At 36.6% G+C, this 72089-nt stretch overlaps 4 protein-coding genes across 5 annotated transcripts; 3 read left to right on the plus strand and 1 right to left on the minus strand.

Moving 5' to 3' along the window:
- The first annotated feature begins 8323 nt into the window (after positions 1–8323).
- LOC142614812 (uncharacterized) lies at positions 8324–13309 on the plus strand. 2 transcript variants are annotated; one of them, XM_075787451.1, is made up of 3 exons: positions 8324–8554; positions 8668–8757; positions 12072–13309. In XM_075787451.1, exons 2-3 carry the CDS (start codon positions 8677–8679, stop codon positions 12960–12962), a joined length of 972 nt encoding a protein of 323 aa, XP_075643566.1. In that variant the 5' UTR covers positions 8324–8554; positions 8668–8676; the 3' UTR covers positions 12963–13309. The 2 variants fall into 2 exon arrangements, with proteins under 2 accessions (XP_075643566.1, XP_075643572.1); XM_075787457.1 differs by having other exon boundaries at positions 8331–8554; positions 8671–8757.
- Positions 13310–13684: 375 nt separating this feature from the next.
- Positions 13685–15826, minus strand: LOC142639622 (thylakoid lumenal 16.5 kDa protein, chloroplastic). The gene is made up of 4 exons (XM_075813774.1): positions 15396–15826; positions 14504–14643; positions 14212–14284; positions 13685–14062 (listed from the first exon to the last, which is right to left on the minus strand). The coding sequence occupies exons 1-4, from the start codon at positions 15766–15768 to the stop codon at positions 13953–13955; spliced, it is 696 nt and encodes a 231-aa protein (XP_075669889.1). The 5' UTR covers positions 15769–15826; the 3' UTR covers positions 13685–13952.
- Positions 15827–25470: 9644 nt separating this feature from the next.
- Positions 25471–29501, plus strand: LOC142634847 (uncharacterized). Its single transcript, XM_075809101.1, has 5 exons — positions 25471–25815; positions 26564–26716; positions 27287–27454; positions 27551–27832; positions 28644–29501. Exons 1-5 carry the CDS (start codon positions 25471–25473, stop codon positions 29499–29501), a joined length of 1806 nt encoding a protein of 601 aa, XP_075665216.1.
- Positions 29502–52424: 22923 nt separating this feature from the next.
- On the plus strand, positions 52425–58639 carry LOC142621597 (glucan endo-1,3-beta-glucosidase 11-like). The gene is made up of 3 exons (XM_075794894.1): positions 52425–52883; positions 53854–54890; positions 58332–58639. Exons 1-3 carry the CDS (start codon positions 52820–52822, stop codon positions 58413–58415), a joined length of 1185 nt encoding a protein of 394 aa, XP_075651009.1. The 5' UTR covers positions 52425–52819; the 3' UTR covers positions 58416–58639.
- The last annotated feature ends 13450 nt before the right edge of the window (positions 58640–72089 follow it).

Genomic DNA, 72089 nt, shown 5'->3' on the forward strand with positions numbered 1-72089 from the left:
AAAGAAAACAACAACAAAATAAATAAGTTTCTTCTTTAAGGGACGGGAATCTAAGGCTGATCTAGCTAAATTGGAGTCGAGTCCACAGCTGGCTAGGCAGTAGAGTCCGAAAATTGAAGTTGAATCGAGTTCTGCACAGTATTGGGATCGCTAGTGATCTCAAGATCGATCAACTTCACATGGGAGTCAATCTCCTGCACCAACTCCCTCATACTCAGAGTATCTTCTTTTTTGGAGCTAGTACGGTTCTGAACCGAGGGAGGAGGATCCGGGTAAGGTATCTAAACAAGATTTCTAAGGGGGGAATCATTGGGCACCTCTATAGCTTGCAGGGCCGCCATCCACCCTTTGCTGTACCCGTATTGCCGATATTGATATATGATTGGCTTAATAGAGTTCTCGATATCCGCAAAACCCTATATTGTACCACTTATCCTCACCGGCTTCTAATGTTGCTTTCAGCTTGGCAATCTCCTTAATATTTGCCAAGTTTAGGCTCTCAGCTTCAGCCAGTTTGAGCTTAGTTCCCCCAAGCTTGATCTCTGTCTCAACCACCTTTTGTTCAGCCAGTGTTCGAGCCCGCTCAGCCGCCCACGTTCACTCCTTAGCATTCTCCATAGCCTTAACCTTGTCCTTTATTGTGGCCTCGGTAACCTCCTTTAAGGCCCTTTCCTTGTCAGCTTCCTCTGCAGCGTCCTTCAATCTATCCTCCATCATATAAGCCAACTGCGCTGCCTGTTACAACAATATCAATGATTATAAAAATAAATAAAAAATAGAAGAAAATGAAAACAGGGAAAATATAAACATATATTTATGTAGCAAAAGAAGAAACAAGTAAGAGATGTTACAGTTATGGAGTGCCATTGCAACCGGATAGCTAATGCCTTATCACTCACGCCAAAGAAGTAGTGCATTTCTTCAAGTAGTTGCAAGCCTTGCCCAAGGCTCTAGGCAATCCGTCCACCCTCACTTGAAGTCCAGTTCCTTAGACTGGAAGTCACGGGAAGAGGCTCGCTCCCAAACTTGAAAATTGTGTGTCATCTAACAGTAGGGGGAGTAGAAGAGGACGCCACGTTGGACCTGACCTACATGGTTGGGTGTGCATTGCTGGTCGATTCCTGTGTGACAAAGGTAGCTGAGGTAGAAGCTGGAGGAGTCCTTGGGGGAGTATCTTATGGCCTTACTAGGGGCGGGTCGATAGTGCGGGGTCTCTTCCGAGCACGAGCAGCTATCATGTTTTACTGGACCACCATCTTGCCTTTTGCTTGTTCAGCTTCGGCACCCGAAAAGTTCATTAACTTAGCCTCTTCTTGGTCGCCAGGCGGGATTTCAACACGAGGCTCCTCAACCGATATATGAACGACACGACCTTAGAAAAAAGAGCTAGCTGATGCGTCCCTCATAGGTACCAACGTCTCTACCCTAACCAATCAGGGGCCAAGGTCCCGAGCTTCTCTTATTGCTAGGTTGGGGGGAATGAAATTTGGATGTCATACATCGATATATGACAACAAAGGATTGTCTACCAGCAAGGCTTGCCCAAAAGGTTGATAGCTTATGTAAATCGGAGTGTAGCCGAGTATGAGATGGGACGCCCGAAGTTACCCGTCAAAGTTAACAAAGATCTTCGCCCAGAGCACAATTCAAGTCTCTTATGTGCACGACCCTAATGTCTGGTCTGAACCTTTTACCCTCTGCATCAAGGCAAACAGAAGTGGTTAATCCATATTTAAACAACAATAGGAAAACTAATCACGTCATAGATTAAAAGCACGTTAAAGATGCACGGTACCGACCAACGTCCTTAGGCGAAGTTAGGTAGGTGAGCTCGTTGGCATGCCAATTACCGCTCACCTGAACAAACTCTCTCGCTAAATTTTTGTTAGAGTCGAGTAGGCATGATATTAGCTGTACCCGCATGTTCCTAACTTTCAAGTACTATGCTGATCTTATGTTACCGTACAAACTATACATGAAGTTTATGTCATGGTGATCTAAATGTAACCCGTATAACTGATTTAGTTAGCTAACGCAATTCACTACTCGGTAAAAGTTGGGTGGAAGTTGGTCAGGACATAGACCATAAAACCTAAGGGTTCTAAGTATTAGAGGGTCCACAGGAAACCTAACCCCTCCTTATAAGATGGCCATTAAAGGGAAGAATACTACATGAGGACGCTGTTCAAGAGTGATGTTGTCCTCATGACAATAGGATATTTCTACATCTTTGGGAAGGCGAACCTAACCCTAAAATTGGCTAAGGCTACCTCAGTATCAAGGAGATGAGAAAACCCCATTCCTAACTACAGAATAGAAACAAAAACAAAAAAAAAAGTAAAAAAAAAAAGAAAAGGGAAGGAAATGAGTAAGGAAACTTACTGTGGGCTCTAGGAAGTTTTTGTTCTTAGTTGGGGGACCTATGCTTAGGAAGAATAATGTGCTCAGTAGAGGAGAACTTAGAGTAATAAGAGAATGAAAAAATAGTCTGATGGGGCGTCACTATTTATAGGGAGGAAGCAATTAATGAAAAAGAGGCGGGAAAACCTTTTCAAATGACTTTTTGTAACTCCCACGCGCGTGGCCTCGATTCACGAACCGTCACTTATCATTAAGGCCGGATATGACAAGTTGTCATAGCGCTCTTTTAAGAAGATTAACTGCTGTCTTATCCATCATTAATGACTGATGGTTAATTTTCCCAAGGACTTTTAACACAATGATACAAATCCTTGATTCATTCCCGGTTGCCAGACATGAATCAAGGGGGGGCTAGTGTACGGTGTGCAGCTACAGGCCCACTAGGCTCTAGCCCAGGCCCACATAAACCTGGATAATACCTTGCCCAATTCCAACCTCGTGATCGGCCCATTGTCCCTCCGCTCGGTATAAGGTGGTCGGTAGGTATCCCTGCATTGTTCGGCAATATGTAAGCAACACGGGAATGCCTTAGGGAATTATGTTGCCGAACAATATTTGGAGGCTAGCACCAGTTCCAACAATTTCAGCTCCATTTCCGATGGCGCATATTCCTTGTCAAGAATAATCAATTTGGGCCCCTCCCACACAAGTGGGATCAAGGGGGTAATGATGATCTTTCCACTATCCTAAAGCTATAAATAAGAGGAAGGAGGACAGAAAGGGGGTTGGATAATTTTTGGGTGAGAGAAGAGAAAGGAGAAGAGAGCATACAGATAAGTAGTAAAGCATAGGAGGTGTTGCACGGTTGAGGGTTTATTCTTGAGACTCGCCCGGGAGCTACCCATAGTAGGAAACCCAATACCCTTGTTACAAGTAAATTGTGAGCCCAAGTAGGAATCCCTGTTAAAAGGAGGAAGTCTGGGTAAGCACACGTGCAATTAGAGTATGTGATGTGCTAGGCATTGATTCGACCACACACATTCACCCATGTTATTTTTTAGAGTATGCCATTAACATTTATTTACATGCATTTACGGTTCCTAAGTCAGAGTCATTGTGGAGGGATGCTATGGGGCCAAAGTGGTTGCCTAATCCAAAACTGTTACGAGCCAAAGGTCGACTAGTGAAGTCAAGAATAAAGAATAAGATGGATGGAGTCAAGAATAAGGATCGAGAATCAAGAAGGCGAAGGGAGGATGCAAATTTGATAGAGAGTTAACCCAAGCAGATATGTGGATTGTGCCAATACAATTAATTTTTTGGTTTTTGCTGAATGTACTTCTAATATAACTATTCTTTATCCAATGTACGTGTTTCAAGTTTGTGATTTGAGTAGTATGATTAGAACTACAATGTGTTGAAGAAGCCAACTGATGAGAATTCTTTGCCCACCAAAATTTTGTTGTCATTCTGCAAAACTTAAAAACCAAGCAACTCCTCACACATAGTGCTCCACCAGTCGGCCCAACTAAGACCTCACCATCTATAGGAAGTTCCAAAATAACCTCCACATCTTGTAAGGTGATTGACATCTCACCATGTGAAAGATGGAACATATGGGTCTCTAGCCACCATCGCTCAAATAAGGCCGATATTAGACCATGATCTATCTCTCTAGACGGGGCCCTATGCAATCCTTCTAAACCCACCAACTTAATAATATCAATCACCCCGATTGTCCAGCATCAATATTTTTTCCATCTCCTTAGAGCGACCACGACAATCAAGTGGCCCTGGGTCCTACAAAATCAATAAAAATTTAAGCGGTTGTTAGAACTAGATATTTCACCTCGCCATTCCAAATATCAGTTGGAAATGATCTTGTTGTTGCGTCAGCACTGAGGCATCAATGGGACCAGGGCGCACTATCTCTGGTTCCTCACCGATCTGAGGATCCATACTGCAAAGAGTGCTAGTGTGAGATCATATAAACACATCATAACATTTATGATCGATGATTTTACAAAGTAAGGAGAATGTCTAAAAAGAAGAAAGACTATGCTAATTACATCAATTTGAAGAGATGTACTCTTATGTAGAGGAAAAATGGTTAAGCTTAATGTGGGAGCTCAATATGCTAAATACTAAACTTTTCTGTAAGGAGAAATCTTGGGTGCCTTGATTACAAGTTACTTGAGTTGTGTCTGATATATTGAATAAAGTATGATTTACATTTTATGATAGTTGTTCTGAATTCTATTTTCAGTCATGTTGCCTGGATTCTTCCATGCAAAACAATAAGATTCGAGTTGCAAGCATCTAATTTATTCTGCACGGCAGTTGTAACTCATGAAGTTCATAGTAATGTTTACCATATTAGGGACCATAAAGGCATTTTAGCAAATCAATGCAAACATTTTTTTATATTAAAAAATTTTGTTCATATAACACAATTAAGCAACAAATAATCAAAAACAAGCAGCACTTGCTGTAGACCTGCCTTATCAGGCAACAGACTGCTTTTATACATTCAGGATTCAAACATAGAGGAGAATTCTCCACAAGGAACATAAAACTCAGCTTTGAATAGATTCTTTTTATGTTTATTCACATCTTGAACTACTATCCTCAAGTCAGTTTTGCAATTCACACAATGAATTCTTAAGTTTCTCTCGATCCCTACATGGTAAACTGCTTCCCATGCTTACTTGCAGATAACTTTCTGCAAGTAACTTTCCTTTTCACATTCCTAAGAACCAAACAAACTAAAAGAACACTGTGAACAAACATAAATAGGAAAATGTGATTTTGCTCTTTACCATCAGTTGGGTTAGTGAGCCCAACACAAAATGTGGCAGTGAAATCGACACAAACCCAATATAGACCACCACACATAAACCCCTATTCACACAACCCATTGTCTCAACATAACCCACTTCAAAAATCCTAACTTTCTTTTTTAGCAGAGCAGAGCTTTGTAGTCTTGCTCAAAGATGATTCCAATCTGTTTGAATACTTAGCAATTAACACATAATCGCATCTACTTCCTAAGAACCTAATATTTGAATAATTTTCTTTTTGTTTCCTACAATATTTCATCAACCAAAACCTTAATTTAATTAAGAAGTATAAAGAATATGAACATTAAAAAGCTAACTCAATACTATACCCTCAAAAACTCTAATACCCAACTCAAAATCATTTCTTTCCAGCATTTTTTTCATCAATCAAACACATCAATTAACAACAACCAAACAAAAAATGGGTACAAACCAAATAAAATCCATTAAAAGAACAAAAAAATTAGGTCCAACTATAAATTAACATAGAAATGAAAAAACATACCTTTAAACTTTATGGAAAAAAATATGAACTTTCGTTGGTGGGATGTTGAAAGGAGGATTTTGACTAAGGGTCTTTAGGCCACTGATGAGAGGAGCATCTCCGGTAGAGTGAGTGAGCGTCTCTGGTGTTTAGGTGTCTGAATGTATGGCCGTCGGTGAGGGTTTTAGTGTCTGAAGGAGAAGAGTGTTTGAGGGTGAGAGTGTTTTCAGTGTGATAGTGTTAAAGTGTGAAAGTGAGTGATTTGACTGGGTTTCGGTGTTTGAAGGAGGAGAGTGTTTGAGTGTGAGAGTGTCAGTGTCTGAGTGAGTTTGTGTTTGAAAGTTTGAGAGTGACGAGTGAGTTTGTATTTGAAAGTTTGATTTTAATTGGTTAGAAAACAAGTTTCTATAACTCAAGTTTATAAGCGATTATTATAAACTCGATTTCTACATGGTAAAAGTGGCTCCATCCACGTGGAAAATTTGTCCACGTCACTGTATGATAGAATCCCGAACTCGAGTTTTGCATTGATCTCAAGTTTTAAACACTTGAGATGCTAGTTTCCTAGATAGTTTTGAAACGTGACAACTAACGAAATTTTTAGGAATTTAAGGTTAATTGGAAAAAAAAAATCAAATGAAACCTTCAAGACCAAAATGACAATTAACCAAACTTTTAGGGTGTTATTTTTATTTTCTTTAAAAAAATGACAAAAATGAAACATATAGGACCAAAATAAAAATTGACCAAATTTTAAAGGATATAATTTGTATTTTTGCAATTTTATTCAATTTCAGCCAAACTTAAAGGCATGATAAATACCCAGAGAGCATCAAGGAGGCACTGAAATTATAAAAGAAATAAGGGTCTTATTAATGGATGCATTTGGGAGATTTGTTAATGGGTTATTTTAGGAAGATTTTGATACTACTTTTATGGGAAATATGAAAATCTTTCAAAAAATCAATTGTTTTTTTTTTTTTTTCAAAAAATCACTTTCATGAGTAATATTTTAGGATTCCAAGAAATGTTAAATATTCTTACATTTGGTTGCAAATCACACAAGAGAATTAGATGTAGATGTATCTAAATTCCCACTCAACGCTCTTTTTGTGAAAATGTGGATTCCCTTTAAAAAAATATGGGTATCCATATTTCCATGCTTGAATAAAGTTACATTTTGTATAAACTGATAATTTTACCCATTCTCTCTACCCTTTAACGATTAGGAATAAAATAAAACAAAACTATTATTATAAATTAATATTATAAATAATTATTTTTGTACTATACATGTCATTTAAGAAATGTTATATTATAGTTTCATTGAATTTTCTATGATTTATTATTAATATTTTTTTCTTATAATATATTTGGAGGAAGATTTAAAAAAAGAAGAAAGAAGAAGATTTGACGTTGTATTTACGAATCAAATGGTAATTTGCGAAATAAATCATTTTTATAAGATTTTAAAAAATAAACCAAATATAAGAATCTCATATTTTTAAAATTTTTATTAGATTCTAGATTAAACAAAACATAAAGATACTTACATTCTCAGACATCAAAATCACTAGATATTACATTCTTAAAAATTTGAACGACGGGGATAATGCGGTAATAAGATGCTAGTCTAGAATCTCTAGATAGATCGCAATTGGTGGGCTTTACTCTTGTTTTATGTTCCTCCAATTTAATTTCAGATCATTATTATGGTATTAGATAATTTGAAGGTATATATTCTATTCTGCACTGTAATTGCACCAAACGTTTGTTAGTTTCAAACTTTTAATTCCTCCTTAATTTCCCCCACCTCTCCCACCTCCTTAAAATAAAAATATTTTTTTTTAGAAAAAAAAAAAAAAAAAGCTTGTGGATTCTATCAAGCTAACGTGGATCGATTATTTTAGGAAAATTCAGTAGTTCCCATTGATTGCCTTTAGTACTGGAGCACCGTATATGCCTTTGAACAGTCCATATGCCAACTCTCTCTCTCTCTCTCCCCTAATTTATTATGACTGAAATTGACTTAAATTTAGTACATGATTGTTTAGGATTATGTAATTAAAATAATGTATCATAAATTCGGTTAAAAACACTAATATTACTATTTTTATATATATTCTAATAAATATTATTGTTTACTACCAAAAAAAAAATGTTTATCCCACATTATTGTTTGTGTCTAAGCTCCTCAGGTTATAACCTCAATTTACAACTACAAAGCTAAACCTTTTTATAGTTGTACTCTAGTTAAATAATATATTATAAACCCGATTTAAAACACTAATATTATTATTTTCGTATATATTCTAGTAAGAATTATTATTTAAATTTAGAAAATAGTATTAATTTTATTAACACAAATTAAAGAAAGGATAAAAGTCATCCCAAAAGAAGAACGCAAATTATTCCTCTCCACCATATATTACATCAAATAATTTTACAATCATTCATTATCTTTTTTCTTTTTTTTTCTTCACGCTAAAATAGAAAAAAAAAAATTAAAAGTCAAAAGACAAAAGGGGTACCAAATAATTAAGTAACAAACATTATCCAAGCCGTTGCTGAAATGGGAGCGGGACACGTGTCAGAGCCACAAAGCACAGTCACGTTTGAAAGTGCCCGAGACAGTGTGAAAACTCGAGAGAGAGAGAGAGAGAGAGCGTCTCAGTCTCACAGTCTCTCAGGCTTTAGCCCTTGTGAGTTGTTGTGAGGAACCAAATCTCTGATTTTCACACAACAACGTGTCTGTCTTTCAACCCCCTTTGGTTTTTTCCTCTGCTTATTTGCTTCTGTTTCCTTGAATTCCTCAAACACACAAACATTTCCTACCAAATATAAACCAGACACACACAACACACATATAGTAAGCCTTGCTCTCTCTCTCTCTCTCTCTCTCTCTCTCTCTCTCTACTTTGGTCCTTTGTTGGGTTGCCTTTAAGGAATTAAATAAATAAATTTTTATTTTTGTGAATTTAGTAGGTGAAAATGGCAAGCTCAGTGGAGGAGGCTGGAAGAGAGGAAGTTGTTTCTGTGGAGCTCCCTGCTCCTCCTGGTTGGAAAAAGAAGGTCTTTTCTCTTTCTCTGTGTGTCTCTATTTTGAGGGTCTATTTTGCTTTATGTTGAATTTTTAGCAGGTTTTCAATTCTTGAAACTTTGGTTGATTTGTGCTTTAATTTTTGTTTCTATGTTGAAATTCGATGTGGATTTGGTTTATTTTTGGCAAATTTGTGGGCTTTCGTGGTAACATTTGGTGCTGTGGTGATGGTAAGCTAGTTAGGGTTTGTGGGTGTTTCATTAATTTGTGGTGAATTATGAGTAATCGTGGTTCATAGTTATGTTAAAGCTTTTGGGTTGCTTAATTGTTCAGAATTTTGTGGGAATTCTTGGTTTCAAGTTCTTGTTACATTTTCTGTAAGGGTTTGTAGAAAAGTCCCACAATTAAGCAGTATTTTTTTAAATACCCCTTTCTAGTCTTTTTTTTTTTTGGGGGGGGGGGGGGTGGGGGGAACAGTATTTGACAACTGGTTAGTGGCATATTTTGAAAATCTGCTTTATCTCGTATATGATTTTTTTTTTTTTTAACATTTGATAATATCTATGAATTTTTATAAACTGCTGCTGGTTATGATGCGAGTTATGATTGATTGAGTGGAAATGGTGCAGCCAAAGGCTCTTTTCTTCTTCTTTTTTTTCCTTGAGGGATAACTTCTTGCAAACTATATTGCCTATTTTCCCTTCTTGAAGTGATAGATTTAGATAATCATGCTAAGTTTTGTTGCTTTTTATTTATTTATATGTCAATACTTGATAAATTTATGTTTATGATCTTCTTACATTGACTATAGATTAGTCTTTGCAAGAAGATCACAAAATTAGTTTCTCTTTTATAAATTTAGATGAAAATTGTCTTTGTGACCTCCCTACGTTATCATAAATTGGGGGGGGGGGGAGCCATAACTCCTCTCTGGCCCTCCATCCTTTCTTCAATTGTCCAAAATGAAAAACTCTTGTTCAAGCTCCTATAGATTCATTTATAAGTGCATTTTTTTATAAGTATTTTAGTCAAAGGTTTTTAAGTTGCTCTTAATCCCAATCACCCAAAAGATGGTTCCCAATAAGGATAAATAATATTTCTGCTAGCAAGTGAGTACATATATTGATGCTTATTGTCTTTAGATCAAACAGCATCTCCTACCTCCATTAATGTCTAATGGTGCATGAGACACGCACGCGCACGCACACACTCTTTTCCTCAATCTCAGTTAGTGTATACATACCTACCTCCAGCTGTTAGGCAAAAGGTGGATTCTTCCTAAGTTCTGCCGGTTTGAAAATATATTCCTCTGTCCTCTGTCCTCTTTTCCTCAATCCCAATCAGTGTATCTGTTTTATAAAATATTGAGATGGTTTTAACCCCAAAGATTGATGTTTACCAGTAAGAAAGGATCAAATGGAGTATTTACTTTTCCATATATAAAAAAAAAAAAATTAAAAAAAATTGATAAATACAGTGAAGAGTGGATTGTGTGATCCCCCTTCCAGTATTTAAGTTGCCAAAAGTTATGCTAGCTGTAGCTCAAGTGGATTCTTTGACTTTCCTCCTAAGTGTTTATCTTACCCAAAGTTTCAAGGGGCATTGATCCCTTTAAAGTAAAACTTTATTTGAAATTGAAGTCAACTCAGGATAACACTGGAGATGCTTGTTAATTAGTTGAATTCACTATACCTTTTTTGATAGCTAGTTGAATTTAATACAATTGATTGCATAATAAGTTAACCTGCCACAGAGCAATGCCTTGTCTAATAGAGCTTAGCTCTCTAAGTAACCAACTTCTTTTAGTACCTAAATGTCTTTTTTTTTAAAAGATAAAAACAAGTACCAAAATACCCAATCTTTTCTTCCTTTCATTCTGTTATCAGTTTTTGAGGTTATAATATGTGTACTAACCATGTTTAGAAATTGAAGCCTTACGTAACTTGAGATAGTGCCTTCTTAGTGCATCATGCTCAGGTGATGCAAGGACTTGATGCCTTGAGGTCTTTCACCTTTGACAACACTATGTATACATATCCAACATTCCTTTACTGGAATAAGTTTTCTTGTGGAAGGTGGTTTGTGTTAGAAGTTTGAGATTTTTTTCATTTTGGGGGGGTGGGTGGGCGCTGAGCTTATTTTACATGGAGTGTTTGCATATTCTTTAAGTTCTGCATATAGATATAATATGTTAACATATTTCTTTTGGGTGGTAATAATATATTGCCCAAGTTCTGCATAATGGCTATATATCTTACGAAAATGTAATAGAACTCTTGGATCTAGACATATGCCATCTTTGGCAGTAGATTTATTGTGGAAGTAAATTGTCATAAAAGATGGCACTTACGCTCTTTATCAGGTATTTTCCTTGTTGACTCAATGGTGGACAGGAAATGCCTTATCCATGTACAATTCATACAGATTGTAATACCAACATTAACGTTCCATATTAAGCAATGGCCTATGGGTGGGGTTTCAAATCCCCAAGGGTGCCTAATACAGTGATACCTTGGAAAAGAGAAGATCATATCTACTGCCCCTAAAAAAAGAAGTTAACTGCACAAGTAGTAAATTATTTGTCTATTATTAAATTGCACATTACACATCTAGACTTCCGGTCCTTTAAACTAATTGGGTAGTTGAATCACAACAAGATTAATATTCTGTGGGTGAATTGGCTCTAGATTTGACTACAGGGGTATCAAGCATGACTATCGTCAACATCACATACTTTCTTATGAGTACCATTTGGGTGGTTGACACAAGCAAAAGGAAAAAAAAGGGGGGGGGGGGGGGTGAGTGATGTAACCTCACTTTTTAAGTATATTTCTTGGATTAAATCGTCTAGCAGCACCCATTCTATCTTTTCTTTAATTGATATCTCTTAGTTTTCAGTCTTTTAACTTTAAATCCTGTTGTTTCTGTAATGCATTGTTCTATCTTTGTTCCATTTATGCTATATATTTGGTAGGAGGGATGGAGAGGGGAGAGTAGGAGGAAGTGAGATCCCTGCCCCACATATGTTTTTTGTTGGGAAGGAGAAGAGACAAAGGGGGGAATAAATATATAATTTGACCATTATATCCTTATGTAAAATGGCTTAAAGTTGGGGTAAAAAAAATAATTGATGAATCAAACTGCACACTATTGGGCATCTTTTTAAATTTGATCTGCTATCAGCATTTGTTTTAGCAATTTCTATCTTTTTAAATCCTTTCTTGGGAATTCCATGACCTAAATTTATTTTAAGTAGTGCATGTATATGTGCGGCATTGTTGTTGTTACTATGTTGTTCATAAGTCAACTGTCAATATAACACTCATTGGTCTATGTTCATCTGCAGTTTTTGCCCAAACAAAGTGGAACACCAAAGAAAAATGAGATCATATTTACATCCCCCACGGGAGAGGAGATTGTTAGCAAAAGACAGTTGGAACAGTACCTGAAAGCACACCCTGGTGGTCCCACAGCATCAGAATTTGATTGGGGCACTGGTGAGACCCCTAGGAGATCAGCAAGGATTAGTGAGAAGACCAAGGCAACTCCCCCACCAGAAAGTGAGACCCCAAAGAAACGGAGTAGGAAATCATCAGCTAAGAAGGATGACAAAGAGAAAGAAACTGCCCCTGAAGGAACTGAGGAGACCAAAGAAGTTCACATGGAAGATGCTGAAAAATCTGAGAAAGATAATGTAGATGCAAAGACAGAAAAGGTGGATGTGAAGCAAAATCAAGAAGACAACAAAGCACAAGATACAGATACCAAAACGGAAGCAATTCCTCCAGAAGAAGGTAAAGTTGGACAAGAAGGTAACATACCCAATGATGCTGAAGAAAGCAAGAAAACCGCAGAAGCTGAGCTGGAAAGTTCAAAAGAAACACTTGTTGGGAAGGAAACTGAGGGTTCTAAAGTAACTCAAAATGAAAATGAGAAGTCGGAGGGTGAAAAAGTTCAAGAGAAGCAGCAGCCAGAGTGTGAGGCAGGGAAAGAAGATGGATCTGGGGATCAGGGCAAAGCTGACGCAGCCATTGCTGGTGAGGAAAAAATTGAAGTGGAAGGAGAGGAGAAAGAGAAAGATAACAGAAGCACTCTTGTATCTGAAGGAGAAGGCAAGGAGAAATCAGTCAAAGAAAACAATGCTGAGTACAGTGCAGGTGTTCATGAAAACAGCAAAAAGGTTGAAGGAGAAGCGACTGAAAATGGAGGCCATGGCAGTGAGGCTGTCAAGCCTTGAGTATAAAGTAGATTAACCGGATGCTGTTTCTCTTCCCCTTAGCTCAGTGCGAAGATGACTGTAGTTTAATATTGTTAATGTTGTTAATCTTAGCTATCTGATTGTTCGTTGAAACATCCATCTATTCAATTATAGATGAGACTTATAATGTACCGTCTTTTGTTGTACTGGAGAAACATGAAGCTTGCCGTGACCTTTGTAACATTATGGTGTAAAGATAGTTGTAATGTGATATTGGTATGCAGTCCTGTAATAATGTAGATCCCTGAATCTGTAATAATGTAGATCCCTGAACCATTGCTTAAGGCATCTTTTAGTTTAACCTGATGGCCGAGATTTGTCTTTTCAGGTGATTTTTGGATGATGACTGTTGCAGGTATCTGTGAGCATTAATGCTCTGTTTGGTAAGAAGCAGAGGAATTGAATTGAAAACATAGGGTGCTGCAGCAACAATTCGTCTCTGTTTGGTACGGTTTATTTTCAACTTTTTAAAAATGAGATTGTTTGAAAAGTAATTTACTATTTTCAACCTTTTGGAAATAGCACTGTTTGAAAAAGCTGTAAAAGAAAAAAGTTTGCACTTTATCTTTCTATAAAGTGAAGTGCTTTATATCCATTATTGGATGAAGTTATAACTACAATAACTTTCTTCTGCTCCCTTTCCTTAATTTATCTAGTGGTAACTTCATATGTTCTTCAAGATTGAAGAATTTTGCTGTGGGTGACGAGCAAAAATTAAAATTCACATTCATTTAATTCAAATGTGAAGAACAATGATATCAAAAAGAATTTGCAATGCTGAGTGCAAAAATAAAAAAGAAAAGTTGCTACTCACTCAAACAAACCGCGCAACGAATTACAACTCATGAAAGGCTAATAGAAAGCTGATGGATTACATCAACAAAAGGTTGGATAATTGATGTGACTTAAATACTCCTATCTCATAGAAAAAGAATAAAATAGAATTGGTGGTACTACTACTATCTTTCTTCAAAGCCCCTTAAGCTGGCCAATAAGACCAGTTAAAGTTGTCCACTTCTCAAATGAGCTGGCTGTCCATACAAAAGCAAGTTTGGAGGACTCAACATCATTCCGAGTAACTGCAAAGCAAAAGCATAGGTGAGTCACTAGGTGCTAATCTTCTGTTGAGATATTGAAGGTGACATACTGAAACTTGTGTATGACTGCAAAGGGGCATGTATGATGTACGTGGGAATGGAAGGCACATTTCAGTCATAGAGTAACCCACCTGATGAGATCAAGTTAGCCAGTGAGGAATTAAATGTGTCCACTTGAGTTTTCTCTTCAGGACTAGAGCTAAGCTGTTTAGAAGTAACAAAAAAATAGTCAAGAAGTTTGTAGCATATATTCCATTAGAAGAATAGATCATCCTGTTCTTCACTTTGGAAATCTTAATTTTGTTACAGCTTGGTAATTTTGAAAGTAATGGAAAAGGTGATGCTCATTTGAGTCTAAAAAACTGAAATAGTAGTGCTCGTTTGTAGACTATTGCAACTGGAAATGTTATAATTGAGGGTGACCTTGTTGAAGGCTTTATTAGCATTCTTAACCCAATCTGTGTCAGTGCTTCCCCCAAGAACTAAACCAGCTGTTGATAGATCATTATTGTCAATAGCTAGCCCAATTTTGCTCAGCTTGTACACCAAATCTTGCAGGTACTCTGCAAAACATCCATTTATCACGGTTTGGTTTGAAGTTAGCACATGTCATGGAAGATTCACTGCAGCTAATTTGACAATACTGTACAAAAGCATATACAAGAATGAACTGAGTTGGTTTGGTTCATGCAGGCAATAAAGTGAACTAACAAGAATTAAGATTCACAAATCTGTGCCACACATTGTTATCATTAGGGTGAAGAACAAAATCACTCTCCAATTCTTAAGATTCATTGCATTGCATCTGAATTGTAGGCTGCACACACAGCTTCAACTTATTTTGTATGTCTTTGAACCATAGTACTTCTTTTCCTCTTTGTGGAGAAGATATTACATAAGCCTTGATCCCAAAATTTTGATTAAATATTTTCAAACATATTGTGTGGCCCAAGAGGGTTAGCAACAGATATGATTAACAACAATTCTTAACCAAATTCTACATGAATCAAACCCCTAGCAGCAATCCCTAATTTGAACTGATATAATCAATTAGTAAAACTACATGGTTGAATTTAATTGCAGAACCCAAGGTACAACACCTAAGTTTTACTCTTGCATCATTTCAAGTGAAAATTGTATGCATTCTAGTAAGTGTGTATTAAAAGTAAATCACATTTTCAAAAATAGCACAGAAAACTATAAACATGAAAGCATATCACTATAACTTTGATATGATCATATAACAAGATATGAATCTATTCAAATTATTCACTTTATAGGCTTTCTTGGAAAGAACATGGTGAAAGTTCCCAACCTGTCTCTTTGTTGGATGAGCTGATGACTCCTTGTTTCTCAAGCCTCTTCTTTCTGTCCCTCTTGACCTTCTCCATCAGCTCATCATCTTCATCAGCCTCTAGAATTGCTGCACTAGCATCAGAGCAGCCTTTACCAGCTAAAAAGAAGGTAAAGCTGGTGATGAAGGAGATTGAAAGGCTTCTTTTGGTAAAATTTGGTGAGAGTGGTGTTGACTCACTGACTGCCTTGCATAGAGCTAATTGTCTCTTGGCATTGTGTTTGTGAGGGCAACGCAATGTTGGTGGTGTCAGTAAAGAAGAGGAAGAAGATGCTGAAAGGGACAGAGGAGAAGGAAGGAAGGTGTTTGCAGTTGTGAGAAAGACTGTTGCCATCTCTTGCTTTTCTTAAACCTTATTTTTGGGTGTTTTTTGTGGGAAAAATCAGAAGTATTGGCAGGTTGGAAGTTTTGAGGATAAGGTTGCTGGATTCTGTTATCTAATCCAGTCATTTTTTGATTGCTTGAGGGTATAATAGTCATCTAAACAAATATATTAATCCCTTTTTCATTTTCTCATTGACAGAGTTTTATATTAAAGACTTGCCTTCTTCCACATTCCCCATTCCCCTTGCTACTATTAAAAAAATTAATACTAATAAAATAAAAAAACCCTCAGAAGACATTTGTTTATTAACACGCTCTTCTTATTCAAACAAAATGAATTTGCAAAATTTGCAAGATTTAACTTGTGTAATGTTTTGAATTGGCTTTTTAATGCCATCTGTTAACCCCTTATTGGGTATTTAATAATTCAAAATCTCATTAGTACTTTATTTTCAGTGCTGCCATCATTCTTGACATTGTATTGGAAAGCATAAAACAAGAAATGCTTCAAGAGACTGTTGCCAACCTGTTGGAGATTTTGGGCTTAAGTTGCCAAGGCTTATTAGGAACACTAAAAAGTAACCACAACTAATTCACAAAGTCAGTGAAACCTGATGCAAAATCACTGAGGCCACCTATAGAAGTTTGGAGGCTAAATTATGATGCAACCTTTGAAGAATACAGAACATGTATAGCAGTTTTGTTGTGCAATTGAAATAGGAATGACAAATTACCAATTTTCCCAAAAACTTAAGCTGTTAGAAAATGATAACTTCAATTATTTAACATGATTCTAACATTCCCCTCACATGTGAGCCCAAATTCTGCCTTAATAAGTGATAGGAGGTACATGATTAAAATTATCCAAATGCTTGAACTGTTAGGAAATGATGAATTTAACCATTTAACATAATTCTTACCGGGAGAATCATACAAGGCTGGGCTAAGCTAATGCCAAATTATAGTATATAGGCAGCAGAAGTTAGTGCACTTGTTTGGGTCAATCATATGTGATACTTGAATCAATCATATTGCACACTGAAATTAGTTGCTTATTGAAAAGCCACAAGAGGGTCCAGCCTTACCAAACCAATTGAAAAGTTAATAGGTCATCCTGAATGATTGCCAGAAGACATGCCTTACTGTGACTTGGTGGATTCAACAAACGAGAGATGTAAAAGTAGACTCCCCTACGTGGATCATAGCAGTTGGTAAAGCAAAAGATATTACTTTTCTTAATTCAATTTAAGCTTAATAATCGAACACTTGTTTCTTCAAGACAGCTCTAAAGAGAATCCTTTTAAGTCAGGTTCAACTCTAAAGAGAACCCTTTTATGTCAGGTTCAACAACACCAAAGAGAATCCTTTAGAATTCATTAATTTTCTATAGGCCACTAATTTTCTTTAGAACTCAGCTTTCCTTAACTTATGTGCACTTAAACAACCAAAGAGCCTCCACCTATGCTTTCATTGTCTTCTTCTTCTTCTAATTCTATCTCTTTCATAATGTCAGCACTTTCCTTTCTTTTTTTCCATTTTCCCGTATAATACTTTTTGTGATTAAACTTTGCTTAGATTCCCATAATCAACTTGACCCATCAGGATTATTCAAAGAAATAAATAACCATGATTATTGCTTCATATAAAAGTCTTGAGTCTATTTCTGAAGAGGGGAAATAGACAATGAAGCATTTATTAAAGGATTGTTAGTTGAGGCTGATTAAGAAGAACCTTGCATTCTAAGTATCCCATTTACTTCTTTTAGTACTCCCTCAAAGTATACTATCATTAAGCAATGTTTCTAACTGATAGGAGAGAAAGGAACAGAGTTTCTTCCAACCATGCCTTAATATTTTTTTTTTTAATATTAAAAAGAACAGCTCTAATCAACTAATTGATTAGAACAGTACTATATATCATTTACTTCTTGTCTTATTACACTTGATTATTAACTCAGCAAGGCCCAGAAACAATAATAACACTCATTTCTTCCTACCAATTCTTAATTTGCTCCTTCTCACTTGCTAATTGATCATTGTTTTGAATTCAAAATGGGAATAATACCACATGTAATTTTTCCAATTCTATGATAGCGATTCATATTCTTATCAAATGGGTTCTCAATCAGCAGCTTCATTTTGTTTGCTAAGAGCACTGAGCACGCTATAATGAACATGTTCAATCGGCAATCATACATCTTGAGTAAATTCTACATTTGTTTCTTCGTAAAATAATTGCACATTCTAAAGTAGGTCGTTTGCGCGTCTTTTACTTTGGCCTCATGGTCATGGTTTACGTGTCAGATGCACACAAAATTCATAAATCCCAAAAAGTTAAAAAGAGACTTGAAACTTTTTCTCCTCCAACTATTTAACTTCTTAATGCAGAGCAAGCAGAAAAAAAAAAGCCCAAACAGAAGCTTGTTCCTGACTTCCTTCCACATCCAACTTTCTCCAAAAGGTTTTAAAGGGGGGGGGGGGGGGGGGGGGGAATATATATATACACACACACTAGCTTTGATTATGCTCTTCTATTTTTTTGATAAATGTTAATAATTTGCCTCCATTATAACTTGAAATTACTACATTTTTCAATCATAAAAATACTTAGGGGTGTGATGAGTGTTATGCGTTTTGAATGAAATAATTTTTTTTATCACACCTTTAAGTATTTTTGTAATTGAAAAATGTAATAATCTTAAATTATAATTGATGCAAATTATTAATTTTTTTCTAAAAAAATAGAAGAGCTCAGAGGCCAGTTCTTCCTAATTTTCCTGATCTATTTGCTAAAAGAAAAAAACCCAGAATTTATACATAAAAAATAAACAAATTTTCCTTCTTCTTTTTTACGAAATCCAAAACAACATATATGTCAAATTGAAGAAATTTTTATTTTTATTTTTATTAGAATTCAGTCAACAATAGTGGATGAAGATATATAGAATTTTATTAAAATGACCACCGTCAATTACTCCAGCAATCAATCTAATCACTATGTGATAATCTCTTTCAAAATGCATCTTATTCCTATCATTTTAATTTGCAATGAAGCTCTTTTTTTCTATTTTGGGCTCAGTGGCATATTTTTTCATTTGTCCCAAATTGAAGTACTTTGGTTTCCTAGCCTTATGGTATCATTGACATTGTTGAGTCCCATGTGAGTTGCAATGTTTGAAAATGAAACAAATCATTACCCAAAAAACCCGGTGGTTGCAGCTAAGTATTCTTAAATTTTATTAGGGGAAAAAAAAAAAAAAGGTGAAGAAGCAATACAAATTACTAATATCTTTGGGAAAGTAATTTGAGTAGATCCATTTATAGAATGCACAAAATCAACCAATGGTGATACTGTATCATTTAAACACAACAAATTAATATTTCATATGGATTCCACCTTCCAAATTCCAATTAGTTCAAAGAGACTTGAGGTTTAATCCAAGTCAAAACTAAAACCGATTGATGTTTTAGCCTGAATATAAAACAATTCATCACGAAAAAATTGAATTTAAAATTAAAGCTCCAAAGAATTTAATGGATTTGTTCACTTTTAATAACAATCAAAAGAACAAAGTAGAAAGAAAAAATACCCCATGTATTAAACTAAAATTAATATTTAAAACAAAAATAGATAACAAATTTTTTTAATAAACAAATGACGGTAGTTTTAACAAAAGCAATTGTTAAGGAAGTTTGAAATTTTGTTTTTGAAGGAAACGTGGGAAGCAACTTTATAGTATTTTATTTTATTTTTTAAACTTTGAAAATCTAATAGACATTTTTAAAAAAAATTATTAACAGTTAGTTTATCCAAAAACTATTTGAATGTATTTGAAAGACCATGCCCATGATTTCCACAATTCTCTGTTGGAGGGTTTGGTAGTGCTGTAGTGGCTAGTGGGTTTGTAATTGTTCGTGGGATTTGAATTTTTTTGGATTTTTTTTTTATCTATTTCTCTTTCTTAATGAATTTAATTTAGAAATTTACTTCCTTCTCAAAAAAAAATTTAGAAATTTACTTGATTATCAACTCTACTCCACCATTTCTTATTATTATAGGAATGAAGATAATATTATCATTCACACTCTTTAAAAAGATTTATTAATTAGAGAAAAATATTAAACACTCATCAAGCTGATCAAATAAAAAAAATAAAAAAATAAAAGAAAATAAAAGAAAAGATAATGATATGAAAAGGATAATGATAACAAAGTAAAGAAACTAAATATATACCAAATATTCCCTTATCTCCCCTTCCCCTATATATCTATACTACTATTTAAGGGGTTTCCCCTGTTTGGATTCCTTTTTTTTTAGTTCAAAAATGCCCCTACAGTCTTATGTTTAAATAGAGACAAAACTAAAGGACAATCCGGTAAAAACTCATTTTTTAGTTCAAAGATGCCCCTACAGTTTTATGTTTAAGTAGAGACAAAACTAAAGGACAATCCGGTAAAAATGAAACTCCAACTCCCACTAAAATATTGCCTAAAAAATAGGACCACTCTCCTATTAATTTTTAAATTGATTTATTCACTTATAAATTAGATTTTTTAAATAAAAATCATATATGTATATAAAATAATTAAATACAGTTTTTTCCTACAAAATAAGACCACTAAAAAAGATAAAAATCATATATGTATATAAAATAATTAAATACAGTTTTTTCCTACAAAATAAGACCACTAAAAAAGAAAAGTCTCATCGCACACGCGAAGCGCGTGTGATGAGACTAGTTGTTTATTAAAGAACTGCATTATCTATCTATACTACTATTTAAGGGACTTTCCCTGTTTGGATTCCTATTTTTTTAGTTCAAAAATGCCCCTGCAATCCTATGTTTAAATAGAGACAAAACTAAAGGACAATCCGGTAAAAACTCATTTTTTTAGTTCAAAGATGCCCCTACAGTCTTATGTTTAAGTAGAGACAAAACTAAAGGACAATCTGGCAAAAATGCAACTCCAACTCCCACTAAAATATTACCTAAAAAATAGGACCACTCTCCTATTAATTTTTAAATTGATTTATTCACTTATAAATTAGATTTTTAAAATAAAAATCATATATATATATATATATAAAATAATTAAATACAATTTTTTTCTACAAAATAGAATCACTAAAAAAGAAAAGTCTCATTGCACGCGCGAAGTGCGTGTGATGAGACTAATATATATATATATATATATATATATATATATATATATATATATATATATATATATGCGCGTGTGTGTGTTTCTCAATATATATATATAAACCAAATAAAAGAAAGACTTATTAATTAGAGAAAATATCAAACACTTATCAAACTGACCAAATAAAAGAAAAAAAAGATTAAAAAAGATTTAAAAAAAAAGATAAAATAAGATAAGATAACGATAACAATTCAAATTATGCTCAACTACTTTCAATTCAAATTAAACAAAGACTACTGCTACTTTTTTTTTTTTATAAGTTTTTTTTTTTAAATTTATTTGACGACTACTACTACTTGAATTCAAATGAAATATCTTACTATAGAAATTTGCTTGGCTGCCACGTGCTCTTGGAACACAACAAAGGTAAGCTTATTAGGATGAGAGAGGACAATTTCTCATGTCTAAGCTGTTTCCTTTTACTAAAAGATGAAAAAGAAATGCAATATCCTTTCTTTTTACTTTCTTTTTCTTTTTCTTTTTGGGTCTTCCATTCCTTTGGCCTTAAGTTTGAATGTCAAAAGATGGATTCCAAAAGTATAAAAGCATAGAAAACTAAAAGAGGAAATCACATTTTTATTCCCCATAGATTCATAAGTTATAAATCAAATTTTATAAGTTAGAGGGGTTTAAATTATAACATATATCTATATTATAACTTACATTGAAAATATTAATAATAATTTGTAACTTATAAAACAATGTGCTGGAAGTCTTTTCTAAATTATAGGGTTTTAAATTTAATTTTTTAACCATTGTACATCTTTGGTGCGATTGTTACTCCACAAATATAAGTCCTTATGGAGGGAAGGGTTGAGGTTCTCCTCTCACCTTTATAATTACGCTCCCTCTTTAAATTTATTATAAGTCTGACGTGAATATGAAAAAAGAAGCATAAAGGTTCATTTGGTAATGTTGTTATACTAACGTTGTCTAAGTGTTATAAAAATATATGTGAATGAAAAAAATATTGTGATAATACTTATTATATTATTTAAACAACGAAAACTATTATCCAAACAGTAAAAACTGTTATCCAAACAACGTTATTAAATAGGTCCTAATTTTGCTATACTCTGAAAGTATTTAATTAGTTTGCAATAAATTGGTTTCCTACTGTGTTTTCGTTTGTTTCTATTACGTGTGGTTGAGGAAAATACCAAAGTAACCCGCAATCGACAAAGGATCTATCTTCAAAAGATGTTTCAAAAGGAGAAAAAACAACTTCTTCACGCGCGTTGGAAACCGTCGACATGATTACAATGTATCATGCTAACTGAAACACTGTTGGAGAAACTGAAATTCACGTGTGCCTAAGTTAAATTAAGTTTACTTTTTCCCTGCTAGCTACCTTAAATGAAGAAAAAGTGTTGCCACACAATAAAATCTAATCCATGATAGGCTAAGATCTCACATTGTGAAAATATTGTAATATTTCGTTGCAGTTATAAAACAACTTAACTAAGAGTACTGGGTAAATTACAACTTACCCATTTATGATTTGGTCGAAATTTAAGTTGTCTACATGTGATTTGAAATTTGATACTTTACCTACCTGAAATTTGATGAAATTTAAATTGCTTACTTGTGGTTTGAAATCCTATACTGCAAGTGTTCTGCTGGATTTTTTATGATCTTATTTGATCTTGTATTTTTATATTTTTTGTGTTTTTAGAGGAGAGAAACATAAAAGTTGAACAAAATTACATATTTAGTCATATTTTTAACAGAGATGAGTTACAGAATAATCAGTGGCGACTCTAAGAATTTTTCTCAAGGTGTTCCTTAAGAAGCATAAATTATACCATCTAATAAAAAGATAAATTCATATATTGATAACAACAACAATAAAAAAAAAAACACGCAAATACATAAAGTTTACAATTACCTTCTACAAGTTTTCATATTTTAAAATCGTTACATGATAGTTTCATTATCAATGCTACAAGTTACATCTCTTTCAATGTACACAACCAAACAATCATTCATCTACTAAATGTAGAACAAATTATGGAGCAAAATTTAATTTTATTGGCATAAAAAAAACTGAGGGTCTTCCCAAATATTTTTTGAAGGGTAGAACAAATAAAAAATTTTAAATTATTATATATAAAAATTCCTTTTTTTTTATAAGGTGGTGCCGCCCATGACAGAATTCTAACTGAGCTAATCTCAGGTGGATAAAGTGTCAAATTTCAAACTAGAGATAGGTAACTTAAATTTTGGCCAAACCACAAATGAGTAAGTTGTAATTTGCCCAAGAGTATTATACTAACAAGCGAGTAGTGATCAGCAAGTATCGCACTTACAGAGAAATTGAATAGGAAAAGAAAGTTGATGTAACTTTGAGGTTTGTCTTTAAGATGATAATTTTCTTTCACTCAAATGGGTTTGTTGCTGGATTAAAAGCACTTTATTTTCAGCATACAATAAAGTTACCAAGCTGCGGATACGTATTACGAAGCTCCTATTTTAGAGTTCTCTTGTAAAATCATGTATTTGACTAGGAAGATAGAGAGAGAGAGAATTTAAATTCTGTTAGTTTTTTTTTTTTTTGATTTAATATAGAATTTTTACTCTAGTCTAATCTAAGTGTAAATGTGTGTGAAGCTCTCTCCTAGAGATTTGAACCCCGGCCCTTATCCCTCACACTCCACAAGCATTTATACCTATGGAGTGACCATCGCACCAAATGTGTGCGATGGTAATTCTATTAGTTTTCAAACCTAATCTTATAGATAATTAAAAGTTTTAATTGAAACATCATGACTCTTATTGGAATTGACACTTTCTTAAAAACCATTACGTTTTAGATTGTACTTTGTTAATTCATAATTTTTCAAAAAATTAGTATTTTTTTTTAAACAAAAAATTAGTTTTTTTTTTTAACAAAAAATTAGTTATTATAATGCATCAGAAATAACTTTCACGAGTTATTACCAACGATTCTCATCTTATTTTAATTATAAAATACATTGTTGTTTGATCTTGATTGCACACGTCACACGCACACCTACCATCTGTCCAAGCGTCACATACCATGTGTGTGTTCTAGTACCACATGTCCATAGATCCTCTCATTTATTTTATATCTTCGTGTCTATGCCACTTTATATATATATATCAAACATTTTGTAATATTTCCATGTGGGACAACTTTATTTAATACACAAACCCAATTCCTTTCATATCACAATCGATACTAGATTTATAAATTATAACAATACCCCCACTTAGATTGTAATATTAAATCTTTTGTCAAATATTGATAGGGGTAGCAAAATTCAACACCATCAACGAACTTGACATAAAATTAGCAAGTTATGAGTTAAAACTTAATAGGTTCGTATCAGATTTGGATTGATACAATTAGAATCTATCAGTCTGTATTTGTTCCCACCAACGTAATTAAGATTGTATCACCGCAATTAAATTAAATTTAGGATCCAATCAGATTTTCTCTCAACTTTGGATTTAATTATACATATATATATATATATATATATATATATATATTATTAAAGTAAAATCATTTTCATATGACCTAACTATGACACTATTTTTATTATGTACTTATGGGGTGCAGTAGTTTGGTAAAGTAGCATTGCCACGTGTCGTGCCATACACTGAGGAGGCAAGGGCAATTCCTAGGAGATCCCACCCTCAGATGGGAGGGGCACATCAGCAGTACGCCACCAGAGAAGGACGTACTGTAGAGAAATGGGCTAGGAGCGAAGGTTAGCCCTGACACGCTGAGGGGATGGTGGCTGCCACCCCATTTAATGCATCACACCAAACCTCTTGGCCGCAGTTATGTGGAGAAGACCCTTGAACAGTGCTGTCTTGGTTGCCGCATCTCACAGGAGTTCCAGGAAGGTGCCTGATGGGAATAGCACTTAAGTGATGGCTTACATGATCAACAAATGGAAGGTCCGAATCATCTAAAAGGGTCTATATAAGACAAAAGGTCCCCCAAAAAAGGGGGATCGAAAAAATAGCAGAGAAAAACTTTTTAGCACAAAGAACTGAAACTATAAACAAGTCTCATTGTGATATATTCAAGAACCAATCTTCTCAGACTTGGCTGAGGAGAATTTTCTTTTGCAATATTGTGGTTGCCTTCTGTTTTTCCTTACTTCCTTGTTATTTTTGGCTCATAGTGAACATTATCTAACTCATAGAAGCTTAGTCTTATAGCCCGCTCTCTACAAATTCATTGTGTTGGGCTATTTGGGCTTGGGTCCTCCAGTCGTTTGGGCTTAGGAGCTAAATTCAGTCCTTACAATTGGAGCCGTCTATGGGAAAGGCTTGAGCTTTAAGGCGTTCAGTGTTTAACTATGGTAGGCTCAGGGCCAAACCGGGAGGAGTCTGTTGGCTCTCAACTCCAGGACCACTTCCTCAACCTTGAATGAAGAAGGGATAGGGAGGTCAGTGTGCATACCACACATACTAGCAGGAGCCAATCTCGAGGAGGGAGCTACATCTTTCACGAGGAAAATATTAGAAGCATGCAGCTAGAAATTGACTGCCTTCGCAAGAGGCTGTGCCGTGAGAGGCGGAAAAGGACTCCCTCACATTTCAACCACTATTCCGAAGACGACAGAGATGGTAACTACAAGCCCAAATCAAGGACTCTCCTTAGCGAGTCTTTCTCAAAGGATGAGGAGCGCCATCATAGGCGCAAAAACAAGAGCTCGTCCCGCAAAGGCCTAGGGAATGACATCATGAGCAGAGCGTTCAACCAAATCTCAAAGTCACCCTTCACGCGTAGAATCGAGGTAGGAAGACTCCCTCGCCGGTTTACTCAGCCCACATTTACCATATACAACGGTAGGATAGACCCCGTAGAGCATGTGAGCCACTTCAACTAGAGAATGGCTATACATTCTAAGAACGAGACCCTAATGTGCAAGGTGTTCCCTTCTAGTTTGGGGCCTGTGGCAATGAGATGGTTTGACAGCCTGAAGGAACACTCTATTGGCTCCTTTAGGGAGTTCACTTAGGCGTTTAGGGCTCGTTTTGTCACTTACAGCAGGGTTCCTCGGCCTTTTGACTCACTGTTGTCCATGACGATGAGCGAAGGGGAGACCCTGAAAACGTATTCTGACAAGTATTGGGAGATGTTCAATAAGATTGAGGGAAACTTCGATGACGTGGCCATAAGAACCTTTAAGGTCGGCCTGCTCGCCGAGTATGACTTGAGGAAGTCCTTGACAAGAAAGTCCGTTGGGACCATGCGCTAGCTCATGGATCACATTGATGAGTATAAGCGGGCCAAAGAGGACCAGCAGCAAGGAAAAGGAAAGGCTAAGGTGATCCCCCAAGAGTTAGGTCGAACAGATATAGTAACAGCAGACCTCGGAAGGATTTTGCTAGGCCCCCAAGTCCGGCTGTTACCCAGGCAGTTAACACCATGTTCCGAGAGCCTGTGCACTAGGTCTTAGAAAAGATTAAGAATGAGTCATACTTTAAGTGGCTAAATAAGATGGGAGGAGACCCACGAAGTGCAACCAAAGTCTCTACTACCAATACCATCAGGAGCATGGGCATACCATCGACGATTACAGGATTTTGTGGAACCATCTAGAGCAACTGGTGCAGGCAAGAAAGTTGAAGCAAATCTTGTATCAATCTAATGAACAAGGCAGCCAGCCCGGGTCAAGAGCACATAGAAATGCTTCTTCAAAATCTGTACTGGTTACAATTAGCGTAATCTTTGCTACTCCAGGGAGAACCAGCTTCTTTCCATCCAGGGTAATATCCATAGATCAACCATTTGCCGAGGACTACACTCTTGGTCCGAAAAGGAGCAAGGTGGAGGTTCGACCAGCTAAGCAAAGAGGGTACTGGTAGATCAGGGCAGCAGCACAGAAATCATATACTCTGATCTATACAAGGGGTTGAGACTAAGGCCAGAGGACCTAACTAGCTACAATTCTCCTCTAGTGGGTTTCGATGGAAAGATTTTTATCCCAAAGGGGCAAATCAGACTACCCGTTCAAACAAGATCAGAAGTAGTAGAGGTGGATTTCATTGTGGTGGATGCCTACTCCCCTTACATCGCCATTGTGGCGAGGCCCTAGCTTTGTGCCATGGGGATCGTCCCCTCCACCCTACACATGAAAGTGAAGTAGCCATTTGAGGATCGGATCAAAGAGCTAGTAGGGAGCCAATCTATGGCTAGACAATGCTTGGTGGCTGCAAACATCAAGCCGGAGGAGAGCCCTCAGCCCCTAGCAGGCAGGGTTTATAGCAATCAAAGGCACTGGTGTTATCCATGGATGTGGTGGAAAGTGAGGTTGAGTGCGAGTAATTGGAAAAAAGGTTATTGTTGGGGATGATGAGGAGAAGTTCTTTCAAGTTGGTGTTCAACTCCCTCCTCGGGAGAGGGAGGAGCTAATAGATTTTCTCAGAAGAAATGTCGATGTATTTGCATGGAGCCTTTACGAGGCTCCAGGGGTGGATCCGAACTTCATTTGCCATCGTTTAAACGTCAGTCCATCTGTCGCCCCAAAAAAATAACCACATTGACGCTTATCCAAGGAACATTCTGATGCCATCAAGGAAGAAGTATTCCAATTTAAGCAGGTTGGAGCCATAAAGGAGGTGTTCTACTCTGAGTGGTTGGCCAACACGGTGGTGGTAAAGAAGAAAAGTGGGAAATGGTGGGTGTGTGTGGACTTCACGGATTTAAATAAGGCTTGCCTAAAGGACCCCTTCCCTCTGCCTCGGATAGACCAGCTAGTGGATGCGACTGTAGGCCATCCTCGAATGAGCTTCTTGGATGCTGGATATTACCAGATACCGTTGGCCCTAGAGGATCAGGAGAAGACTTCCCTTTTCATGCCTACAAGCAATTATCATTATAAGGTAATGTCTTTCAGGCTGAAAAACGCAAGGTCTACTTATCAGAGAATAATGACCAGAATGTTCAAACCACAGCTAGGCAAATGTATTGAAGTCTACATAGACGACATGGTAGTAAAGAGTAAAGTGGAATCCAAGCACGTAAACGACCTCAGAAATATTTTTGGAATATTAAGGAAACACAAGTTGTGCCTCAATGCTTCAAAGTGTTCTTTCGGTGTCGGCTCTAGAAATTTTCTAGGCTATAATATGGTCACCTGAGGGGGCTGCAGGTTGTCGATTGCCTTGATCAGATTAGGATCGACCTCTGACTACCGCCTTGAACTGGTTCATTTCCCAATCAGCAGACAGGTGCCGGCCTTTCTTCTAGCTGTTGCACAAGTGGAAGGGATTTGAATGGATGAAGGAATGTTCCTCGGCCTTCCAGTAGTTGAAGTAATATCTTTCTCGGCCCCCTATTATGTCCAAACTCAAGGAAGAGGAGGTTCTATTTGCCTACATCGCAGTAGCATTGCACGCGGTGAGTCTGGTATTGATACGAGCTGATAATGGGGTGCAGAAACCAGTCTATTATGTGAGTAAATCACTACACGAGGCAAAAGTCCATTATCTACCTGTGGAGAAGGCCATCTTGGCAATAGTACACGCCACGTAAAAGCTCTTGCATTACTTCCAAGCACACACGGTCGTGGTTCTAACCCAACTCCCCCTTTGATCATTGCTTTGGAAAGGGGACTACACGGGGAGGATTGCAAAGTGAGGAACAATTCTAGGAGCTTTCGATATCAAATATATGCCACACACTTCTATGAAGGGCTCGATCCTTGCGGACTTGGTGGCCGAGTTTGCTGAACCTTCATTAGTAGAAAATGAGGAAAGGTCAGACATGGATGAAAAATCAGTTGGGATGGTCGCCGTACAGGAGCTTCCATCGTGGAAGGTGTACGTGGATGACATAGCCTATCAGAGGGAATTAGGAGTGGGGCTAGTTATAGTGTCTCTTGAGTGGATTACCATTGAAAAATCCATAAGGCTAGGCTTCTCCGCCACGAACAATGAGGCTGAGTATGAGACTCTGTTGGTAGGAATGGCTATGGTGCAAAAGATGGGAGGACAAGTTGTAGAGATATTTTTATACTCGAGATTGGTCGTAAGCGAAGTGAAGGGAAAGCTAGAAGCCCGAGACGTAAGAATGCAGGACTACTTGAACCAAATCAGGCACTTGCAGGCAGAGTTTGAGTCTTTCTCTTTACAACAAGTCCCAAGAAGTAGAAACACACATGCTGACTCTCTCTCCACTCTTGCAACCTCCTCGGTGCAAGGTTTGCCTCGGGTGATCTTAGTTGAAGATCTATACAAGCCTGCTGAGAGGGAAGGGGAGAGGGTCCTTCTTCACCAAATTAGGGTGGGGCCTAGTTGGATGGATCTTATTGTGCTATTTCTTAAGGATGACATCTTGCCTGAGGAAAAGGGGGAGGCTGATAAAGTACGAAGAAAAGCCCATCGGTTCTGGCTATTCGAGGATCAAAAATTATACAAATGCTCTTTCTTTAGGCCATATTTGTTATGCATTCATCCTGAGGTGGTGGACCCCCTTCTGGAGGAGTTGCATGAAGGGATCTATGGAAGTCATACGAAGGGTAGGTCGCTGTCTCACAAGGCCCTAACCTAGGGGTACTGGTGACCAAATATGCAAAGGGACGCACAAGAATACATGAAGAAGTGTGACCAATGTCAAAGATATGCCCCAAACATCCACCAGCCAAAGGGTGTTCTTAATCCCTTATCCAGCCCTTGGCCTTTCGCTCAGTGGGGCTTGGACATCGTAGGGCCCTTCCCCAAGGCTGTAGGAAATAGGAGATGGCTGTTGGTGGGCACTAATTACTTCACCAAGTCGGTTGAAGCCGAGCCCCTGTCAAACATCAGGGATGTGGACGCCAAGAGATTTGTATGGAAAAACATTGTTACTCGGTTTAGGATCCCTTACACCCTCATCTTGGACAATGGTTTTCAGTTCGATAGCAAAGCATTTAGAAGATATTGCGGTAAACTAGGTATCACCAATAGGTACTCGACCCTGGATTATCCCCAAGGAAATGGGCAGGTCGAGGTTGTCAATAAAGTTATAGTAAACGGACTCAAGAAGAGGTTGGATGATTCAAAGGGTAGGTGGGTGAAGGAGCTACCATATGTCCTCTGGACATATCAGACCACCCCTCAAAGGTCCACAGGGGAAACCCCCTTTTCAATGACTTATGGGGCTGAGGCTGTGATTTATCTGGAGACTAGATTCCCAACACTGAGGACTTATTAACTCCAGACAGTAATGACAACCTGTTGGAGAAGAGCCTGGATCTGGTTGAAGAACGAAGAGAAAACGCAGTAGTTCAACTCACGTACTATTAGCAGAAGCTTAAATGAGGGTATGATTCAAATGTGAAGTTAAGACCATTATCCCCTGGGGATTTGGTATTAAGGAAGGTAGTGGGCACCGCAAAAAACCCAGCATGGGGGAAGCTAGGGCCCAATTGGAAAATGCCATATCGTATCACCTCAGTAGCTGGAATAGACGCATACTACTTAGAAGATTCTGTATCTAATATTGTGTGTTGAGTTTGTTACTTGTGTGGATATTAAACAAGACCTTGATCATGCCTGGCTCTTCGGACCACATACCTTGGGTAAATTAATACCTTGATTAATTCTTCTACGTGTTAAACAGAACCTCGGCCATGCCTTAGGTAAATTAACACCTTAATCAAATCTTCTAAGTGTTAAACAGAATCTCGGCCACGCCTTGGGTAAATTAACTTATCAAATCTTCTAAGGGTCAAACAGGACCTAGGCCATGCCTTGGGTAAATTAACATCTTGATTAATTCTTCTAAGTGTTAAACAGAACATTTGTCATGCTTTGGGTAAATTAACACTTTGATCAAATCTTCTAAGGGTTAAACAAAACCTCGGCCATGCCTTGGGTAAATTAACACTTTGATCAAGTCTTCTAAGCATTAAATAGAACCTCGACCATGCCTTGGGTAAATTAACACCTTGATCAAATCTTCTAAGGGTTAAACAAAACCTCAGCCATGCCCTGGGTAAATTAAAACCTTAATTACATTCTCTAAGTGTAAAATAGAACATCGGCCATGCCTTGGGTAAATTAACGCCTTGATTAATTCTTCTAAGTGTTAAACGGAACCTCGGCCATGCCTTAGGTAAATTAACACCTTGATCAAATCTTCTAAGTGGTAAATAGAACCTTGGCCATGCCTTAGATACATTAACGCCTTGATCAAATCTTCTAAGTGTTAAACAGAACCTCAGCCATGCCTTGGGTAAATTAACACCTTGATCAAATCTTTAGAGGGTTAAATAGAACCTCAGCCATGCCCTGGGTAAATTAACACATTAATTACATCCTCTAAGGGTTAAATAGAACCTCGGCCACGCCTTGGGTAAATTAACACCTTGATCAAATCTTCTAAGTGTTAAACAGAACCTCGGTCATGCCTTAGGTAAATTAACACCTTGATAAAATCTTCTAAGGGTTAAATAGGACCTTGGCCATGCCTTAGGTAAATTAACGCCTTGATTAATTCTTTTAAGTGTTAAACAGAACCTCGGTCATGCCCTGGATAAGTTAACACCTTGGTTAAGTTTTCTAAGGGTTAAATCTTCTAAGCATTAACACCTCCAAAATCAGACAGTGCTTCAGCCCTGCCTACCCCTTGGTGGGGAGTCTCAAACGACCCTTCCTTTGCTGAGCGTCCTGATTAGGCACATCTCAATATCAACACTTAGTGGATTTTTCTCATTATTCATATGGATTTAGTTTACTTGATTTAGAGACAATTCATTATTGCTAGCCTTTTTTCAAAACACGAGTTCCCATTACTCTTAGCAAGGTACGGAGCCCCAATCATAGTTGGTTAGAGATAAACATTGCAAAAATAGGCAAAGAAGAAAAACAAAACTACACTTGCCAAAATAATAAAAGTCATCATGTGTCCATTACTTTAACAGAAAGGTACATTTCAAACAGGGCAATTGGCCACAACGAAAGAAGGTTACAAAAAAAAAAGAAAAGGAAAGGATAAAAGGACAACAACAGCAAAAACAGAAAAAAGAAAAAAGAGAAGAGTCCTAGGCTAGGCCTTGGGAGGAGGGGGGACATCCTTGCTGCCTGGCTTAGAGGGGAGAGGGTCCGTGGCCTTCAGATTAGCTTCTTTGGACTTGGGATCTGCCTTCTTTGCTTTGGGTGCAGCATCCTTGGCCTTGGGGGCAACATCCTTGGGCTCGAGGATGACCTCTAGCCCCTTAGCCTTTGGCAGAGGCTTGACCCCCTTTCCTTTATCCTTACCCTTGGATGCCTCCACCTCCTGGCTAGGTTTGCCAACCTTGCCAAGCTCCTTGGGGACCTCAAGAAGAGGAGGAGGGACCTGAGTGGTGGGGGGCTGCTCAGACATGGTGGACCGGGGGGGGGGGGCAATAGGAAGGGGAAGCGTTGATGGGATTGCTTGGATGTCTTGAGGGTAAAAGACATTCTCCTCCTTCCTCCATTTCGAGGTAGCAAGGACCCCCGCCAAGTTGAAGGCCTTTATCCACACCTCCTTGCAGTAGTCCCTACAAACCTCTGCCAGCTCATCTGCCAAGTGTATCTCAGTCTCATCCACCCCAAGGTTATAGGCTGCCTGGACCAAGGCCTTTGCTGCTTCCTTGGCTGCCTCCTTTGCCTTCTTCAGCTCCACCCTCAGGTCCACAGCCTCCTTCTTGGCCATTTCCCACTGTATTTCGGTGTAGTGGAGCTTTTTGCACTGCTCCTCGGCCTGCGCCCCAACAGTCTTTAGGCTAGCCTCGGTGCTCTTCCTATCCCTCTCCTCAGCAATTAGTTTTGAGGAGAGCTCCTGGACCTTCTGCTCAAAGTCGCCCAAGGCCTTGTCGGCCTCGGTGCGAAGGTCGGCCTCGGTGCGAAGGTCGGCCTCGGCCTTAGCCTCATTTCTGGCTTCATTCACTCATTCCTCAGCTGTGAAGACCTCCCGGATGCACTGTACAGAAACGATAAAAGAGCACATTGTCAAATAAGGGAGGTAACCTAATATGATGAAAGAAAGATCTGCCAAGAAACTTACCAAAGCCAAATCCCTCTTCAAGAACAGGAAGAGGTCTGGCTGCCTCATCTTCCTTAGTGCAGTCATATCCCTTGACAGCAGGAGAGGCTATTCTAGGGCTTTAGAAAGGTAGAAGGCCTACCCTTTCTGGAATTCCCTGATGCTAGAATTTCATGATATAGCTGCCCCCTCCAGCCCCACTCGAGGGTCCCACACTGGGTTCGGAGGGCACACCTCGGCCAGAGTCTGATCCTCCCTGCTCTCGGCCGAGAAGGCCTCCCCCTTGCCTTTAACCAAGGCAGTCTTTTGCTACTTGTAAAGGACCACCTCATCATGAGAGTCCACCTCCCTTCCTCGGAAACCTCTTTCTCCTTCCTCTTCTTCTTCATAAGAGGTAAAGCGAATAGGTTGATCGCAGGGGTAATAGACGGAAGGGGAACTGATGGGGGTTGTGACCCTGAAGTGCCCTTAGCTGCTAGCCCTTTGTTCCTATTAGTAAGAAGCATACGTAGGCCCCTCCTTTGTAAAGACATCTCCTCTTCTTCCTCCAAGCTGTCGTCCACCCGCGCAACAATGAACCGAGATGTTTAGATGCCGAAGGACCTATAAAGCTCTTCTTCGGAGTCCGAGACTAGGATCACGGGCTCTCTCTACTCTTCTTCTTCTTCCTCGGGGTGGAACAAGTCTATCTCCTTCCTGAGTGATTGTAGTGAAGAAGCTATTTATTCTCTCGGACCAGCCGCTTTAGGAGGGATGCGGTGGAAGGGCGACTCAACCGGCGCAATGTCTTCCTGGGCCAAAAATCCTGGCACCGTAACGTCTATTTGAGCTAAACGACGATCGCCCGCTCTAATCGAGTTGCCTGTGTCCTCGAAAATGTTGGACAAGGGCTTGAAGTCAAGAATATAGTGGATAGCCCTTAACTGCCTGTCCTCGCTTACAAATACTTTGGACCTTAGAACTCTATTGAGGTTTGCAATGTTGACAAAGCTGATATTGGGCGCCACGTATCTTTTGTTTGCAAAATAGCCGAGAGGCGAAAATTTGGTTAGAATAGCGAAACCTTTAATTAGGAAGAGACTATGTATCAAAAGAAAGAAGAAAGCAGCAAAACTATGGAACTAATGCCCTCATTGAAATGCCTAAACCTAGAGTACCCCACCTAGCTATCCCTTTCGGACCGGGTAGTGGAGGTCGTCATGCCAATCACCTGAGATGATCAAGAAGTCATCTTTCATACCCTTGTTGGACTTGGGGAGGCACGAGACAAGCCTAACAATGGGAGACCTAGATTTAAGGTAATAGCCTGAATCCACTAGCGAATGACACTCGTACAACCAAACGAGATCATGCTAGAAGAGGTCCAGCCCCATCTGCTCGTTGAGAGCGTCTACACTGCCCAATACTCTAAATAGGTTGGGTGCATACTAGTGGGGGCAAAGCCTATGGGTTATTAAGTAATCCCTAGTCACCCTTCCCATGAGTATCCTCATCCCACCTTCTATAAAGGCTATCATGGGGATAACTACTGCTCCTTCCCTCCTAAGGTCGGTCAATCCACCCGGGGGGCAATACCGTAAGGAGACACCCCGGGGGATCTGATACAAGGCCCTAAACCCCTCCATACTCGCGGCGGAATTAACTAAATGAGCGAACCAACCCATCGTGATAGACTAAAGAAAAGTGTGGGAAATACTTGCTAAAAAGAAGTAAAGAGAAGAAGGTCGAGGAGAAAATAGCCTAAAAACAAAGAACATACGAAAATAAGGACAGGGGACGCCTTAGGAACTTCTCGAGAATCGGAAGGTTTGGGAAATCTTGAGAGCTTGAGAGTATAGGAAGTCTTGGGAGTTCGAAGATTTGCAAAGTGGGAAAAATGAACTCTCCAGGCGCCTTATATAGGAGGCAGAATTGGGTGAGAGTTATCCCACCCCAAATTTCGAGGAAAAATACTAGCCGTAAGATCTCCATCTCACCGTAAAACATGGGAACAAGGCGTTGCTTGGAGCATTTACTGAAGCATTGCGGACTCCGAAGCGTCAGGAGCGGTTATAAGATAGGCGAAACGAAATTCTCATGTGGGAAAGCAAGGAAACATGTAGGATCAGCCACTTCAATCCAAAACCCCATTCTTTCTCCTCGGACAAGAAGGAAACACTGGAATTTTGAGGGGCTATTGTGGACCAAAATGGGCAATTAGCCACAGTTGCTGAAGAATATAGTTAGTAGGCATTGGTGCGAAAGTAAATATAATTCTAACATCTCGAGTGTAAGAGAGTCGATTTTGGGGGTCAAAATCGAGTCTCAAAAACTCAATTTCCAAGGGCTATCACGTCTGATATGGCATTTTATCCACGTGGTGACCACCTGGAAATCGAGTCTTAGAGACTCGATGTACAAACCACCCAAAAAAAAATCCCAGAAATTTCTAGGTCGCGCCACCTAGGTCGCGATCTGGGTCGCGACCCAGGCGCGCGACCCAGGTCGTGACCTGCATGACCTGGGTTGCGACCCCTGCGAGACTTGGGTCGCGACCCAGGCGCGCAAGTCGCGACCTAGGTCGCGATATGGGTCGCTCGGCCTAGGTCGCGACCCCTGCGCGACCTGGGTCGCGACCCAAGTGCAAGACCCAGGCGCGCGACCCAGGTCGCGACCCAGGCGAGCAGGGGGCGGCGCCGCCTGGGTAGCGCTGCCTGGGTTGCGCTGCTGGTCGGCAGCGATGGGCCTGTGGTGGCTGACCTTGTGCCGGAAGATAGATGCAATGAGGAAATGAAACTCAGAAAAAAAAGAGAAGGAAAATAAGAAAAAACAAGTGAAAGTTGTAAATCGAGTGTCAGATACTCAATTTTTAGGTAGAGTCCACGTGGAAAAAAAATGCTACATCAGACTTGATCTGACCATGAAAATCGAGTCTTTGAGACTCGATTTATAGCCTAAAATCGACTCTCTTAGACTCGAGATGTTAGTAAAAAATATAATTTAGAAACAGTACCTACTAATTATAATGTTTAAAAATTAATGCTAATGGACCATTTTGGCCGCTATTGTGGGGTGCAGCAGTTTGGTAAAGTAGCATTGCCACGTGTCATGCCATACGCTGAGGAGGCAAAGGCAATTCTGAGGAGATGCCACCCTCAGATGGGGGGGCCACATCAGCAGTACGCCACCAAAGGAGGACGTACTATTAAGAAATGGGCTAGGTGTGAGGGTTAGCCCTGACACGCTGAGGGGATGGCGGCTGCCACTCTATTTAATGCATCACACCAAACCTCTTGGCCGCATTTATGTGGAGAAGACCCTTGAACAGTGCTGCCTTAGTTGCCGCATCTCACAGGGGTTCTGGGAAGGTGCCTGAAGGGACTAGCACTTGAGTGATGGCCTACATGATCAACAAATGGAAGGCCCAAATCATCTAAAAGAGTCTATATAAGACAATAGGCCCCCTAGAGAGGGGTGATCGAAAAAATAGTAGAGAAAAACACTGTAGCGCAAATAATTGAAACTGTAAACAAGTCCCATAGTGATATATTCAAGAACCAATCTCCTCGGACTTGGCTGAGGAGAATTTTTTTTGCAATATTGTGGTTGTCTTCTGTTTTTCCTTACTTGTTATTTTTGGCCCATAGTGAACGTTATCTAACCCATAGAAGTCTAGTCCTATAGCCCGCTCTCTACAAATTCATTATGTTGGGTTATTTGGGCCTGAATCGTCTAGTCGTTTTGGCTCAAAAGCTAAATCCAGTCCCTATAGTACTAATTACAATAAAATATATAAATAATTATGAAAAAAATTGTGAGAAATTGTGTGCCATTAAATTGAATAATAAATTGATTAAAAGTATTGTTCCCTTTTTTTTATAAGATCCATTCCCCATCTTTATTGCTAACCAAATTTTGGCAGTGGAATGGGGAGTAACCTGTTTCTAGTTAAACGCGCGTGTTGGTGTTGGTGACAAGCAAGCAAAAAGAACATATGTGGACGGCTACCCGCCTACCCCACCCCTCACTGTGAGAAAAAGTACAACTTTAAAAAAACGTTGATTACTACGTCATAGGACTTTAATAGAATATGTTCGGTGCGTCGCCCTTGTCTACTTCAGAAAAAGAGAGGGAGAGAGAGAAAATAAAAACAAAACGTCAGAGAACGGAAGACCAGAAGAAACTATAAGAAGCCGACCATAAATATAAAGAATATTAAACTTGAAGCCTTCGAATTCGAGTCCTATAATGCACATGAGCTTAGAGGACAGATGGCCAACGTAGAAAGTTTACTTCCTCTGAAAATTCAAATAAATAAATAAACAATAAATGTAGTGTCACCGAGCAAATTCAAGTTGGCCTCTCTGTTATGGATCCTTCCAACATGATATATAGATAAAATAAAACAAAATATTAGGTATGATTTTTTTTAGAGCTAGGTATGAATTATGTATATTATGAGTCTCGTATACATTGTAATATACTATGCCAATCATGATTATGCAAAGGATATCAGTGAGTCACTTCACTTGTCCAAATAGGAGCTTTTGAAAACCTGAAAAATGACAATAACTCAATTGGAAAGTAACAGTGTGGTGTCGGTCAAAACTGTTTGATACTTAAGTCAGAACTTACAAAAATCCAAAAGTGCTTACAATAATGGAGCTTCCAGGGTTTTTCTTTCATGACTTGGAATGGATATAGTTTAACTAGTATATATATAGATTTGTCCGGATAATTATTGGATACTCTCTCATCTTACATAATTATAGGTCCTACTAACTTAATTCATGATGAGATCCACAATTTATATGAGGAGGAAAAATACACATTTATTGTACTTTCAGATTATTCAATAATTTTCTCTGTCCTACCCACTCCTTCCATGATTGCTAATTCTCTCCCATTATCTAAAGCCATGGTATAATAGGAGTTACGGCATTTATGAATTGAAAGGTACAAATCTTAGAATTCATGCCCTTGATTGAGGATTTGACGGCTCGTGGAACGAGAATCTCAAACTTCAATTCAGGAGAATATGTCTTTCCATTTGGGAGTCTCATAAGCTTTTCCTTTCTTTATTGATCGTTTGTCATCCATTATCTTTGTTCGAATGGATGGTCATCCTCCTGGACTTACACCACAAACAAGCACCATTGGGAGCTATGCCCATCATACCATATTACCAACTCAACTTATACAAATAATTAAATTATTGATTCCAACTTCATGTCTTGTATAAATTCGTTTTGAAATATGAAAATTTACACATCCAGCTTATGCTCAATCCTTTATATTGTTCTCTTATTCTTTCTCTACTTACAAATCAATATTTCTTTTGGGAATAATTTAACAAATATTCCTAATATGGTTAGTAATGGGTCCATTTGGTTGGAACGATGGAAAAGTGGGAAGATAAAAATTGGCGAGGTAGTGAAAAAGTTGGTGGATAAAAAAGATTTAGTCATTACAAAAAAAAGAGCTATTGCAGCGGGTTTTTTGCGGCGGGTGCGAAAATTGCTACTATATGTTGCATATTGCGGTGCTTTTTCAGACCGCCCCTGTACATGAGATATATTGCGGCATTCCATTGGACTGTCGCAATAGATCTAGTCTTTTGTAGTGTACTACAGCGGCGGTATATAAAACCGCCGCAATATATGTGTTTTAGTGGCATTAGACTTAGATATAGCAGCGCTTTAATAACCTGCCGCAATAAATATAATGTTTTGCGGCATACTATAGTGGCGGTATTTAAAACCGCTGCAATATATAAGTTTTAGCGGCGTGTCGATGATCACTGCAATAGATACCTATTTTGCGGTGTTTTTTCTTAGTTATAGCGGCGGGTTGGATCGCCACAATAGACCTTTAAATTGCCCACATCTATAGTCTGAATTTTCCCTTAGTTTTTTTTGTCCCTTCCCATTTGGCTTTTTATTTTTAGTGCCGTTACACACACTCTCTCTCTCTCACTCTCTCAAAATCTCTTCACTCACAAAGGTGTAGGATTTGAACTTAAGAGGACCACAAAACACTAGCCTTTGATCCCTGAGCTTTGCATTGTGTCCCAAATCCTCCATAACCGACCCAATCGCTTCCCTACCAAGCTTCTGAAAGCTTCGTCCTCGCTTCCACTATCAACTCCATCTCTACCGTCGTAGGACTCTTCCCGCCGCCGCGCATCCTCGCCATTGCCACTCTCTTCAAGTCTGGCCCTGACCCAAGCCCAGGCCCAGTCTTCCTACTGCCTCGCATCCTCTCCCGTCTATGGGTCGGGTATTTCCATGGGTTCCCCCGTTGGATCCATTCGGTTTTAAAATTTGGTTCGCCGAAGATCCCACTTGCCGGAGACTAACTCATCTCGACCTGCTCATCTCACTGGGTTTTTCTTCTTCTGCTTCTTCTTCATCAGATCGATCTTTCTCACACCCACCCTCACTGTAAGTTCTTATTTCTAAAGTTTTTTATTTATTTATTTATTTTTTTGTTGATTAGTGAAAGCCATTGTTGTTTGATATTGTCAAATTGGGGCAATTTGACTTGATGCATTCCATTTATGTTCTAATATCAATCCTTGTTTAATTATATTTTCACTTGCTATAGGAGTGCATGTTCTAATTAAATAAATCTGAGTAGATTAGGTTTCAATTTTTTTTTTCCTGGAAGTATAATAAACAAAATATTACTTTTATCACCTAGTCCCTTTAATGTATTTCTCAAACTTAGGCCTGATTGGCACTCTTGAATCACTAGTTATCAAACAGAAGAGATAGAATGATTATACTTCCAGCTATAGTAAAACAAAGTCTTGATACTAATTAGTTCTTTTCTTTGTGTTTTTGGTGAAAATTTTCTAATCATGTTCATGTTTCATGTAGGAGTCCTTGTATCATTCTGTTTGGGAATTCAGCAAATGTGATTGGAAGCTTCATTGTATTTCTATAAACAATCAATTTTCTGAAATCAACTTATGAGTTGAAGGTAAGGCCTTGTCTCAGTTCGCCAAATGAGAAATATCAATGCTTTTAAGCGTGCACTTCCTCTCTGTATGCTTCCTTTTTTGGTTGTGGAGATTTAATTTTTATCTATTAGGTGGGTGTGTAGCTTTTAGGTGGTTGAAGGAGGAAGCAATCCAGTGTATGAAAGAGGTAGATTGGCCATTGATATTCAAGCTTGCCCCAATTTGACAATATCATTTACAATTCAAAGTATGTTGTGAATTTTCTAAGTTTTTTTTCCTGTTTATTTGTTTGTTGAAGAACGGAGAAAACAAAGCAAGTGAAAGTTTTTTGAGTTTGAAAGTACTTTGTTTGCTCTTTGCTTTGCTTAATGTACAATCTGGATTGAGGATCCCTCTGCTTATGCAAACAAATTGGATTAAGGACCCCTTTGTTTATGCAAACCATTTATGTTGATTTTTAATTATTCAATGTGAAGATGTGTCTGGACTAATAATATTGATGATAATTTAATATCTTCTGGGTGCTACATTGCCACTTGAATTGATGTTTTGTTGAGCATGATTTTCTTCTTGTCTTCCATGATTTCGGATAGCATTTGGTTCTACAAAAGATTAAGGTCCTTGTACAAAAGTTGCTTTCAAGGACCTTAAATATGGTTTCTTTTTTTTGGTCTTGAGTGGCATGGGATCCTTAATCTTTTGCTACCGTACTGAGACTTGCTCAGGGATATTTAAATATGTGTGTTTGTTTAAACTGTGGATTTGAATAAGTATAATTTTAATAAGTTTCTATGTTTGTTTTTATTTTTTTTATGAATTGGTCCAAGTATGATAATTTTTATACAACAAAACAGAAGATGAAGTTTCTATGCTTGTTTAAACTGTGGATTTGAATAAGTATAATTTTAATAAGTTTCTGTGTTTGTTTGTTTTTTTTTATGAATTGATCCAAGTATGAAAATTTTTATAGTTGCTCCTACAAAATAATCAGACCCATTTATATTATTTATGCAAATTTTGAATACCCATTTCACTATTTGAAAATTTATGGGGTTTTAATGCTCTTGTTTGTCAAGTCTGAGAATTAACTTAGGTTTATATATATTCTTTTCTTGTTTGCAGATTGCAAAAAGAAGAGACATTATAAGTTTGTATGATCATAGCAAGTGAAGTTGGTGAAAGAATTAAGGTACTCTGTGTGTGTGTGTGTGTGTGGTGGGTTGTTGAATTGGGGCAAGCAGGTGGCTTGCATGGAGTAATAAGGTGGTTTTAGCTGATATTGGGAGTGTTGACTGTTTTGTATAATATTTGATGATTCTTGTTGAGTTGTTTTTATTTGATTAATTCATTTTAGGGGCTTCTCTCTATCTTTTTCACACATCTGGAACACTAATGTGGAATTGGATATTTAAAGAGATGTCCATTCCTAAAGAGTATTGCTAGTAATGATGTTATAGTTACCAAATATGTTGATAACTTCTCTATGCGTTTAAATTCGTTGTTTTCTTAAATTAAAGTGAAATTGTGTAAATAAAATGTGTGTTAACTCTTGGTTTGTGCTTTCATAAAATCACATTATAGGTATTTCTTGTAAATAACTTTATAGCAATGGATAAGAGTTGGATGAAAATTACCAATAGAAGGTTGCAAGAATATTTAGATGGAGTCGAATAGTTTCTAAATTTTGTATCTAACTCTTACCAATAGAAGGTCTTATTTCATGCTATCATTACTAATTCTCGGTCCAACTTCACCTGGAACTATATAGATGTGTACTTACAACCCCTAGTAGAAGAACTGAAGGAGTTATGGGATGTTGGAGTAGAAACGTTTGATGTGTCTTCCAAAAAATCATTCCAAATGCATGTTGCTTTATTGTGGACCATAAATGATTTTCCTGCATATGGTGATATCTTCGGTTGGAGTACCAAAGGTGTTATTGCATGTTCCCTTTGTAACTATGATAGTCAGTCTCGTTGGTTAGGATATGGAAGGAAATTTAGTTACATTGGACATAAGAGATTCTTGGATAGTAATCATAAATTTTGTAAGCAAAAAAAATCATTTGATGGGCATGTTGATATGAGATCAACTCCTATTACAGTATCCGGTGGGGAAATCATGTTACAAACAGATGTTGTAGCTAATCATGTGTTTAGGAAGAAAAAAGTTAATTTGCCCAATAAAAGAAAAAGAGGGAAGGAAGCCTTAACTGTGTGGAAGAAGAAAAGTATATGTTTCACCTTGCCTTATTGGGAGGACCATGTGTTGCGTCACAATCTTTGACGTGATGCATATTGAAAAGAATGTAGTCAATAATATAATTGACACATTATTGAACTTGGATGGCAAGACAAAGGATAACTTAAAGGCACGCCAAAACTTAAAGGATATGGGTATAAGAAGTGAACTTCACTTAAAAAAGGTTAGGAATGATCAGACACGTATGCCACATGTCTGCTACCATATGAATGCTAGTGAAAAAGATGATTTTCTGCAAGTTTTGAAAAATGTAAGAGTGCCAGATGGATATTCTTTAAACATCTCATGTTGTGTTAAACTCAAAGAACGCAAGATTAGTGGGATGAAGAGCCATGATAATCACATCTTAATGCAACAACTTTTTCCAATAGCAATACGCGAATCTTTGCCCCCTGAAGTGAGTAGGCATTTAATTGACTTATCTTGTTTCTTTAGGGAGACATGTTCCAAAGTACTAAATTTGGAGGAACTTGGGGCTTTTAAGAAGAGAATTAAAGTGGCATTGTGTGCGTTGGAAACGATATTCGTTCTCCTTTTCTTTACAGTGACGGTACATCTAGTCATGCATTTGGTTAGCGAAGCCAAAATTGTTGGCCTAGTTCATTGTCGTTGGATGTATCCCATAGAGAGGTAACACATATAGTAACTTGGTCTATTTGGTTTTGTTTAACTTACCAATTTCTCATTGTTGATCTTGGGTTTTCCAATAAGTACTTGTCAAGACTTAAGTATTATATGCATGATAAAACTTATCTAGAAGGCTCCATTGCAAAAGGGTATATAGTAGAGGAATGCTTAGCATTATGCTCAAGCTATTTTAAATCTATTAAAACTGCATTCAATCGGCCTGTAAGGAATGTCGAGGAATCCATGGGTGCTATGGTGAGCATTACACTAGGTTCAAATTCATGGATCCAAGTACATCGTTATGTGCTATTCAATTATGAAGAAATCATCCTATTTCGCAAGTAAGTAATATGTCCTTGCGTATCCTTTCATGGCATTCAAGTACTATACTCTAACTTAACACTAACAAGTTTGTCTACATAGTATACATATAGCGGAGATCAAGATTGATTTCCCTTTTTCATGTAACTAATGATGTTATTCAAAAGCAGCACACAGAAATTTTGCAGCTGATTTAGGGACTATGTAAGTAAAGCATATATATAAAACTATTTTTGGTTGTAACACTTTAGATAGCATACTTATAATAAACGTCATTGTCTATAATAAGTGATGTCAATGGATGCCTCTGAGAAAAAGAAACTCTCTAATAAAGTTATATGGCTTACTCGATATCTAGATAATGAAGCAAAACAGTTCAAGCGTTATGTTATAAATGGTTTGAAGTTTCGCACCGAAGATTTTGAGGCAACTAGGAAAACTCAAAACAATGGAGTTTGTGTTGTTATTGAAGGTGGTGCTACTTATTATGGTGTACTAATCGATATCATTGAGTTGAACTACTCTGACAAGTATCGATATGTACTATTCGAATGTCAATGGATTGACATTATTAGTGGGAGAGGATGCAAAAAAGATGAGTTTGGATTTGCTCTTGTCAATTTTTCAAGATTGATACACACGGGTGATCGATTAATTAACGAACCTTATGTATTAGCATCTCAAGTTTCACAAGTTTTTTACATGGAAGACGTGAGACATAAAAATTGGATGGTGGTGGTCAAAACAAAACCTAGGGACGTGTTTCATGTTAGTATTAATGCTCCACACGATGATGATGATGATAAAGTGGATACCTATCTTAAGAATGTCCCTTATAATATAACTACTGATGATGCATGTGATGATGCAAATGACAACTATGCTTGGACTTGAGTTAATGAAGAATGAACCATTTATGATATACCGTTGATCAGTAAGGATGAATTGCTTGGACAAGACTTTATCGATGATGAAGAGCTTAGTGATGATGTTTATGAGTCTAATGATGATGAGTCAAATGATGATGAATCTAATAATGATGAGTCTAGTTAATACTTTTGTTATCACTCATTATATTTTGCCTTAATGATTAGAGTTTTAGAACCTCTCTCTGGTTAGTTTCTTCTCCTTAAAATTATATCTCAATGTTTGTGTGTTTTTTCTTAAAGAATTCATTATCTATTGTTTCATTTGGATTCCAAGCTACTATTTCAGTTTTGAGTTAGTTCATATTTGTGAGGGTTATGACAGTTTATGACTGGTTGTAATTATCATTGATAGTGGATATTTTTTATGGCAAAGAAATTAAAAAGATAGAATATAATGAAGAAGACAACTAGTAAGGCATTGCTGGTTTCAGTCTATTTGTTATGGCAATTGTCATTAACCAAATGGGAACTACTATGCATGTTTCTAAGGTGTATAAGGGTGTGTTTTATAATTCTAAATAAACAATGAGCCTCAAATAGGCTGTGTACCCTATTTGTGCTTTTTCAGTCATATTTCTATGCATGTGGGCTAGTGTAATAGTGTTATGTTATATGAAATAAAAAGTGTGCTTTAGCTAAGTAACATTCACAAAGTTGGCAACATATTCTACATATTCTTTTACCAAGTATATTGTTAGTTGCATGACATCTAGTGCACCAACTAATGAGTTTTCTATGGACAAGGTCCTTTCATTGAGTTTCAAAACCCATTGGTGCTTTAGTCACTTACAATCCAAAAGGATTTATGTACTCCAGTCAATGTATATGCATTTTTATCTGCTAAGTTTTGATTAGTAAAGCAAATTCATTTCAAGAATGAAGTTCAGATCAATATTTGTCTTGTCAACAACCTTCAATGCTAAGAGTATTGGTCTTCTCTAGCTGTTTGTCTCATGTTTTCATTTTCTTTGCCGTTGTGAATTTTCTTTTACTATATTAGTAAACCGTTAATACAGAATTTGTTTTTATGCTAATAAAATAAAGTCTAATCTTCCTCTTGCTTATGATGTTGTCTAATGTACCCATATGCTTAATTTTTTTTATGGCAGGGACTAATAGCTATAGGTTTGAAGAGGGATCAAATATTTGTTGGTAACATAAATACCTTGTACTACTAATTTGCTATTTTTACAAGCTTCTATTTTAAAAGTTGTGTAACTGTTTGTCTCAAAGTTCAGGTCAGCACATTTGGCTTATGTTAATAAACTCTATAGCTTTATGGGTTTTTGTTTTTGTTTTTGTTTTTTTTTGTTTTTTTTGTTTTTTTTGTTTTTTTGTTTTTTTGTTGTATTTTGTTGCATTTTGTTCACTGTTGTGCTCCTAGGTTCATTTCATCACCTAACCTGATTTGTTCATAACTTATTTTTGCTCAGAGCTGAGCTTAGTTAGGAAAACAAATTTGGAAATTTTATTTAGGAATAAATTTTAGGAACTTGTAACTTGGAAAAAGTTTGGGATATTTACTTGTCCTTTAAAATCCTTCTACCATTCCCAATTGGGATATTATGCAAATAAGCCAAGACTCTAGAGAGCTTGCAGCTTCTAGGAGCAGTGATTGGATTAGATTTTTTCTAGAGGTGTTTTAACACCTTGAGTTTCCAAGTTATTCTTTTTAGTAGTTGGTTTGCCTGGGGTAGCACATATCCATTGTATCTTCTACTTTGCCATTTTCTCTAACTATTCTCACATTTTTTAAAGAAGCAAACAAGATTCTCATAAAAAGTTATCTAATCTCTAATATAGGATGAATGACATTTTATGAAGGCTTGAACTTTTTACTTTTCATTAATAATTGTGTCTTTAGAACCAAGACACTTTTTTGGGACATGAAGAGCCTATTTCATGCTACATGCTAATGGTGTTGTAGTGGAGAAATAGTTGATAAAATAAAATAAAGAAGCCCAACTAAATACATAGAACCATATCAAGTCTAAAAAAAAAATCATGGAAAAGTCCTAATAGGCTTGATGAGCTAATATTTATATGCACTTATTGAGTAATCTTGGTTTGTATGTAGAATGTTCCTTTGGTCCAACAATCTCTAGCTCTCCAAAAATCATCAACTACATCCCATCAACCAAGCAACTTCTAAGTTTTATGTTGTTGTTCGAGGACTTTTTGTGTACAAAGAACTACATTTGAATAACTGCATTTTTTGCAAGTGTCAAAGGATATTTTTAAACATTTTGGAACTTTGATTATGGTATTAGCTTAATTTAAGCGGTTGTTTTATTCAAAGGACCACATATTTTTTTGTTAATCTTATGATGATGGTTATAAACAATATTATGTATTTGATAATATATTTCTATGTTAATATAGTGTTAGTTTAGAGACATTTGTGGTGTTGTCTCCAAACTTACATTTGTGGTATTGTCTCAGTAGAGCTAAAATTATTACAAGTTCTTTGTAATAGGTCTGTGGTTTTAAAACTCAGGGAAAAAAACCACTGCGCACCCTTGGTGCGGTGGTCACTTCACAAGTATAAATGCTTGTAGGGTGTGGGGGGCAAGGGCTGGGGTTCAAGTCTTTAGAAGGGAGCTTTACACACATATACACTTAGACTAGGCTAGAGTAGAATTCTATCTTGTATTAAAAAAATAAAAAAACTCCGGGAAAAAAAAACAGTTTAACCTATAGCAGTAGGCAGAAAGCACTGCTAAAGGTCTAAAATTATATTTTCAATGAAGCCCTATAGCGGCGTTTATAGCCAGCTGCTAAAACTTCACACATCGTAACCGCTGCTAAAAGGTGCATATGTTCTGTTTTACTTGAAGTCCTATAGCAGTGCACATAGCCCGCCGCTAAATGTCAATTAATCCGAATTCTAACCTCATATGGCGGCAATTTTCTGCCCGCCCCAATAAACCAAAAACGCCACTAAAAGGTGCATCTACAACAACGCTTTTTGTTGCTGCTACAATAGATCTATAGCGGCACTGCAATAGCGATGAAAAGAACCGCCGCAATAGCACCCGTCGCTAAAGGTCAAATGTGTTAGGATTAGTGCCCTTAAATCCTATTGTATGATGCTATGTATATTATTATTTATGACATTATGTATGATTTAATGTTGTGTTTAATAAAGTTGTTTTATTGTTATCTAAAAAGAATGGTAACATAAATATTGGGACATTATCATATAGTCCATGAGATGCATTGTATGTGATTTATGTGATTTAGTCACAAAAGATGTAAATCACAAGTTCCTTGTAAACTCAAAATGTAGTTCGTAGCCGGTGATGAAATTGGATATTTCATTTGCGAAGACTATAACGTATCAACTAAAATGATTTGTCTTGATCATGGAAATGCAGATTTCTAGTTGGTATGTTGATATGTTTTAAGAGTTAAAACATGTTGAACTGGACTGTGCGAGATTTATTATTCTTCCAACGACTGTCAAATGAATAATAAACTCACGACTTATATTTGCATGAACTCTTAATCCTGAGAGAATAATGGACTTGATCATAAGGTGTAGGTTTCTTTGATATATCAGAAGTGAGATCTAGATTTACGGTCAAAACCTCAGTATATTGGGCAACCACATTTAGTGTTGATGGAACATATATTTTCAAGATGGAATTCATAGTCTCTTAACGGAGATACAAAATATTCCCTTGAAATAAGTTTAATGTGTTTGTTATTCAGAGAGTTAGACCTAACCACTTTAGTAAGGAGTTACTAAAGTATATATTTATGGAATTAGATTTCATAAATATATAATGAATAGCCTTAAAGAATTAAACCGGGTACTCAAGGATAAGATGTAGTAATCTACAAAGTGACAGTCTTCTTTTATGACTTTGTATTACTATGAATATTTTTTGAAGGGGTTGCATGTACAATAAAGTCTTGAGATATAATTTATTAATAAGGCCTAGAGTGCAACTATATTTATATAGTGGTATTAAATATAGTTAATGGTAACTTTGGACTTGTCAAGAGTTGACAGAAAAGCCCAAGGCCCATTGGAGCTAGTGTCTTAATTGGTCCCTTTTTGGTCCCACTCCAAGCCACACACTTAAGCTCAATTGGAAAGGCCCAAAAGGCCAGCCCAATTAGATAATCAATTAGATACAAAGGGAGAAATATACAGAATTTTCTGTAGAGAATTTTTGCAAGAACTATTGCGAAGTGGTGCAAAAAAGTGTTAGACATTTTTTGACATTCTCCCTTTGGAACTGATTGAGAGACCACACATCTTGGGCGTTAGTAGAATTGGAGTGAAGATTGAAAGTGTTCCGAAGTGCTTCTGATCTTCGATTTTAAAATTCACCGCTCCAAGGTACACTCTCTTGTTCTCAAATTCTGAAACTTATATAATATATGTTAACTTTTATAAATGAAGTAGATCCGTAGTTTTTCCGCTGCGCACATGCATTTTTCCTTCAAAATGTACCTTTAATGGCACTTTTTTGGGCTTTAGCGGCACTTTTGGCCCGCCGCAATAGCCCGTTTTTCTTGTAGTGAGTTTTCCCTCCTTGTGTTTGGTTGATAGAGTGAAAAAGTGGAGAGATGAAAATATTTTTTGTTTGGCTGAGTAGAAAAGTAAGAAGATAGAAAATGTAGTTTGTAAAAATTTAGTCTCATGCCTCTAGTACATAAAAAAAATATTTTTTAATAATTTATAAAAATTAAAATTTTAATTATTACAAACTAACACAACTAATAAAACATCTAGCAAAAGAAAAATCAGTAATAATAATGAAAAATTTTCATTTGATATAAAATAAAAATAAAAAGAAGAAGGAAGAAAACATGAAAACATCCCCCCCCCCCCCCCAAAATGAAGCTAAAAGAAATACTTTTTTTTTTCTTTTTTTGAGGAACAAGCAAAAAGCAATACATGAAAATAAAGTCAAGTTCAACGCTAGCCAAAAAAAAAAAAAAAAAAAAGAAGAAGAAAGAAAAAAGAAAGAAAGAAAGAGGAAGTAAAAAAAAAGCAACATTAAATAAAGGGAGGGCATATGGGTAATTTCCTATCAAACTCACACCCTTTTCACTTTTCTCTCTAGTTTTCTCCCCAAATTGAGGAACAAGCAAAAAGCAAAACATGAAAAATAAAGTCAGGATCAACGCTAGCCAAAAATAAAAAGAAGAAGAGAGAAAAAAAAGAAAGAGGAAGTAAAAAAAAAAAAAAGCAACATTAAATAAAAGGAGGGCATATGGGTAATTTTGAATCAAACTCACTCCCTCTTTACTTTCCTATCTAGTTTTCTCCCCAAATTGAGGAGATAATTTTTTCTTCTTAAATAGTGGGCCCAGGGAGAAAACTCCCCCACCCCATTTTCTCCTCTCCCAACCAAACACTCTCCTTTTTTCTTTTCTCTCATATTTTCTATCCCCTTCTATCATTTCACCTCAGCCAAACATACCATAAGTGTTTACTTCTCCTTTTTGGTCAGTTTCCCATACTTAATTTGATTAAATTTTACTAACCAATTCAACTTGTCCTAAAGCCTTTTAGTTTGAGAATGTGAACTCTTATAATCTAAATTCTTATAATCTAAGACAATTCTTTAGTTTTTTTTATAGAAAAATGTAGAATATAATTTGAAAATGGAGAAGAATTCACTAATAAAGTAGTAAGTTCAAATGACACCTAGTTTATAAGAATAAGATGATGATTGAGATCATCAATTCAAGATTCAAATGTGTGCGGTAGATAATTATAGAAAAAAAAAACTTGTAAATTTATGTAGTAAATTGTGTAATATCTTTACTATTTTTCTATTTAAATTATTCTTATCATTGTGGGTAAAAAAGAGCTTGCAATGGCCAAATGGTTAATATTTGGTTTTACTTAATTTTCACTAGATTTGGAAACTCTAATACGCTAACGTAATTAAATGTAAAAACTACATTGTTTACTTGCTAAAAATTGGTTAAAATTCAAATTTGTTTTGAAAAAAAAAATATTTTGAAAATTGTAAGTAAACAAATAAGGTAAAAAATTATAAGAAAGAGATGATGATAAACTGACTTTAATTCATATGTCGGATTGAGTTTAAGTTCAATGGGTAAAATAATGTACAATTCTTTAGGTGTAGTATATTAAGTTTCCAATTAAATTCAAATACTGTTCTAAATAATCGATTCTCCACATCCTTATGAACTGCCCTTTGGTGTTAGCTATTTGAAAAGATTTGAGTAACCAAAAACTTCCCCAAGATTTCAACAGCCAATCATTGGAAGAGTGTATAAATTTGATGACCTCTCTCACAATCGAACCTTTTGTCACTGTGAAATCACATGGAATGTGACCTTCTCCGTTACCTCTTGGGTAATTTGGTCCGTTAGCAACAAAATTGTAATGGAAGGCCAAAAAATTCGATATATGCACCATTCTAAAATAGATCAAATCTCTTGTAATTGGATTATTATTTTTTCCCTACAAAACAAGTAAAGTATGTCTCATTAACAAACTCATTAGATGGAAATCTCCTCCTTCTTACCACTTCAAGCTTAACACAAATGGATCAATTTAGGGAAATCCAAGTAGGACAAAGTGCAAGTGGACTCATTAGAGATTGCAGGGGTACATAGATTGCTTTTTTTTTTTTCCTCTCTCTCTCTCTCTCTAAAAACATTGGCCTCGTTCACTCAATGGTAGCAGAACTTTGGGGGGCTTAGAGATGGTCTTGTCCTAGCTAATAACCTTCAATGTCCACAATTTATTCATAGAGATAGGTACAAAGTTTTCCATTGGCATAATAGCATCCTAAGAGATTCTTCTCACCCTTTTAGTTCTTTGATTTTTGACTGTAGATCCCCGTTTTAGTTTTTTGATGAAGCCTAGATCTAGTACATTCACCGCAAAGGGCCCTAATGTGCGGATCTTTTGGCAAATGATGAAAACAATTATAAGATCTTTTTACGTTGTATTATAATCCTCCTTTTTTTTTTTTGTACTAGTTTTTGGCTAATGCTTGGGGGTAGTGATGTTCACCAAATTGCATGACCACACCTGAACTAACCAAAACTACTCACAAAAAAGAGTAACCGCACACTTAAAAACTTGTTGAACTACTCTTAATCAGCCCAAAATAAAGAAAAATCAACCCAACATTTTAAATTTTGTCCCAAAACAAAGGAAAATTCATCTTTGGGCTAGACCAATCTAGCCAAAAGTTTTGAAAAATGTAAGGGAGTAAAAAAAAAAAAAAAAAAAAAAAAAACTGAATGGACTGACCAAAACCACCTGAACTTAATTCATTTTTTTCTTTTTTCTTGGTTCAGTTTGGTTTCGGTTTGAATTTTTGAAAAAACCAAAATTTTTGGTATGGTCTTGGGTGTAGAAAATATTAATTTGAACCGAATTGAAACCGACCTATATGTATCTATATCTATACTACTATTTAAGGAGCTGCACCTATTTGGACCAGATTTTTTTTTTTTTCCAAAATACTCCTACACCCCTAGGTTTAAGTAGAGACAGAACCAAATGATAGTTTAGTAAAAATGCATGTCTAACTTGCACTAAAATATTACCTACAAAATAAGAGCACTCTTCCACTAACCCACTTCTTTAAAGTAACTATACATTTATTTTATTTTTTTAAAAAAGAAAAATAAGTTAAACACCACACATTTATCTAAAAACAAATCTAAAAAAAAAAAAAACACTAAAGGACAATCTGGATTGTTTTTGTTTGAAAATACCTTTACATTCTTATGTTTAAGTAGAGACAAAGCTAAAGGATAATCCGGTAAAAATAAAACCTTAACTTCCATCAAAACATTGCCTAAAAAATATGGCTACTTTTCTATTGATTTTCAAATTTATTTATCCAATTATAAATTACATTTTCAAAATAAATATTATATTTATAATAAAAAACATAGATTTTTTTTTTTTGCTACTACCACTAAAAAAAACAAAAAAAAACCTCATCTCGCACGTTGGGTGAGGCTAGTTAAATATTAATATGTTCCAAAGATTGTACCACTAGTTTAGTGGTTAGGATTTGTGTGTTTTACCTTTTTCTCCTGATACCTACAAAACACATTTATTTATTTATATTTTCTCTTTTTATATCAAAACTACGTCATGTAAAGCGCGTGCGTATCAATCATGGAGCTTTAAGAGTAGTGCGCGTGGGAGCGTGGAGAGTGGTATCCTCCAAAGTATTATTTATAGTCAAAGTGTAAAAAAACTTTGAAGATGACAAGTTACACACTTCAATTAGTAGCCCAACCAAACTTAAAAAACAAAAAGAAAAAAATAATAAAAAATTACACACCACTCTGAATGACCGAACAACTATTTTAGAGAACAAACGCATCCATAACACAAACGCTTTCACAAAGCAAACTGACGCTCGGACAGAACACAATCAAAAGCCCAAACAAAACCCTCTCTCTGTTCCACAAAGTCACAGAGAAAACGACCGCCAACCCCCCCCCCCCCCCCCCCCCCCCACTCTTTCTTCCTGTTATGCTTCTTCAATCACTTGCATACAGAAAAGATAAGAGAGAGAGAGAGAAAGAGTGTGTGTACGAGATTTTTTTTAATAAAGAGAGAATAATGGGAGTGGAAAAAGGTGTTATGTATTGAAAGAAAGCAAAGAGGGAATCTTTTTTTGTCTTATGGCATGCCTAAGGAAGAAGAAGCACACCATTGAAGGCCTCATAGTTGATGATTCTGCGCTTTTCTTGGCCCACCCCACCACTTCACGTGCCGATCTTTGTCAAAAATTTAATCTTTTGTTGCTGATTTTCTCTCCAACCCAATGAAAATCTTCTGGGTCCTTTTCCGGTTTCTTACCATGTTCTTGATCTTCTTCTCTTCAATTGGTACTTTCTGTTACTCTATTAAGTTTCTTCTTGAAGTTTATTTTCATTGGGCTGTACTGAGTGTGTTTTTCTTGCTATCTCTCGTGACTGGTTGTAGTAGAAACTACTTGCTTCTTTTGGTCAATGGGTCATAGTATTGAGATATTTACTGAGAGAGATAGATTCATCTTGAAAATTGGGATTGTGTTTCTTTATAAGGGGTTGCTATTTTTAGATTGATCATTCAAAATTTTTTATGTTATTGTTTAGTGAACTATTGGTCCATAATTTGAAATTCTATTAATTGAGTTTTTCTGTTTGTGTTTCTGGGTCTTGATTGAGTACTATTTTTGGATTTACGGAATTAGTATAGTTGTGTTTGTAGGAACACAAAAAAAAAAAAAAAAAAAATCCAATTACAAATTGCCACGTCGCCTATAAAAGACAGATTTCTCTACCGTTTATTGTAATCAATAGCAGTGTTCTAAAATTTGTAGTATTCTACTTTTTGACCTTGTTGCGTTAATGCCAATTTTCAATCAAAATTGATGTATTCTCTCATGCTTGGATACTAGTCTGTCTCCTTAATCTATATTAAACTTTGAAGAAGAAAAATTTGAATCTGATTCTGTTATACTTTTAGATTTCTGCCAATTTCATTAATGATCATATACTGTAAGTAGATAGAATTCATAGAAGGGCTCATGAGACTCGTGAAAACATAAGTCGAAGAAATCTGCATCCCTTAACATACAAAGAAAAGGAGGTTCGAAAAAAGAAAAAAGGAATATGGAAACTAAAATGGTACACTAAGCCAAGCATCTCAGATTGGCCAGAGTAAATAAATACCACTGAGTCTCTTTGATCCATCTTTTTTTTTGGTCCATGTTTCGACTGATTTTTGATGCAAGGTATGGCACCTAAAGTTAGTTTTCATCTATTTTAACCACATGACAAAGTGGTAATGGAGTTTTTTCTGTTCTTTTTCCAGTCTCTCTGACAGTGCAAGGATTCACTGGAACCTATGGAATAAATTATGGACGAATTGCAGATAACATCCCTTCACCTGATCAAGTTGTTACTCTTCTCAGAGCAGCAAAAATAAAAAATGTAAGAATTTATGACGCTGATCACAGTGTATTAAAGGCCTTCAGTGGAACTGGGCTTGAATTAGTGGTTGGACTTCCAAATGACTACGTGAAAGACATGAGTGCCAATGCAGATCATGCAGTGAGTTGGGTTAAAGAGAACGTGCAGTCATTCCTTCCAGGGACAAACATTCGTGGCATTGCTGTGGGCAATGAAATTTTAGGAGGGGGTGATACTGAGATGTGGGCAGCTCTTCTGGGTGCAGTGAAAAATATTTACAACGCCACACAGACGCTTCATCTAACTGATATTCAGATTACCACAGCACATTCACAGGCTGTTTTTGCTAATTCCTATCCTCCCTCCTCTTGTATATTCAAAGATAATATTGTTCAATATATGAAGCCACTCTTGGAGTTCTTCTCACAAATTGGTTCTCCTTTCTGTTTAAATGCTTACCCGTTCTTGGCCTATATGAGTGATCCAGAGAATATTGATATTAATTACGCTCTTTTCCAGTCAACCCAGGGGATTGACGATACGAAAACCGATCTGCATTATGATAACATGCTTGATGCACAGATTGATGCAGCATATGCAGCTTTGGAAGATGCTGGATTCAAAAAGATGGAAGTCATTGTTACAGAGACTGGATGGGCGTCACGTGGAGATGACAGTGAAGCTGCAGCCACAGTAACTAATGCAATGACATATAATTATAACCTGCGGAAAAGGCTTGCAAAGAGGAAAGGAACCCCTCTTAGACCAAAAATGGTGGTGAAGGCTTATATTTTTGCAATATTTAATGAAGATTTGAAGCCTGGTCCAACTTCTGAGAGAAATTTTGGACTGTTTAAGCCTGATGGGAGCATTGTGTACAATATTGGGTTTCATGGGCTTAAATCTTCATCAGCAGATACATTGCTTTTGTCTTTGAAGGTATGAGGTTCCTTAACACCTGATGAAACGTATTTCTTTTTTGGGAGAAAATGCTATGGGAAACATCTCTCTTAAAAACATAAAATTTATTTTGAAAAAGATCAATTTAAATCTCACTATATTTCTTTCTATCTCTTTGTCACTGAAATGCTATTATTCTGCTGGGCAGCGTTTTTATTTATTTATCTTTTGTGTACGGGGGATTATCATATCAATAAGGGTAAATATATGGGAAGAATATATGGTGAGTTTGGATGTACATCCCTATTTGTTTGGTGTTAAATTATTTTCAAAAAAACGTTTTTCGTATTTTTTAGCGTTAGGTGTGACTGAAAATGTTAGTCAATGTAAAACATTTTTGGAGGTCAAGGGAAAATAATTCTAAATGATGGAAAAGTTTTATGCTTTTCAAAACCGTAAAAAATCTTTTCCAAAAGAAGTCTTGACTTTATTTGCATCACTCTCACCCTTTCAACTCCTCTGCTGCTAGTATGACCCTCCCTCCTCCAACATCACTGATGGCTGCTAACACCACTGTTTGGGAGAGAACACCTTGAGAAGCCTCTAATTGAGTAGTTAATATAACATATAGGGACATTACTTGGCTTAAGCCTTTGAGTTGGGACCCAACTATGTTATGTTAACCACTCAATTGGAAGCTTCCAAAGGTGTTCTTTCCCCAACAAGTGGTATTAGAGCCGATTGTTCGAGGGCAAGTGTTTGTTAGTGCATCCCATCTAGTAGAACAAGGGAGACTCCCACGCATCCACCCATGGTTGTGTAAAGGGTTCTACTGGGTGCGTGTTGGTGACTCCCATAGTTGTGCAAGGAAGGCTCTCATGTTCGCTCCAACCATGGTCGAGTAAAGGGCAGACTATTGGTGATGGTGATATATGACACTTGGATTGTTAAAAAAAAGGCTTCCATTCAATAGGGAGACTAAGTGAAGTGCCAAAAGTGACTTGGTAGCTAGAAGACTCACACGTGAGGGGGGAGATTTGTTGTGATGTTCACGAGCAAGTAGTGAGGTTCATTAAGGAGTGAAGTCTCATATTGAATACTAATGAGAAGGGTGAGTAGTTAATATAACATGGTTGAACTTATAATCATAGGCTTAAGCTTTTGGTTAAGTGGTGTCCTTATATGTTATATTAATTGCTCAATTGTTATCTCCCCAAGGTGTTAATCTCTCCAACAACCACTACCCAGCTGCCAATGGGGCCCACCCTCTGACCGGCCATCACTGCTTGCTTGCCTATCCTAAACCTTATTAGTCACTGTTCGTCAATCACTGTCGCACCATTTCTAGCCACTAGCTAGCACCATTCATCGACCCTCGCCGCCACCACTTTCCTTGCTCCAACTGCCACTGTCATCAGGAATTTTCAATGAAACCAATTGCTAGATAATTTTTTTTGTGTTGCAACCAAATGTTGGAAAACAAATTCATTTTTCTGGAAAGCATTTTGCACTGAAAATATTTTCATTAGGAAAACGTTTTTCTCTGAACTAACGGAGTAAGCACTAAACATCAGTAAATTATCCTGCTCATATAGACTCATAAGAGATAGACCATAACAAATAATCATTGTCTTAGGAGATTGCTCTTGTTAAAGACGTATTTACCCCACCCTAGAAGTTTCCCTTATATTAGAAGACTCAAAAGATATTCAGTCTACCCTATTCTTATGCATCTCTTCTTGTATTTTTTGTCATAGTGTGTGTTTTGCAGTTGACCTATTTTTTGTGCCTTTATTAAGTGGATAGGAAAATATTCAAAGAGATTCTACTTCAGCCTGCAAGGGCTTTTCTACTCCAGCTCGGAAGCGCCCACAAGAGCCCACAAGAGCTCTTTTCAAAGAGATCTTTCTACTTCAGCCCCTAAGAGCCCGCAAGGGCTTTTCTGGACCATCACTGAGGTGGATTTAAGAAGTCCAAGAAAATAGTGACTTTGAGGTCAGAAAAATTGGGGAATTTGTCCCCATGTGGTTGTATTAGGTCTAGGAAGAACTGTGGATTTAGGAATTAAAATTTTTCGAAAGAAGGGTTAGGGTTCAAGGAATGATTAGTAGGAAAGGGAAAATATTTGATTTTGGATTATTAAAAGGATAATGTGTCTTATTACTCAAAATGCTCAATATTTTTATTAATCAACTCATCTTATATGATTATGATAACACACTTATCAGGGACTAAATCTAAACTTTTCTTAATAGATAATAACTACTTTGACTACTAAATCAAATCCTAATTGAATTGAACAATAGCCCACACATAAAAAGATCCATAAACTAGATAAGACTTGCCTATTGATAAACATAAAACTAAACTCAAGACCCACAACTGACCCTCAACTCTAGAGAAACCAAATAAAACATAAAATACAATACTAAGAACCTAATTAACTACAAATGGGGACTTATTATTAGGCTTTGCCATAAACATAATCTTAGTCTTCCAAGGATAATTTTTTTTTTCTCTCTCTCTAACCATGCTATGGTTGTGCCATCATACTTTCTTCCCCATTTAGAAAATCTTGTTTGCTCAACATGTGGGCTAAGAAACTGCCAATACACATGGTCATATCGTTCATTGAGTCTGATTATAAGTCACTCAGCTGCAGGGAATCTCATATTTCCCCCTGTAGGTAAAATTGATGAACTATTGTGCTGCATCAAAAAATGCTTCTCTCAATTGAAAGCATTTTGTTTGGAGACATAGTTTGCGCTACAAATTTTTACTTTGCATGTGGACCCTAGCAAGTGGACTCAATGGCTTGAAAACAATTGATCCTTTCAAAGGGTTGGATGAAATGTAATTGAAGTTCTTATTCGTTTTTATTTGTCATGTTTCTTGAAGAGAATTTACACTCATGGAGTAATGGTTCAAGCTTTCTTGAGTACCAAACACTCAATTCAAACTTGACACAAATTCTTGTGGTTGAGAAGTGGATTTTAACCCATGTGACAAAATTCTCAATTAAGAAAATCTATGTGCTTTACTGTTTTACCCTTCATCCTCCCAATCCCCCCCCCCCCCCCAAAAAAAAACTAAATTAAAAAAAGAAAAAGAAAAAGAAGAAAGAACCCATAAAAGATGTTGCTTTATCTAAAAAGTGGTAGAATGAGATTCTTGATCCTACTCCATTCAAAGAATGTTGAAGGGAGTGTGAAACTATCTTTTTGTCATTTTTTGGCTGAATGAAAGAACAGCTGGGGACCCTACCTGGGTGTAACTATTGTAGTTTCCCTACCCACTGAGGAACTAATGGCCTTAGATAGTAAGGGGAGTGCAAGCACTCTATCAAATAGATTGAGCTATGCTTGAGGGACTTAAATAACCTTTCTGTGTTTGCATTTACTATTTCATCTTGATTCATCATTCCATCCAAGTGCTACCTTCTTGTTTGGTGATTTTTGTTCCTTCTTTGCATTGGTGCAGGATATTCGAGCTCAAGATTGGTCCAGGCCCCACTTCTTGGTATCAGCAATCTCGGCAGTGGCACTGCTTGTGTTCTTAAGATAATGAATGAATGAAAAATGTCCAGGCTTGCCAGACCAGCAAAAGGCATTCAAAAGTTCATGGTTTGGTACTATTTCATGTCACACTCTAGAGACAGTACATCATTGATCCTTGTCTTCAATATTTGCTAGAAATTGCTGATTATTTTTTATACATCTCAGCAAATGTATATTGGTTTTTACCTTATAAAACCGCTTCTTTTAATCTATCTATTTAGCATTCTCTCATTGGCTTTCATTGGTTTAAGTCTTTCGTGGACCAATTTATCTGTATTTGCTTGTGTTCTGTACCACTTATAATTTTTCTTCATCATTTTTATTGTGACAAACATATCCTTTGATTTCTAAGCTGTTGCATCTACAGTTCAAACTCCACGTGTCTCCAATTTTGCTGTTAATGAATAAAAGGGCAAGAGTGACTCCTTAAAAAGGTTGTTATTACGCCTTCATAAGATGTGAAAAATTAAAACAAACTTATTGTAAGTGTTTTGTCAAAACATAGGTCTCTTGTTCTTCTTTATTTAATCAGAGTCATACCCACAGATGACCGCCAGTCTGTAGAGCTTTGACCTTATATTTGGTCATATATCAACCGTAAAGGATCTATGCACAATTTTATACTTGAAATTCTCTTCTGGGCATGCTCTTGTGCCAACTGTTATATAATTAAACCATTGCTCTTTAGTCCCTATTCCATTTGGCTATTTGACTTTTGAACACTGAATCTAGTTTGCCTGGTTATTGCTGCTCATCTCTTCTTATTAATGCTAATCTTCTGCATCCAAATTGGACTGATTATAATTGGTTTGCTCTTGATTTCCATTATTTGTCTGGGGGTAGGGGCCTGTGATGCAGTGACAGGCAGGGGTAAGGGTAGTTTCTTCTGTGGGGTAGGAGCGGGGCACCTATGATACCGCCCTGCCTAGTTGTCTTCCCTATTTTTTGAGCAAATGATTCACTTAGTTCTAGTGTGTAAGACATGCTAATTCTCAAATGGAATCACCATGTTTAGTTTTGTATGGGGCCAATCAAAGTCAAAACCATGAATAGTTAAATTCATGTTAGTCAACATTCTTTATCTAGTAGCATTTAGGGTTATGTTCAAATCATATTCAGTTAACTTTTGTTAAAATTACACCATAGTTATACATAATATTAATGTTTAATCCTACAATTAGATTATATGTTCTATATGTTTGGGTTTGTGCCCTAAAATTTAATTTATATATAATTAAATTGTTTAATTATACGAGATTATTTGTAAATGAACTAATTGGGCATTATCATAGTTCTTGAGATGCATTGTATGTGATTTAGTTATAAAAGACATAAATCATAAGTTCTTTGTAAACTCAAAATATAGTTCATAGTCGGTGATGAAATTAGGTGTTTCATTTGTGAAGACTATAACGCATCAACTAAGATGGTTTGTCTAGATTATGGAAGTGGAGACTTCTAGTTGATGTGTTGATATGTCTTAGTGCGTAAGACTTATTGAACTGGACCGTTGTGAAATTAATTATTCAATCAACGACTGTCACCTAAATAATTAATTTTACGACTTCTAATTTCATAGATTTTCAATTATGAGAGGATAGTGAACCCGATCATGAAATGTAAGTTACTTTGATATATCATGAGTGAGATTTAGTTTAACGGTCAAAACCTCAATATGTTGGGTAACCGCACGTAGTGTTGAGGGAATATATATTCTCAAGATGGAATCCATAATCTCTTTCAATAAAGAGACGAAATATCTCTTTGAGATAAGTTTAATGGGAATTGGTTATTCATGATTGGTCACTTCAGTAAAGAGTTACTAAAGTTTATATTTATTGAAATTAGATTTCATAAATATGAATTACTAAAAGATTAAACCAGGTACTCAAGAAGTAAGTTGTTTACAATGGATATTTTATGGAGGGATCAAATGATATCTTATTAGAGTCTTAAGAAATAATTTATTAATAAGGTTTAGAGTGTAATTATATTTCCATAGTGGTACTTGTTATATAATTAATGGTAACTTTGGGCTTATCAAGAATTGACAAATAAGTCTGAAGCCCATTGGAGCTAGAGCCTTATTAGTCCCATCCCAAGTCACACACTTAAGCCCAATTGGGTCATCCCAATTGGCTAATCCAATTAGATAATCAGTTTTTTGTTTAATAAGAATTATTAAATAAAGTAACTGCCAAGACAGTTAAAATGTACGTATGATTAAAAGAAGAGAAAGCAATTTTCCTCTACAGGTTTTTGTAATACACTTTTCCAAAGGAAAATTAACATACGTAAGAACTGATTGAGAAACCACTCATCATGGGTACCATGTGGAATTAGAATAAAGATTGAAGGTATCCTAAAATCTTGTTTTTTGAATTTTACTGCACCATGGTACGTTTTATCTTCTTTATTATAGAATTGAAGGTTACATGTTAACTCTTATGAATGAAGTAGATTCTTGTGTTACTTCTGCTATGGGTTTGGTAGGAAATGCAAAACCAGTTTTTCCAACACTACATGTCATCGTATTCGTTGATAAACATGATAGGTATCAGAAAAGCATATAATCCAATGGTAGGTTTGGATATATTAATTAGTTCATTTAGTCAACTCGAAATTGGACCGATCCAATTTGTTGGCAACCCTAGGTAAGACATTGTATGTGTCAATAAGACTAGTAATATAATTAGGCCTATCCACGGGTTGATCCAGGTAGGGTTTATGCCCAACCTGGAACCAACCCGCTCACTTCGGGTCTCTGATGAATGGACCCGCCGCTGACTCGTCGAAGGCAGCAGTTTGGGTGGTCAGATATGACCGGTTTTTGGTCAGGTCTTGGCTAGCGTCGAAATACATAAATCGTTGTCGGAATTTGCAAAAATCAGTCAGATTTTGCCGAAATCTATTGGTTTTTGTTGGATTTGATCGGATCTCTAAGAGATCTTAGCGGATCTCAACAAGATCAGGCCGGATCTCGAAGAAATCAGGCGAGATCTGGAAGAGATCAGGCTAGATCTCGACAAGATCTTGCAAAATCTTGACAAATCGGACAAAATCAGACCGGAGAACCCTCTAATCGGCGGCAAACAACAACTTCTGGTGTATTTTCCGGTTGGGTCGGCTGAAAATCAAGTTTTCATGCTCAAATCCGTCAACTTACCCGCCGGTCTTAGGTTTTGACGGCTGAGATCTGCAGCCGACCATCGTTGGCGTCGGGTTGAATGGTTCTTGGGCCGGATCGGCCGGGTTGAGCGGGTTGATCAGGTTCCGGGTCTGGTTGGACACCCCTAAATATAATTAAGAAATAGACCAGTAATATAAGAAATTACACATATTTAATTTTTTATTTATTTATAAAAAAGGTGAATAGGAAATACCCTAAGAGCAAATAAATATTATAAATAATAGTAAATGAAAGTGATTCACACCACAGATACACCCTCATGCATTTGATCATACCCACAAAAATATGGTTTGTTTCATAATAGGATGGCATTTCTTGGTGAAGGGTTGTAACTTGTAACCCCTGAGAGAGACGTAATCCTTCACTAGGTCTAGGATTATGACTTTAATGGAAGGGTGTAAACACTTCTATAAATAGGAAGGATCTTAGAGCATTGATGCCAATTCAAAATTAGTCCCCTACGGGTCCCCGTGTTTAATCAGTTGGTAGCCTCGTGTGCGATGACAAATACCTGACTTGATGTTTGTCGTGAAGTTGGATCAATTAATAGATTTTGGCCTAATTCTGAAGGGGCACATTGGTAGACGATGAAACAGATATTCAAATGTCTGCAAAGCTCCCAAAGAATGAAATTATGTTTTGGATTAAGAAATCTAGAGACACTAGGTAGACTGAAGTAGATTTTTGTAGAAAATGGTAAGTATTCCTATTTGGTGATTGGCAGTTTCTTGGTTATGCAAGAAATAGAGTTGTGTTGCGAAATATATAATGAAAATTGAGTATATAGCTTGCAACGTTTCTTGGTCATGTTTCTTGCAAGTATTAATGAAAATTATAATTCTTGGTTAATACAACGGTAGTTTGTGACGTTGATTTGTGTTTCTATGACCAATGAGAGTGGCAGTAGGGCAAATATTAAAATCATGATATGATATCATGTTATGGTGTGTGCTCAAGTGAGAAATGTTAGTAAATAAGGATGATCACACCATTAACACAATACACCCTATAATGTATTTTATAATCCTTGACCCTGAGAGAGACACAACCCTTTACTAGGGTTTAATTTTGACTTTTCATGAAAGGATGTAAACACTTCTATATAATAGGAGTGATCTTAGAACATTCAGACCAATTCTTATTCAACTCAAACTTTTCTCGGTATGTACACCACACCAACCACTCTTGCCGGATCATCTTTCTCTGTCTTGGACCAATAGAGGAGGGAAAAAACTTGTGCATTTACACACTTGAGTCTTTATAATTGATTTAAAATCATGTGTAATATACGGTGCAAAATGAACACATCCATTAAAGAAATATATATATACAACATTTGAAAAGGCCAAGTAGCCCTATTACTCGGGAATGATTCAAGACCACTAGAAATGTACACGCCACCTTTGAAGAGGATCAAGATTTCTTTGTAAAGAAAGAAAATCAGACAGGAACATTCCGCGGATTGATTAAATAAGTAGTGCAGGCATGAAGTTTTTCCAAGGTAGTATACGACTTGTGCAGATGAGATCTATAAAATGGCTAGAATACGTGTTTGAATTGGTGTCCTAATGGGGCCCTTTATGTTTTAAATAATTTTCCATCTTTTGACTAATCATAAAGTTCTTTGAACGCACAATTTCTTCAAATTGTCGTTATATATATATATATATTATTTTTCCATGTGAATTTAATATCTTTTTACAAGCCATGTATACATGTAAAAATACTGAATAGTTGTGCATTTTCAATTTTCAATAAGTACACTTTTGGTAATAGAATTCTTTTTTTTTCAATAGACGTATTTTCGGTCAATGGATATATTTTGGTAAATTCAATATGAAAGGTTATTACATTTCAACATGCACTTTTTGGTATATCCAATTTGAAGGATTATGATTTTTCAATAGACACTTTTTAGTGTATATATTACAACCTATCTTACATATACCTATACATACAACATGAATTAAACTACAGATGCAATATTTAGTCTCTTATTCATTTCCATAAAAAACTAATAAATAATATGATGATGCGAAGAAAATCAGTAGGCTAGATGCTTCGGACTTGAAAGGACTACTGGTTCTTTCTACGGCCTGAAAAGGAAAGAAAAGCGTATCAAAGGCGACCAGGACTGCCGGCCAAAAATCCTCCGATGACAAAGTTAGTTTTTCCCTCTATGTAATCTGAGTTCCAACTTTTTTGGAGTAAAAAATGAACGTACCTTGGCCTTGTCTGAAGCAGCCTTTATATAGTGTTCTTATAGGCAGTTATCAAAATTGGAACTTCTCCTGGATTCAAGGAGAGGTAGAAATCAAACGTAACTTGCATAACCGTTTGGAAGTTATGCTCTTGTTTCGCAACGGATACATGACGGTTATGCGTGGGATAAGGGATTGTCACATTATGTTCGGAGATTCTTCTAAGTATGATCTCCTCGTCCTGGAGTTCCTTCGTTGAGTGTCCCTAAATTCCAAGTGTAGCATACTCGTCCACGAAGTTTTATGTGGACGAGTCCTCTCGGGGCATGTCGCGCGCATCCCCTGGACGAAGGATGTAGCTTCACTATCATTCTCTGGACGTCCTTGTACGTTACCCTCGTCCTGAGGATAACTCCTGGACGGCTGCCGAGGTGATGACCGTCCAGGGACAGTCAGCGTTTTCGTCCCACATCATAATACATCATTTCTTTCTTTTGCCTAACTAATTAAACTTTGTGATATTTCTTTCAATATCATATTTCATGCATTTTTGCTTACTTCTCCAACTAAAAAAATTGGTTTTTTTTTTTTTTTTTTTCTTAAAACTCATCCTCTACGCTATTTCCGTGTATCGCACGGGTTAGTAACCAGTATAATATAAAAACGAAATGTTTGACTTTTTGTACGTTGATCACTTCTTGTTGTGCCATGTGGCTATATAAATTTATGTTACGTATATATTTAAAAATATCAAACAGTTATTCCTTTCATTTTTCAATGGGCACGTTTTCGGTCAATAAACATTTTTTCATTCAATAGGTACATTTTGGTATATCCAATTTAAAGGGTTATAACATTTCAATAGACACATTTTGGTATATATTAGAACCTATCTTATATATACTTATATATACAACACAAATTAAACTAGAGACACAATATTCTATCTCTTATTCCTTCCCACAAAAAACTAATAAATGAAAAAACATTGCTTTCTTCTAATTAACTAATAAAACTTTGTGCAATTTTTTTCAATGTCTTTTTTTTTCCATGCATTTTTGCTTACTACTCCAACTAAAAAATATTGATTTTTTTCCTTGAAACTCATTCAATAGCTATTATCGTGTATACAAAACTCTTTACTAAAGAAAGGAAATTTAATTTAGCCAAAAGCTATTCAATAGCTATTCACTTATATACAAAACTATTTACAAAAGAAAGGAAGTTTAATTTAACCAAACATAAGACATCACATATTTGGTTCATAAATTTCGAAGTATGGCAATGCCAAACAACTAGTCACTCATATCCATATATAAATAAAGGGGACAATTCAACCGAAATGAAGGGGTCGTGAAGCTTCCAATAGTTCAATTATAAAGCAATTATTCTCCAAGGAATTGTCTTCTTCCACCAATCAAGCTTTCTGTTATAGTTTAGTGGCCAGAGCCAGAGGAGCACCCTGCCTGTACTCTCCTCTCCTTGTCATATTTCTGTTCTTCTCTGTCCATTTGCATTGCATGTGTCCTTTTATAGGGAAATAAAGGAGCATGGATAATAGAATTGACAAAAGCACCGGAAAGTGGGTCCGTTTGGATAGAACTTATTGTTAAAAATTGAAAAATGAAAACACTATAGCAAAATAATTTTTAAATGTGTGAATAGTATCGTGGGATTCATTTTTAATAAAAAAATTGTTGAAAAGTGAAGTTTGTGGGTCCCGTGAACAGTGCATGGATCCACTGATGTGATGAAAAGGGCTGAAGAGTCAACAATATACAGATACTGTTCATAAACAGTAGCATGAACCGTAAAAATTGTCCCCCTGACGCGTGCAGCAGCAGAAAAAAAAAAAAAAAAAACGCGATGTACAAAACACAGACGCACAATAAGTTGGATCCGCCACCTAAGTTCATATAGATTCTATAAACCTTTGTCCGTCGGTGACTATATGGTTGATAGTATAAGGTCCAACGCACAATATCAGACATTCTAAAGCAGAGATATTCTTATTTAAAATAATAATAATAATAAAACCCAGAGATTGCCTCTACGATCCCACGCTAGAAACAAATTCACCAAACGTGGAACCATTACTTTTTTCTTCTTTTGAAATTTTAACATTTCATGGAAAAAATGTGCTTACTATGAGTTATAATTTTTTAATCCTCAGCTTTGATGTTTATAGAGGTATACACGTCTAGATCCATATGTTTATAGAGGTTTACACGTGTAGATTCATAGAGTGAATCTATACGTTGTTAATACTTAATCATAATATAACATACAAAAAATACCACTTGATCCAAAATGTTTGAGTTTAGACTCACTATATCATATTAATAACTCACTTTTTTCATTATATATTATTCAATATGAAATTTTACTCACATTATATGGCAAACAAATAAATCGTTCTCGCTCCCTTTTGCTTATGTGCTTTTCCTACACCAGTTTATAATCTATGAGCCTCGCATATTGCCATCAGTGGGAGTTACATGTCAGCACTGAACACTTATCCATGGGAATCTAGCCCACACATCTATATTCAATGGAGCCCCGCACCTCACCATGATCTAGCACTATTAACAATACTCTTTTGTAGGCCTTTTTTCAAGATCATTTTTGTGGGCCCTAGAGGCTTGCCCTGTCCTCAGTCCAATTGCGAAAAGGATCTTAAACACCTTGTCACTTTTGTTATACACCACCATAGGCTCCGATATCACTTGTTGGGGAGAGAACACTTTTGTGAGATTCCAATTGAGTTTCTACAAAAAAAAAAGACCCCTAATTGAGAGGTTAATCTAATATATAAAAACGCTACTTGACCTAAAAAGTCTAAGCTTATGGATTTGGTTCCAATTATGTTATATCAACTACTCACTTTTCTTATTATTATTTTAATGTGAAATTTTACTCACATGCGTGTACCCGATATGTTCTTTAGATTTCTTGTTCAATTTTTTCTTGATAATTTATGGATTTGTTTGTTCATGCCTTTCTTCTTTTACTTCACAATTGCATGAATCTTTTTAGAGTCACAATTGCATGAACTTTATAACATAATTAGTAATATTTGTGATATGTTTTATTAAAAAAAATGGATATTAACAATACTGAATCTGAAAATAATTTTGAGCAAGTTAAATCCGCAAGTTTTGAGGATTCCGAGACATCTCAAACTATAAGTGAGCAAGTTAAATCTAGGAGTTCAGTTTCAAACAAGTTTGCAAGTTTTGAGAATTCTGAAATATCTCAAATTAAAAGTGAGCAAGTTCAATCTGAAAGTTCAGTAAACGTGAGAGCACCTTCAAACAAATTATCCAATACCAAGAAGTCTTTCAGATTAAGAGGTTTAAAGAAGACCGAGTAGCATGCAAGTGAACTGACTTTCCTCTCTAAGCAAACTTGTAAGATGCTTAAACAAAAAATAAGAGATTATTATTATTTTTTTGATAATAAAACCTGTAAGCATTGGAAGGAGGGCTTAAACCTCTGACCTTGAGGTTAACAGCCACACGCTCTAACCATAGTTGTCAATATCGTATGATATGCGATACGTATGAAATTGTATACATAAAGTTTTGTATCGTAAGGACGTATTTTAAGTACTCATGAATAGTTTGATACATAAATGCATATCGTATGAATCGTATAGTATCAGTGAATTGTACATATCGTATAGTATATAGACATGTAGGTTTATGAAAGCTTGGATTTGTGCTAAAACACAAGGAGCTTGTTCAAACTCCCAAATAAAAATTACGGCTAGATTGCTTTTACTCTAACTTAGACTAAGGGTGCGTTTGGATAGAACTTATTGCTGAAAAATGAAAACACTGTAGCAAAATAATTTTTAAATGTGTAAGTAGTATTGCGGGGCCCATTTTTAATATATTTTTTTTCTGAATAAAGTGTTTGTGAGTCCCATGAACAGTGTGTGAACAGTGCTGAACAGTAACTTTGTCTCCCGCATAGTGAATCCATGCGCATGAACAGTACCGATTACTGTTCACGCATTGGAGAAAAAAAAAAAAGAGCTGAAAACGCAGCAACCTTAAAACGCAACGTGGATCCAAACACATTCTAAGCGTGGAACAAGAGTAAATAAGCGCAATGAACTGATAACTCTACCCTAAGCCATATTCATCAATCATCAACAATATAATGAAAGCTTAAAGAGTAGGGAAGAGAGATGCAAACACAAGATAACACCAAGACGTGTTATCGAAGAGGAAACCAAAAAACTTGACGAAAAACTTATTCGCGACCCTCCAAGTCGAAATCGATCCACTAGAGAATAAAGTTGGAGTACATAAATAATAAAAGACATTCCAAGCCTAGTCTACCCCATGTACTTGAGCCCTCCAAGCTCTTACTACAAACTGACTTCTTGGAGCCTTGTCTTCTCTAGCTTTCCAAATCCCGCAATACGTCTAATTGCATCTGCCAATGAATGGCTCCTTCCAATACTTCCCAACAATACCAATATCTTACTTTACACTCAGTATGAGTGTGTTAAGTGTTGGGGCTAGCAACCTCTCAAAAATCTAGAGATGGAAAGGTAGGAGTTGAGGAAAACCACAGGGAAATGTGTAGATGATTGTGGGTATAACAATCTCTAACTCTCAAGTGAATTTTTTAGGGTTTTCTTTCTGAAAAGCAGTCTTTACAATTTGTGGGTAATGAGGGTATATATATATATATAGTGTGGGTAAAGACTTTGTAAAGCAAAACACAAACTTTTGCCAAACAAAGAGTTTCGCAGGTCCTTCACAGGTTGGCCTTACTCACGAGACAGTTGCGAAAAATCCAACCTGGCACGACTCTTCATCTTCTAGTCATGTGCTCTAAACGTGGCTTTTTTGCGGGTAGCTTCTTGCGAGCCAATCGCGAGCCAGTCGCGAAAACCACTTGATCAACTTTTGAAGCTTGATTCTTCACCGATCTCTCACACTCATCCCTTACAATCAATCCCATGTACATACAGAGAAAATGATTGAAGAAATTACAATCAAATTTGGCACGAAATTAAAGCCAATACAAAATAGTTGGAAATCACAACTTTGCAGTTTAAAATGGGTTTTTTTTGTTAAAATTTGTGATTTTATTTGATTTAAACAAGTTGTTAGACTTTTTTTAACACAAAATTATTAAGAAACTAAATTGAGTCTAATAAAATAGCTAGTTCACGAGTTTATTTTCCTCCCTTCTCTTTTTCCTACAAAATTTAGACTATACTCATAACATTCACTTTCATATTGACAAATTTATTTTCTATTCCATTAATAATGTATTAGATGAAAATGTAATTATTTTTTATTTTTTTATTATTATTATGAGTCTAAAAAGCTAGAATGCCAAGAAAAAATTATTAGAATAAAAAAACAAAAAAAGTAAATGTTGATAATAATGAAGAAAATGTCTATAAAAAAATAATTTTGCAAGATGCTGCACATGATGATAACATTGACTTAGATGGAATTGATTGGCCAAGATGATGAAAAAATAATATTATTTTGGTTCATATATCAGGAATTATTTATGAGTTTAATCAATTTAAACGTGCATGTTATACACATAAGTTAATTTGATTTATTTAGCTAGCTTTGTTAAATTTTATTGCATAAATAATGATTAGTTGAATATATTTTGAATATACCTTTTATATATATATATGTGTGTGTGTGTATATATATATTATAATTTTTTTAGATGTTTGTGTATCCTATGATACACGATTTGATACGATAAACAATACAAAAAAAATAAAAAATCGATTCACAATATGATTTACGATTTAACAATTATGGCTTTAAGAATGCAAGAGTAAAAATGAGAACAACTGTGAGGAGGAAGAAGAAGATAAAAGAGATTGAGAGAAAGGATAAGAGAGAGAATATGAAAATTTTCTATATTTCTTGCATAAATGAGTTATACTTTGTATCTCGCAAATAGATTAAAAGGTCTAATCTAAGAAACTTTGGACTGAAACATAATCCAATAATGAAATCAAGATCCTGTAAGAAACTTTTGCTTAGACTTGTAAGATGCTTAAACAGAAATAAGAGATTATGTTTGTTTGATGTGACTATTATAAGTGCACAATTGTACCCGGACCCAAAAACAAGTGTTGGGCTTAGGCCCAATGAGCCTTATACAATAAAATTTGTAGAGTATGGATTTGAAATTTAGGTTCGGGATGTTGGAAGTTTGATTAACAGGCTAGAGTGCCACTATCTGTGCAAATGGTAAATGAATATGACAAAGAGACCTCCTCAGACGTAAGCCGAGGACGATTTGCATATATTCTCTTTCTATGCCAAAGTTTACAATTCTTAGTTCCTGTTTTTTCTCAGCAGAAAGTGTAGAACCTCTTCTTGAAGTCTTCAAATAATAGCAGGGAGGCTGAATCCTACTGTTCAAAGGTCATTTCCCCATTAATGCGGTCAGGGAGGTAGATGCAGGGCTTTTAATGTGGTGGTAGCAGCTTTTTCCTTAGATATTTCTCACATGTGTCTACTTCTAAAGGGTGCTTGGATCACCCTCTTACCCACCAGTTCTTCCAGAGTTTTGCCTCTAATCCATTTAGCAAGTCCCAGGGTCATTGCTGGACCTGTCCGAGGAGACACTCCTCATCGGACAACTCCTCGGACTACTGCAATGCGGATTGACTTATGGGCCTAAATGCCCTGATCAAATCAAACTGGTACCAGCCAATCAGGCCCAAAGCTCAAATGTTTATTCAAGAGTTTTTACCCCCCACAATAGCCCCTCAAAACTTTATTTTTCCCCTCCCATCTAAGGAGAGAAATAGAGTTTTGATCCGACTAGCATACCCCCCACACGCTTTGTAAACCGCCACGCGTGTGTGGGTCCTTTCGTTCCCTGAAAACGCTTCTGACACTTCGAAACCTGGAACGCGCGCATTTATGACCGCAAGTTACATCCTGTTCCCCACGTTCAACAGTGAGATGAACATCCAACGGTCTAGGTTGGCTCTGAAAATTTGAGCGGGAGAACTTTAATTTTGAGGCCGCCTCCCGCTCGTCAAAACACCTAGGAACCTGTACCTTCATTCATTCTTTCAGAGATCTATCGCATCTAAGTGTCAACCATTACCTTTTCTCTCCAGAAGCTTGTGAAGAATTGCATAACCAACTCCCGTAAGTTTTTACTTTTCTTTATTCATTCCTTCTCGGCTTCTGTCCTCGGCCACCATTTAAACTCCTTTTCTTCCTTTAACTTTCATTTTCGCTCTCACCAAATGGGTAAATTTAAGTGTTTGGTGGATTCTGATGCCGGTATGGAGGGTTTTAGGGCCAAGTACCAAATTTCCAATGACATAGGCTTGAGATACTGCCCAATAGAAGCCGTAGGTAGCGCTAGGAGAGACGGAGAAGTCATCATTCCCATGATTGCCTTCATAGAAGGTGGGATGACTCTCCCCATGAGAAATGTGACCAGTGAATACCTTCACAACCATAGATTATGCCCAGACCAGTGTGCGCCAAATGTGTTTAGGGTCCTAGGTAGTGTCGACACTCTGAACGAGCAAATGGGCCTAAACCTCACATGGCACGACGTTGCCTATATGTACGAGTGTCAAAAACTCAAAAATGTAGGATATTACATTAAATCTCGGTCTAGCATAGTTAGACTGATTTCCTGTCTTCCTAAATCCAACAAAGGCATGAAGGATGACTACCTCATCGCCTCAGGAAATTGGTATGACGGTCCTCACTGCCCAGTCGAATGGGGAGAGCCAAGTGTGACTCCTTAGGAGTTAAATTTCTTAACCCATGATTCAATCCCGTAACCTTTACCATTTCAGTTCATATTGCACACTATTACTTCTTGTCTTAATGTTTATTACTTCTTGTTTTCTCGGATGCTTTTTTCTCACAGATAAACAACACGTATGTCCACGCCTCAGCCTTTGCAATGTTGCTGTCTTGAACGGTGTCCTCCGCTCCGAAGTATTTGTCAGCAAGGACCTACAAGTGAGGGCTACCCACTTGATACTGGGATACGACCCCATATCAGTGGACTTCCAAGAAATTGAAAACGCAATCATCGCGGGGGATAGGCGACGCAGAAGGATAGACGTGGTAAGACCAGGCTTCCTTTCCAATTGCGAACTTCCTGACGATCCCACCACCATTCTATACACATGCCCTATCGCAGCGATTCCCCTCTCGGCGCACTCCCAGACAACCGCCGTCCGAGAAGAGCAAGCATCCTCGCAACACTCGTTGGACGAAGAGATAGACAATTTTCAACTTGAGGA

This window comes from Castanea sativa, chromosome 1, assembly GCF_040712315.1.
Source record: "Castanea sativa cultivar Marrone di Chiusa Pesio chromosome 1, ASM4071231v1".
In the NCBI taxonomy this organism is placed as follows: Eukaryota; Viridiplantae; Streptophyta; class Magnoliopsida; order Fagales; family Fagaceae; genus Castanea; species Castanea sativa.

What these genes read in the sequence shown, in the direction of transcription:
- LOC142639622 (XM_075813774.1), bottom strand. Translation starts at nt 15,768, where the DNA reads ATGGCAACAGTCTTTCTCACAACTGCAAACACCTTCCTTCCTTCTCCT. An exon ending in CTAATAAAGCCTTCAACAAG is followed by an intron (nt 14,285 to 14,503) that starts GTCACCCTCAAT and finishes ACTTCTAAACAG; the next exon opens with CTTAGCTCTAGTCCTGAAGA. An exon ending in GGCTAACTTGATCTCATCAG is followed by an intron (nt 14,063 to 14,211) that starts GTGGGTTACTCT and finishes TTTGCTTTGCAG; the next exon opens with TTACTCGGAATGATGTTGAG.
- LOC142621597 (XM_075794894.1), top strand. Translation starts at nt 52,820, where the DNA reads ATGAAAATCTTCTGGGTCCTTTTCCGGTTTCTTACCATGTTCTTGATC. An exon ending in GATCTTCTTCTCTTCAATTG is followed by an intron (nt 52,884 to 53,853) that starts GTACTTTCTGTT and finishes TTCTTTTTCCAG; the next exon opens with TCTCTCTGACAGTGCAAGGA. An exon ending in CATTGCTTTTGTCTTTGAAG is followed by an intron (nt 54,891 to 58,331) that starts GTATGAGGTTCC and finishes GCATTGGTGCAG; the next exon opens with GATATTCGAGCTCAAGATTG.
- LOC142634847 (XM_075809101.1), top strand. Translation starts at nt 25,471, where the DNA reads ATGCAGCTAGAAATTGACTGCCTTCGCAAGAGGCTGTGCCGTGAGAGG. An exon ending in TCATTTGCCATCGTTTAAAC is followed by an intron (nt 27,455 to 27,550) that starts GTCAGTCCATCT and finishes CAATTTAAGCAG; the next exon opens with GTTGGAGCCATAAAGGAGGT. An exon ending in CAAGCAATTATCATTATAAG is followed by an intron (nt 27,833 to 28,643) that starts GTAATGTCTTTC and finishes ACTTCTATGAAG; the next exon opens with GGCTCGATCCTTGCGGACTT.
- LOC142614812 (XM_075787451.1), top strand. Translation starts at nt 8,677, where the DNA reads ATGGCAAGCTCAGTGGAGGAGGCTGGAAGAGAGGAAGTTGTTTCTGTG. An exon ending in CTCCTGGTTGGAAAAAGAAG is followed by an intron (nt 8,758 to 12,071) that starts GTCTTTTCTCTT and finishes GTTCATCTGCAG; the next exon opens with TTTTTGCCCAAACAAAGTGG.